The sequence below is a fragment of the Malus domestica genome, chromosome 15, assembly GCF_042453785.1.
Source record: "Malus domestica chromosome 15, GDT2T_hap1".
In the NCBI taxonomy this organism is placed as follows: domain Eukaryota; kingdom Viridiplantae; phylum Streptophyta; class Magnoliopsida; order Rosales; family Rosaceae; genus Malus; species Malus domestica.
The window spans coordinates 24737942-24810030 of record NC_091675.1 but is presented as its reverse complement, the minus strand read 5'-3'; the positions used below and the strand labels follow the sequence as shown (position 1 = coordinate 24810030).

Sequence of the window (72089 nt, the reverse complement as noted above, 5' to 3'; positions counted from 1 at the left end):
TTGGAATGTGGTCGCCAAAACCTTTTGACAACTTGAATATTGACATTCCATAACTTATGCGAGGATAAAATTCCTCGCAAAAATGATCAAATTCCTCGCTGTAAATATCTTTTGGCGAGGAATTTGTAGGTGAGTTTTCAGCGATGAACATATTATTTCTCGCTGTAGATCATAAGTTGCAAGAATGAATTTCCTCATTGATAAGTATCTATGAGACACTTGTTTCCTTGTTGTAACAAGTCTATAGCAAGAACTTAAACAAAGGTAAAATTCCTTGCTGTAAGTTAATGATAATTATTCTCATGAGTAACCTACTACGAGAAGTTGGTTTCTCCCTGTAACCTGAATTAATTTAGTGCCAAGAATTAATGATCAAATGTACTAAAAGCTCATTCATATTAGTCCAAAACCAAAATAGCTTACAATGATAATTCATAGTCTACAAAATTAGTTACGCTTAATGTTAACAACTATGAAAGTTCACATTGTTTTCACAAAAAGTTCACTTATTTGAGCAAAACAAAAGGACTACTTATGGAGGTGGTTGCTGCCCTTCCATTATTTTGTGTAGGAGTTCCTCAAATTTCTTTTGGTTCTCCTTCAATTCTTGGATCTCTTGTTTTGCTTCACCAAGCTCTTGTTTTGTTTCAACAAGCTCTTGTTTTGTTGTCACAAGCTCTTGTTGTTGAGTCTCAAGTTTTTCTTCTAAATGTTTGTCCAACATAGTGTCTTCACGAGAGACAGACTTTGAAGGACCTTTGAAGTACCCAAACTTGTGACCAAGAACCCCTAGAACAATTTCATCATCTATCAACGTCACCGTACCATCTGGAAGAGTTGTTTCGTTTTTCATACTTAGCATCTCTTCCTACAAATGAAAAATAAACTATTATGCTTAGCTCCTTCATGTACACAAACATAAAATCTATCATATTTGATTCCTTCGTATATATATCATAAACATAAAAGTTTCACATATTCTTCTATCTCGATTCAGTCGAAAATGACTTGTCTATAATTATAATTGCTTATGATCAATAATACATCTTTATCAACATAATGACATTATCAAACTCATACAAGCACAAAAAAAGCCCTGCAACTTATCAAGCCTCGAATTACATGTCAGCTCTTGAGCTAAATAAGAGGTAATTGTCAAACAATTATATTTTTTTTTCCCAAGCAAAAACCTTAGTGTGCCAAACTTGAGTCCAATGAATGACAGAAAAGTGACAGGGGACACTGAACACCACAAGTCATGGACAGCACCTTTATACTTACACGTCTTATAAGTGGCGAGACTCTTTTATGTAGGAGAAATAAGCAAGAAACAATACACGCTTTCAAAAGTTTACATGTTATATTATGACATACACATAAACATTGAATACAAACATATACATTGACATAGCAGGACTAGAATATACACAACCAGTATGTACATAACTAACTTACCCACTTCAGTTTAGCTCCTTCATCCCAACCATTTTTTGGTGTTTTTATGCACAGCCTCAAAGTAATCAATTGCACTTAGTTGTTCTCCGGTTTTGGCTTCCTAATACATGAATCACAAATTAAAGTTAATAACTCATTATCCACCTAGAATCTAGATTAAAATTATGAAAAACACATCTTACAATCTCTTCTTCATGGGCACTAAAAGATTTTGACCCTCCTTTATGATTGTAAGTCAAATGAGACCTATTAATTGCATTTTTATTTGAGCGTTCCTGCATAGCAAAATAAATTTGGTGACATGAAGAAGATAAACAGCATACATGACAACCGCAATTCAGTTTATTAATATACACGTGTACCTTGAATTGATCACTTGCATAACGATCACAAAGAAAATTCCATTCCTCTTGACCATCTTCATGTTTGTTTTGTTTTGCTTCTTCTAGAGTTGGGAATGAATCAAAATGCTTCTTCAGCTTGTGTCGAAAATCAACAAACCGCCTTTGTAATGCATTCTTAATATATGTACTAACATGAGTTAGTGACATATCCATATCGTACTTGCTCTGCATGGAATTCAATTTATAATAAATCTAATTTAAGAAAGACTTTTATATACTGAATGTAACAAAAATGTGAAATGAAAATATTACTCACAGTTATTCTTTCAATCATCTTATCCACATCTTTCTTTTCTACATTCCTCCATTGCTTCACATTTAGTGGTGCATAGGTCCGAACCACAAAACCAATATCATTCACAAGAAATGAGGAATTCGGACCTGTGGGCTTCCCCTTTAGTTTTGTCAAAGTAATTTGTATTTTCAAACCACCAAGTTGCTTTTGCAGTTTATCAGAATTCTTCCCATGGGTCTTTGACCTTTTTTTTTTCGGTTCACCTAAAACATCATTAATGCAAAATTTATTTTACATATGATACAAGAACCTTTTACTAAAACAAAGACAATATAAAACAAGTAGAACAATAAGGCCAATGACCAAGAAAACTATAAGAATAAAAAATCAATTGAATACACTAATAACATCCTAAAAGAAAAGAGCCACATTTTCTTGCTATAAAACAAAACACCTTTTGAGGTTTATATCAAGCACTTGCACTAACTTTTAATCCATTAATGAAAAGTTGAAATAGTTAATAAAACACGTCATAACTCTTACACAAATTATATTCAAACACTTGAGAAGCAAATCACTTCAATTAAGCAACCTAATATAGATAACATTCAAAATAAAAAGGCATACCATTAGCACTTCCCTGGGTATTGACTAATGATATAACAACAACTGTATTGCTTGAAGGTATCACAAGAGCAGCTCTAATTTGTGGATTATCAGTTGATGCCTCACTTGAAGAGTCATGAGGGATTCACTTCCTTTTGCCTGCCATAGTGATATTCTTCGAGAAGAAAAAAACTAACAAAGTTAAAATATGCAAGTTATTTGAGAAAGCTTAACAACACAACAAATTAGTTACATGAATATGGACAATAAATAATTACAATTGATCAGGGGAAACTATCGCACCTTACCCCTCAAATGTCAAAGACAATAACCATATGAAAATGTAAAAATTAAAAACATGCAAGCACATCATGGCACTACCAAAAGTTCAAAATCAGAAACTACATTAGAAAAATCTTAGTAGTCACTGCCATCGCTATCGTCACTTTCAAGAATTTCTTCATCTTCACCATCATCCAATGGATTATCTTCTTCAAAATCCTCGTCATCATGTCTTGAATTCATCCTATAAGTTGGATCACTTTCTACAGCATAAACAGTAGGCTCATCTTCAGAATCTTCATCCATCTCATCATCACTTGATAAGAGATTTTCTTGATCTTCTTGAATTGACCATCGAACTTCATTGAACTCATCCTTTTGGTAAACATTATTATCAGTAGTTGTTTCGATATCTTCATCTACCTCTTCAGTTGCATCATTTTCTGGAACATCCCATATATGTTTGCATTGCACTCTTTGCACGACTTTCCAGCTAGAACCTAACTTGTAATCGTCGATGTAAAACACTTGTTGTGCTTGTTCAGCAAGTATATAAGGATCATCCTTATACCATAGTAAATTTACATTGATGCTTGAAAGATGATAATCTTGACGTATCTTTCTCTTCTTAGGGTTTTTGTGAATCAAGTTAGTGTTAAACCACAAACATTTGAACAAAAATACCTTATTGCAATTGATGTAAGTCAGTTCCAACACACTTTCTAAAACACCATAGTAATCATGACTACAATCACTATGTTCCCCAGAGACAAAAATTCCACTATTTTGTGTGGTACGATTATTGTCACGACCTTTTTTCTGAAAACGAACTCCATTAACAATACACCCAGTGTATGTATGCACGCGGACATCAGGCTTGCATGACAAATAATGTAGATCATCAGTGGCTTCCGATGATCCCATTTCTCTCAAGCCATATATCTAGTAATATTATAAAAACATTGATTATTTATAGGAAAATAATGACACATATTTTCAAACATAAACATGTTACAAAACTTACCCGAATTTCAAACCATTTAGGAAACTCTTGTTCCTGCCTTTGACATAAAATTTCATTGCTTTTTAGCTTTAATTCATCCATATGTTCACTAAACAAGTAAGAAAAACAAATACTTAATTAATGCTATAATACATAAAAATGAGAATATATAGATGACCTAGAATATTACTTACATAAGATATGGTTGAACCTCATCACAATTCTGGAGCACAAATCAATGAGCTTTATCAATTTCCTTTTTAGGCAACAATATAAACTTTCTAACTCCAAATGGACGTGCTTTTTGGGAGAATACTAACAAACCACCCACATTTCGATCATTTCTGCCGTCATCATTTCGCTCATTTGGATTGAAGCGTGCTTCAACCCCACGTAAATACAATGAGCAAAACGTCATTGATCCATTTACAATATATCCTTCTATTAGTGAACCTTTGGGACGAGCTTTGTTTTTAACATATTTTTTCAGTTTACCTAAGAGCCTTTCAATCGAATACATCCATCGATTGTTAACAGGACCGCCAAGGTTGGCTTCACGAGGTAAATGGATAACCAGGTGAACCATTATATCAAAGAAGGCAGGAGGAAAAATCATCTCAAGTTTGCATAAAGTTATGACAATCTCCTTCTCCATACGCTCGTTCTAGCACAAATATTCTGGAAGAAAATAGATAATTCAATCAGAGCATTGCACGCTTCTGTATCCAAAAAGGGACGAATACCAACTGGGAGAAGACGCTAAAGTAAAACATAGCAATCATGACTCTTTAAACTAGATATATTTCCATCATTGATGCGCACATTTCTAGAGATATTGGCAGCGTACCCATCAGGAAATTTGACTAATTTTAGAAACTTACAAAATTCCCTACGCTGGGGCGTTTTTAGTACATATCTAGCATGTGGTTTTCTCATTTTTCCGCTTTCAAGTCTCAAATGCTGATTTGACCTAATGTTCATAGCTTCCAAGTCGCGACAAACATTATCTGTGTCTTTTGTTTTGCCCTCAATATTCAACAATGTCCTTATTACACTATCACATATATTTTTTTCAACATGCATAACATCAATATTATGTCTCAACCTTAGCTTCGACTAATACTCTAACTCGAAGAAAATACTCTTCTTTGTCCAATTCAACTCTTCAGCCGCTCGTGGTCGATCCCTTTCTCTATTATTCTCATATTTTCCAGGACTAAAGCTTCTGACTTTATCTAATTGTTGCAATATTTCAGCACCAGAGAGAACTTTAGGAGGAAGCCTATGTTCAGTATGACCATTATATTCAATACTCATTTCTCTCCAAGCATGACCACAAGGTAGAAATCTTCTATGGCCTATGTAAGATATTTTATTTGTTATCATCTATGATGTTATATCTTTATTGCAAATCGGGCATGCCAAGTAGCCTTTTGTGCTCCAACAAGACAAATTGCCGTAGGCAGGAAAGTCATTAATGGTCCATAAAACACATGCATGCATACGAAAAATTTCCTTTGTAGATGCATCAAAAGTTTAAATAACATCCACCCACAATTCTTTTAACTCATCCACTAGTGGATGAAGATACACATCAATCTTCTTCCTAGGTGCATTAGGTCCAGGAATAAGTAAAGTCAACATGGAGAACACTACCTTCATGCATTTCCAAGGTGGAAGATTGTAACACACAAGAATAACTGGCCACATACTATAAGGTTTACTCATATTTGCAAACGGATTAAAACCATCTGTAGCAAGGCCTAACCTAACATTTCTCGAGTCTTGGGCAAACAAAGGATATTGTTTATCAAACTCTTTCCACTCATCTGAATCAGCTAGATGTCTAAGAACCCCCTCTTCATTAACCCTTCTCTCTTTGTGCCAATTCATGTCTTTTGCAGTATGCCTAGACATACACAACCTTTGCAATCTCAGCTTAATGGGTAGATAACGTAATACTTTTTATGGAATCTTCTTGCGCTTTCCAAAACATGGCTTGTACCTCGGCTCACCACTCGGGACATTTATCAAGTTTCTCATTAGTCTTCCAGAATAATGCACTGTCATTCTTGCAAGCATGAATTGATTCGTACCCCAACCCCAACTCTCGTAGCATCTTTTTTGCATCATTATTCGTTGATGGAAAAGATGCTTCTTTTGGATGAGATCTTTTTAACAAATTGAATAGCATGTCAAAATGCTTGTTACTCATAAGAGAGAGACACTTAATATGCATCAACTCTACAATAAAGCTTAAAACAGAAAAGTTCTCACAACCAGGATAAAGCTCCCTTTGAGCTGTGCCAAACAAATACTCATATTTACTAGCGTGAGAGTTGTCATTGCCACTTGTGGCATTAACATTAGTTCCCATATTTGTTGGGCCTTAAAAATCATGTAACATCTCAAACATCTCATTATCCTCAATGTCACTATCATTTTCACTATCATCATCTATTTGGGCACTTGACCCACTTTCTTGAAATTCCCCATGTAAAATCCAAACTTTATAGTGTGATGCGAACCCGCTATTATATAAATGGGAACGGATAACATGCAAAGAATGAAGATTCCCATTTAGGCAGTCTCTACATGGACAACGTGTCTTGTATTCCTCATTTAAATGTTTCTTTGCAGCCAATATGAATGAGTTTACACTAGCAGTGAATGCATCACAAAATCTATGTTTAAGGAACATCCAACTTCGATCCATTGCTAATAACTATTAACAATCAAAACATCATTATTTTTTGCCCCGACCTCATGACCCTCTAATACTAATAAAACAAAACAATATGACCTATGTCTTTATCACCTATCAAATAGATCCTATATCATGTTTATGATTCTAATTCCAAAGATAATATGTTTATGATCCTAATTACCAATGATCCACATATATTTTACAACTTCAACAACATGAGAGGTTAAAACAATAAAATTAGAAGTCAAGCAACTTACCTAAGAGGAGATAAAGCAGATGGTATACAGTTTCTCAATGCCTTCCAAATAGAAATGATAGTTCTCTCTGCTGCCAATTAGAATTGAAACTTACAAGAGGTCATGGTTAAAGTATATGTCTCACTTTGGGACTTAAAAGGCACAACACATATAGTAACTTTCATTTAATCTGCCTACATAAGCATTTTGTGATGGAAAGATGCATCAATTCATGACTTTAGAGAAATGGGTAATTTTTGTGTAGGTTAAGTGGTTCAAGCACAAACTTAATATAAGATAAGTAAATTAGAAAAAAAAAATTGTGAGAAGAATGAATATTGCAAAAGCAACAACCTTATCTCCACAAAAGCCCCAGAAAAACAGTTTTAGCCAACCAATATTAAGCCCGATTTTGAACACCCATACCAAATGATGCAAACAAACATGAGATTCGAAGCTTGTTTTGAGTACATTAAAAGCATCTACTATTTGTAGGAAACAAGGTTCTGAGTTGAAAGTTATGCAAGATACAATATATAGCCCCGAAACCGGAAACCCAATATTTGCTGCTGTCTGGCAACTTCGTGACTCAAGTTTGTACATGGTTTTGACATATCAAAACTCAATGGAATTATGTGAAATCAGATAGTCTTTGATCATGGACATGCCTAGTTTCAAAACACATGATAATGGATCAAAATGAATGCATAAGGACATAGAAATCAAGAGCCAAAGTAGGCTACTTGAAACATAGTTTTTCTTTGCAGAAAACATAAGTTCCCTGCAACTTAGAACCCAAACTCTTGTAATTATAACTTCATAATACTTTCATACAATCCCAAAATCATGTCTATAACTTTGATTTCAATTATACTCACAAAAAAAAGGTCGTACCCAGTACACAAGGCTCCCGCTTTACGTAGGGTCTGAGAGAGGTGAATGTCGGCTAGCCTTACCCCCATTTATAGAGAGGCTGCTCCTAAGTCTCAACTCGAGACCTACCGCTCATAAGTGAAGACACTTGTCATCGCACGAAGTGCGATCTTTTTAGAAATCAATAACAATTACTAAAACAAAATTATGATTTACCCAATTCAGATTACAGAGCAATTAGAGAATCATATTCCCATATGAAATCTAACTTCACAGTAAGACAATGAGAACCCACAAACCATTAACAAGTAACAGTCAAGTTTTACCCAATTTAGATTATAGGGGATACTAATTAACTTCACTGTGGATGGATCATAGACTGCAGAAGAACAATGAAAACCCACATCCGTAACCACGTAAAAATGTGAAATTGTGATGTGGGTAATTCTGATTTCATGATCAGCATCAAAGAAATATATGAAATTGGAGGGAGAAGGAGTGAAGGAATGGTAACCTACTGAGTGGAATCATACTTTTGTTATGATTCACTTTGCCTCTTCAAATGCAGTCTTCTATACTTCCTTCGACCTCTCTAAAAAACCGAGTATAGTTTTCTCTCCTCGTTATCCTTCCTTCTACCTCTTTTTCTTTCTTTTTCTTTTCCCCTATTCTCTTCTCCACCTTCTTCAGGCCGCCTCCTTTTTCCACCCGCTCCATAAACGACTCCGTATAACACAGAGAAAAGTATTGAGTTTTCCAAACTTGGGCTATCTACGAGAAATATTTTTCTCGCTGAACACTTATGCGACCCAAATACAACATTTCTCGCTGTAGGTGTGAATAAAAGGCGCCCTATTTGAAACTTTTGGGAAATTCTAGCGGGAATGCTACAACAAGCATCCATTGTCCTCACTGTAGGTGTGACTCCAAGTGTTTGCTGAATCTATCGTTTTGAAGGAATACACATTCTACAAAACTAGTTTCAACGATCAAACCGTCAAACATATTTGTATATGCTCCAAGATTGCATACGTAAAAAATTGCAAAATACTGATATTCATATAATAGGTAACGGGATGAAACCTTTCGACGGTTATAATCAAAACCTCATGATTTAACGGTAATTTTAACTATGATTTTGATGATTTTTTACACAAAATATTTTCACTAATGGATACCACAAAATATTATGTTTTACTTAATGGAAGTATAAAATAAACTCCAAGTGTTTGTTGAATCTATCGTTTTGACGGAATACACATTCTAAAAAGCTAATTTCAACGATCCAACCGTCAAACTTGTTTGTATATACTCCAAAATCGCATACGTAAAAAATGGCAAAAAAATGACATTTAGATATTAGGTAATGGGACGAAACCGTTCGACGGTTATAAAAGAAAACTCACGATTTAACGGTTATTTTAACTCCGATTTTGATGATTTTTTACAAATACACTCCTCAACCATATAAGAATACTATGAACAAATTTGATCTTCAATTTAAAATATTTGCACTAATGGATACCACAAAATATTATGTTCTACTTAATGGAAGTATAAAATAAACTCCAAGTGTTTGTTGAATCTATCATTTTGACGGAATACACATTCTACAAAACTAGTTTCAATGATCCAACCGTCAAACTTGTTTGCATATGCTCCAAGATCGCATACGTAAAAAATCGCAAAAAACTGACATTCAGATATTAGGTAACGGGACGAAACCTTTCGACGGTTATAAATGAAAACTTATGATTTAACGGTTATTTTAACTCCGATTTTGATGAGTTTTTAGAAACACGCTCCTCAACTCTATAAGAGTACGATGAACGCATTCGATCATCCTTATAACACTGTATTGTTCTTATAACACTTAGAAAGATATTAAGTTTCACAAACTTGGGCCGTCTGCGAGAAATATTTTTCTCGCTGAACACTTATGCAGCCCAAATACAAAATTTCTCGCTATAAGTGTGAATAAAATGCGCCCTATTTGAAACTTTTGGAAAATTTTATGGGAATGCTACAGTGAGAACCCATTTTTCTCGCTAAAAATTTATTCAGTGAGAAAAACAATAATTTCCTCACTAATATTTTGGCGGGAAGGGAATATAATTCCCTCTAAACCTAGAGCGAGAAGAACAATTTTTCCTCGGGACTTGGATCCTCTCCTGAGCTAATGGAGAGGATCCTCCTGACCACTAATTATGGGCTGTTGGATTTTTATCCAACGGCTACAAACAGGGGGTCCCTTTAAAGTTATAATAATTATAGTCGTTGGATAAAAATCCAACGGCCCATGATTAGTGGTCAGGAGGATCCTCTCCATTAACTCAGGAGAGGATCCAAATCCTTTTCCTCGCTAGTATTATGTACAGCAACAAAATAATTTTCTCGCCGAAATTATTTTTTCCTCGCTATTTCTTAGAGATGTAAGAATACCAAATGAGCTCACTTTTTGCGAGAACTCAAAATTTTCTTCGCCAAAAGAAACTCTACAGCGTGAAATATAATATTCTCGCTGAAACGTTTCTTGCTAAAGGACCAATTTGTTGTAGTGTTAGCGAACAAGAAAGTGTCAGCTTTAACACTTGAACCAGGTTTGATCAAAAAAAAAAAAAAAAAAACACTTGAACCGGGTGTTGACCGTGCCGCTCTGAATTCCATATAACCTACATACATAAAAATCCATGCATACAAAATCTAAAAGAGTAATTAAGATCCTCAGCATATACAGCACCTATCACCACCCCACCCCACCCCACTCCCCGGGACGCGGGACGCGGGGCGCGGGGCGCGGGCGCCCCATATATACATTATCAAATAATCCGAATTTTCTGTTAATTTTCCAGAATTTGCTGGTTTGGGTTGTCTAGGGTTACGCTATCAAATAATTCGAATTTTCTGTTAATTTTCCAGTTCATCTGCCTTTCTTCTTTTTAATGCTTGTTTAATTTGAACAAAGGTTATTCTGATAAATCCTAGAAAACACTGATAAATCCTCAACCAATTAACCAATCTAATTATAAAAAAAATTCTCAACCAATTAAAAGTTTGATAAATCCTAGAAAACACTGATAATGCTTTCACATATATTTAGGAAAATGTAGATCTTTCGTGGCAGGGTGTGTTGCGCATGCTTCAGATTTTATTTCTGCTCGCGTTACCCAAGTCTGGGCTGCCAAGATTGGTCTACAATTTGTCAGTGACTTGTGCTTTCAACAAGTGATTCGGAGATGGATGGGAAAACTTTGGTGGACAGCATTAATCGAGACGAGGAGTGCTTTGAGTCTGGAAGTTCCTGTGACAATTTTCAAAAAGTTTTTTGTACTTGGCGGCAATGTCTGGCAGCAAATGTAGTTGCCCATGAACTTGTTGAATTATAAGCTGTGAGCTAATTTTGAATTAGTTCTAATTAAGCCTTATTAATTAAATGTGTATTCACTTGAGTAAATGTGTGTTAGGCTTATAGGTAAAGGTTGTGAATACCAAATGGACAATCCTAGAGTATAGGAAATGAAAGGCTTTGGTTGTTAACGGAATTTGAGGTGAAGAGTGCTTTGTGCTCATTCACTAACATTTTAGACAAATATATATATCTATAGAAGCAATTAAGCAGAGAGAAGGGAAGCATTTACACGTTTTGTGCTTTCTCATTTTTTCTCTTCCTTCATCTTCTTCGATTCTCATTAAAATATATACAAAAGCAATTCCTTACATTAACAGAACTGGTGGCCAAATTTGCTTTGCAATCTGTTGATTGTGTCCCTTGGGTGGAGGAGGAGCCACCATGGCGTGCTGCTCTAACGTATTGAGAATCTGCTAGTGTTTGTTGAAAGTTATGTGGCCTGAATAAATGTATACTACTAGTCCATGATCAACAAAGTTATGAAAAAGAAGTATAAAACTAATCATATATCATCCAAAATTTAATTAGCAAAGTAATCTCACCTAATCTTATCAAATCTTTAAGTTGATGATGATCCTATTTCTAGCTATTTTCTTTTGCATCAGTACTCCATTCAAATATCTATGCTAATATGAATTTGTTACATTTCCCCCCCCCCCCCCCCTCCCATTAATGGGTTTGAATTAAACCAGCCTTTTGTTGAAAGTTAAGGGCATAGACCACGTCATTCAAATGGTCACACTAGGGAACCAAAGCAGTTTTAAGCTGCAGTATTCTCTGCGGATCAGGTAATTTTGCGTGCTATCTAAGGCGAGCACGGTGTTCTCGTTGAGTTAATGCCCAGTTTCTCTAGGATATAACAGTTCAGCACGATATCAATCCACCAACCTTCAAGTTGAGGAATATCATGATCGGGACAAAGCCTAGCTAGTACCCAAGATCTTGACTATTGTATTGATTAACGCAAACCTTGTCTTCGAGCCGAAGAATCCAAGGCCGAGAGATGTTCCTTCCTTGGTTGTAATCTAAGTCAAAGTCTAGATAGCTCAACACACACCACATCAAACTATATCTTTTGGCATTTCTCATGTGTATTGGAACACCCGCAATTTCAAGATTGGAAGGACATAGCTTACAACCTATATTTAATGCCGCAGGCTAAGTATGACTTTGGCCGTAATATTTTGACACGCCGAGTAGGACATCATGTAATCAATCAAGGTGATCAATGAAGAAGATGATTTTGACTGGGAAAAAAAAAACTTCAACTAGGGAATCTCTAACACTAAATGAGACACACATACGGTCAAACACGATCGAATACGGGAAGTCGAACATTTTTTCGAGTGGTGCCTTATAGATGACGTAGCCACACTCCTTCCCAAACTTTTCTTCTTTGACTAGACCAGGTGGCAAATCCAGGATTCTAATCTTGGAGGGTCCAGTGTAAGACATCCAAGTTTTATTAGACGATTCATCTTGCACATCATTCTTTCTCAAAAGTTTGCACATCCTTCTCAAAGAACCTTTTATTCCTCTATTTCTCTGTATTTATTTTACAAATACTAAATGCTAATTTTATTTTATAATTGGAGTTAACCGGTTCAATCACAAAAGCAGAAGCCAAAACATTTTGTATAACAAACCTGTTTATACATTTCTCTTTCTCCAACCATAATTTACAAGGTTTATCCCAAGTACCAACATTTCTTACATTCTTTTTGTTTTTCCATTTCTGGTTCTCACAGTAAACCAAAACGGAAAGGGAGTTCACAGAAAAGAATCGGGTCGGGGCAACTTAAAAACAGTAATAAGCTTTGTATTTACTAGCGGTAGCGTCTACTAAGGGTGTCAACTGTAATTTTAACAAACCTATCTTAGCCAAACTCAGCTCGACTGCTCTTCACATATAAATAGCCTGCGGGATGATCCCAGAGTGCATATGGATGGAAGGCGTCTATTTTTTCTGCTTTTCGTTGAATTCCTGTGAGCTCTAGCAAAAACTTTCAATTCAAACTGAAGAAGAACGAGCAGTTATGACGCCATTTTCATCTGTATTTGCCGATGGACATGTACCAGAAACTCAACATAGGAGGGGCCATTCGGACTCTGGTCTTCGACCATGCATGAGAAAAACAATGCTCCTGCAAGGAAAGTCAACACAATACTTGATAAAAACCAATTGATAATCTTTCTTTATTTTAATGCCTTTATAGTGATAAAACTATGATTAATAGTTAAAATTAAGCAATAGTATCTTAGTCCTTGGATCAGATATTCGGCCAGGTTCTCACCTGACGGATCTCCTTTCTTGCACAACTTTAAGCTGCACAAAAATAAGATAAATTTAGAAATCATTGCTGCAATTCATTTCTTCCTAACAAGTAAGGAATCACCAATGAAAAATAATATCATACCGAAGGTAGGAACATCTTTGGTGCCGTATTTCATTTACCACACCATTCAGCTTCTTCAATAACGGATTATCATACTGCTGCAGCACAAACTGGGCAAAAGAACTTACAAGTTAAACAATGATAACTTGCAAAGCGAGAAAGGATTCAAGAGAATGAATTCAACTCATGCACCCTCATTTATCAAAATCTTGACAATCATATAATATTATATAAAAATATGAAAACAAGAAAAATTGATAAATAATGAATTAAGCCTCATTTAAAAAAAAAAAAAAATCTTGACAATCATATAATATTATATAACTTGCAAAGAGGTCGCACTTGGTGCGATGGCAAGTGCCTTCGCCCATGAGCGGTAGGTCTCGGGTTCGAGACTTGGGAGCAGCCTCTTCATAAATGGGGGTAAGGCTAGCCGACATTCACCTCTCCCAGACCTTGCGTAAAGCGGGAGCCTTGTGCACTGGTTACGACCTTTTTAAGCACCCAGCCCCCTCATTCTAGTGAACTGAAGCAGGTCCCGAGAAATCAAGTTCAGATACTCAATGCCTAGGCCTGAGGCTTGAGGCTAATTGTAGTTTACAATTATGTCAGGCAGAAGATGAGTAACCAAAGATATAAACGATAAGGCTACCTGAGTAGGAAGTCCATCAGCAGAGGTGATTCCAAACAGTTGCTGCAAAATTCCAGGATCCACCAAGTTTCCAATATATATTAAACAGTCCTCACCATTCTCTAGAAGATAAATTCCCTTGTCACTCACGTGTTCGCTAGATAGTGGAATCACCGGAGGAATTAGAGATTCATCACCCTCCTGTCAATTAACAGATGACACCGGTGATATAAAATGCATATCTCAAAGAGTTGAACAAGAAGCTAAATGACACCTTTTTGGAATCGAGATCATGAATAGCCACCATTCAGGGGTACACCATTGGAACTGCCAAAGGAACAGAAAGGGAAGACACATGATTGATCCAGAAAGACCGCTCATCTATTTTTCCATCACTTCGTAGCCCCATACTTTTGATTAATGCTGAAAATGGAAAACAAGCACAAATATATCAATATACATACAAACTCTTCTAAGAAGCTGAATGATAATTCTGTGCAATATGTTTCCACAATGGAAGAGGCATGTTTTTCTTTAACATTCTACCAAACAGAACAGAAATTGTTTTCAGGGTGATAAGCAGTCCCTTTCTGTGTTGCAGCCAGAAAAATGTTATGGAGAAGTCTAGTGTTCCTGCTAAGGTTTGTCTTTCGGCTTGGATCATATCTCATGGTCATAGGAATGAGCTCTTGGAAGAAAGAAAGGTTCTGGCATCATTATGGGCTTCTGTGTCTCCAGCCTTAGGGATTTTCATTTCTGGAAATTAATTAGAGACATTAGACTGGGGCGCTGCCGTAGGGTGCTTTTTAGAGTTTTGACTTGCAACATTAGAGGTGTAATATGGTTTTGTTTCTGTTGAGAGTTGTATCAAATTGTTGTCGACCTCTTTTTCACTAAGTTTTTGTACTATGCTCTATGATTGTTTTTCATACAATTATGTTTCTCATGAAAACAGAAATAAAAACATTAGAACAGGAAACAGCACCAACCACACACACACACACACACAAAAAAAAGAAAAGAAAAAAAAAAAAAAAACGATAAACTAGCATGAATGTATAAAGTAGATAATAATATACCAAGGGTGTATAGAGGCAGGAGCTTCAGTGCCTCCGGAAGAATAAGCTGTCCAGAAGATGATACAGTAGCACAAAATTTACGATATGAAAGCAGACTACTGATGCACAGATTTGTCACTTGGTCCCGTACACGCAAGAGAGCACTTGAAGGAATTTCGTTTGCCGCTATACACTATTTAAGGACTTACAGTCAGAATTCGTCCAAAGGAAATTAGACAGAATGTCACAACAAACTGCTATCCTACAACAATAGCAAAGCCTTATCTCACTCTATCCTAAGAATAAAAAATTGGCAAGATGCAGCAAGTGATTGAAAAGGAACACATAGAAAGAGAATTTACATCATCATTTCAATCCATCAGAGGTGAATGATGAAAGAGATTTTAAAGAGTGATTTCATAAATTCATTCACAGATTTAAGCACCAGGTTTAACTGAGGACAAGCATTACATAATGGGAAAATGAGGATAGCAAATAGAAAGCAACAAAGAAGAACAGCATATAATAGCATTACCTTGCTTCATGAAACACGCAAACTGAGTGTCCAAATCAGCAGCATGAAACAGATTACTTAGCATACTCGTGCATGGCAGAGACAAAGTTGTAACTTGAATTCTCCGTTGACCATACACAGTTGTGTATAAAAGGGCACACTGGATAATGAAAAATATCAAAACACATTAATAATGAAATATATAAATATGACCAAACATTGAAACAGTTAGTTGCAGAGATGGGTGATTTCATAAAATTAGTAGTGAAACATACAAGAAAAAGCTCAGAAGATATTATATCAGAATTACTGCATTAGAAACCTTGGCAGAAAACAGAGAAATTAAAATTTACCTGGAAACCACATTCTGAACCATCCTGTAATTTATCATCATGTTTTAAGGTCACCATAACAGTTTTATCGCAGTCAATCTGCATGATAGAAGCGACTGGTTATGACCAGTAGAAGAGCCAATAGCACTCTCTCCAAGGCAAAACGACAAAAGGAGAGAGAGAGAGAGAGAATAAGGATAATGAAAACGACAAAACAGAAAAACTAGATAAAGGGGGCAGCAAGAGCTAATTTATTTTCAAACTGCTTGATTTACTGTCACTGTGTCCCGGGAGGGGGGGGGGGGTGTGGTTGGGGGACCGGCTGGTTGGGGGAATTTACTTCCATGGACGATGAATGATAACTAAGAAACATAGTCTGGAGTAGTGGTAATCAGGGATATTATATGTAAGAACCCCAAGTACGTCAACATCTGTAGGGATACGTTTGCAAAAGCTCCCATGGTACTCTTGAACTTGAATACCCTGCAAATGATGAAAACAAACTTATCTTACTAGAATACTTAATATATTTATAAAAAAAATATAAAATTAAAAACGATGCAGAATCGTATCATAGTTAAGTGGAGAAAGAGGTTCAAACACTTGCCTGGCTACATCTTACACGCATCACCCCCTCAAGACCTTGAGGTCTTGTGACATTCCATCTAAGATCATTGTAGAGCTTTGCAGGATCAGAGACAGCTGAGAAGGGGTAATAATAGTAAACCTGGAAGATTGAGGAAATACAAAACGCTGAATATTAATACAAGAAGGTAACTCACACAATTACACTTCTGTATGTGTAAATGATTTATAGTTACAAGTGGCAGATGCCTCTCAAATCTGATTTCGCATATTTATTGAACAAAACAAAAATATAAATAAACTAAAAAAGTCAATTAGAGAAAACCCTCGACACAATCATAACAGGTAGAAATTTGATGCCAGATGTATGGATGGGGATAGAAGCAAATTCATTAGTACCTGCCCTCCAGTTGTTCTTGGGATGACGGAGATAGAAGCAATGTCTATGTATGACTGGGTAGTGATAAATAAGTTGACACACACCTGGAACATTCCATGAAAAAAAGAGAAAAGTCCAAATAAATTATGCTTAAGAATTTGTCAATTACCACTAAAAATCTCACTCAGTATAGAAATTGCATCAACATGTTAACTGATCATCTAGGGGAAAGAAATTAGTCAAAGGTTTGCCTGAAATTCAGCTAATTCAATTGCCATTGTCTTTAATGTTTTGTCTGCTGGTTGGAGTAATTTATGGGCCTCCTGAAATGCAGTTAAACAAAGAAAACATAATGCCAAGACTACCAGACAACAAATTGAACAGAATGCTCAACAGGTGTAAAAGGGATGATGGTTATGGTCACATAGCACATGCAAATGCAGCAAATGGACTCTCCAATGTTGGATGATACGATTCACAGGATACAAAGACCCAATATGTCAATCTATTCTCCAATAATCATCCCAACAAGTCCATCTAAATGGCCACCTAATTCGCCAAATCTTCAAGTGGGTTCAGGAATTCGAGAAAAGCTCTTTCGCAATGCATGTAATTCATCTTAACTGAACATATGTAATTGAAAAGCAAGATCTTATAAGCAGGAACAGGGTCCAGAGAAAGCGAGTCCTAAGGCAAAAGTTATGCATGAGGGCTTCCTGATTTTAATGTCGACATAAATTACAAAAAAAATAAGTTGTTTATTATTCTTCTCGTCCTTTGTGATGCAGCATTAATAATTAAATTTTCCATTTAATTATTTTAACATATATTTTCCAAATGGGAGATAATGGAGCAAGAATTTTGGTTTTATGTGTCCAACATTAACCAATAAAGCAAGAATGTAATGGGCTGTTTGGCTATTGGGGTTTTCATAACCACTAGTACAATTTCAATCCTATATAAATTCATGTTTGTGGCCTCAAGCAAGAATGTAATAGCTGTTTGCTTAATAGTAACTGGGTTACAAGACGACCGCTATAAAGCGCAAGATGGCATACAAGAACACATATAAAAGCTATTACCTTCTCAGCTGAAGATATATTAGCTCTTCCTTCGGCCTCTCTAGCAGAGAGGGCTCCAATTCCAGTTGATGCCAGCACTGCAGAAGCATAAATCATTAGTATTCTCCGAGATGCCAATAAATTCGGTAAAAGAGAACGACAATGCTGAATGCTATGAAGCACAGATACTTTAGTTTGGTCGCATATCCCATATCCAATACTTCATGATACTTGTTGGATACGCCCAAATACAAGTATTCGGCTTTTAAGATACCGTTACACTTTCAAATGAGAAATTCAGAGGAGAAAATTAATAGGAACAAAGATTTAGTTGAAATTTGATGACTACAAAGAGCTTGCCCTCTAATTGAAAAAAAAAGTAATATAACTCACACTTGAATGAACTTGAATTTGGATGTTTTCATGTTAAAATATATTTTAAATTATATATTTTTATTGTCGTATCCATGACTTGTCGTATCCTAATTTTTAGAGATTTCATGTATTGCCGTGTTGTGTTGCATAGTATCACAGTATCCGTATCCGTATCCATGCTTCAAAGGCTGAATGTATTGAATATGCATGCAAATTCTCTAATTGGTCTGTAGAAGTATACAGGTGTAACGGGACAAATAATTCCGAGTGAAAATATCTCCAAACCATTTAGCTGTAATTCAAGTTGACTGACTACAAGTTAATGGTGCGAATTCACAAATTCAAAAGAGAGGGAAAGCTTCCGTGACAACCGCAACCATCAACAACTTTGAAACATGTTTTCTAGGTTTTTTCAGCTCTTTATTTTGTCTCTAAACCATGAAGGAACTGCAACCCCAAGCATGTTGTTTTTCATTCTATGCTTGCAAGGATATATAAACTTGTTTAAAAGGGGGGAGAAAACATAAAAGGGCATCGTAAGTAGATATATTGTGGATACAAGCTTGCCTGACTGAAACACCAAAAGTTTCCCTCCAGTACTCTTCATTGCCAAGAAAGCAGCCTAGGCAAGGGTTTCCCTCCAGTACTCTTCATTTCCCTCCAGTACTCTAAATGCATTCTGCACATCAAAACAATGTTGGGAAACCTGGCTGGATATAAGCCAATGATAGGACTTATTTACTGGAATGGTTGAACAACCAAAGCAGTTTTAGATGTTTGGTCATCTATTTTATAATCATGAAATTAGTTTGAAAATTATTGGGAATTGGATTATAATCCAATTCTATTATATACAATTAACAATATAAACGTACAGATAATATTATACTGTGTTAGAAATCACAGAAGATATAGGTTTGATGCATTTTAATCAAAACGCGGTAGTTAGAAGAGAAAAGCTGAGAGTTTTGACTGTCTAGATGGAATGCAGCATGGCAGATTAACACTACGGGCTTGTTTAACAGCTCAAATAATGGGTTAGCTCCACGTGTTGGTTTGACAACTAGTGTCCAAAGACTCGAAAACGGGTTTTGACTGAATCAACCTAAGAAAGGTGTTCAGACAGGAAGTAAAAGCCAGTTGGCAGCCAAACAAGCCAGATATGATACACACATGACAACAGCTCCATTCATCTCTCCTCAAATCTTGTCATGCATTATCAAATATTGAGGCATGTCCACCACAAAAGGAGGAAAAATAAGAAAGCTGATCAGTATCTTGGCAAGAACAAAACTCTGATCCAATCAGCTTTCAGGTTTATGCAAGTATGTACACCTGTAGGATTTTCAATTTCTTGTATCTAACTAATTATTCCAAAAATTTCTTACACTTAGCATGTGAAAGAATGATTTTAGATTAGTCGTCGCATTTTCTAGCCCATCATTTTAATACTTACGTTTATGTTTTCCTTAAGCTATTCAACTAAAATTAAATATCAGTTATCTTATTGCCGTTCTGATTATACTCTGCTTTGGACAAAAGAACCTCAAAGAAATACAAAAGTGTCATGCCCAAGCACAGCCAACACATAGGAGTTATGAAGCTTCATAGCGTCAACAATATCAACGATATTATGTCACATCTGCTTGAAGCGTGTTTCATGAATTTGTTGTCATATCCATTTTCACTCCCGATGTTCTGTATGTTGAAATGGAATAGCAAACCCCAAGCACCATAAGTAGTTCAGTACATACAACAGTGTTGTACTATACGACATACCTTGATTGCCGCACCAAGGGCTGATTCAGCAGTTTTACTGTTTTGAAACATGGTGGGAATACTTTCCAACAATTGTTCCAAATGTTGATGGCACTAAAAATCCATAAAACAAAATAAAAATCTGAATTTAATAAGAGTCAAGTGGAAATTTAATAAATAAGATGACAGACTGACTTGTGAATGATTGTTGTTAAATCAATACTAGTACTTGAACGCATTTCATGAAGGGAAGACAGCAGCTACTGACCTCTGAAAGCTGAACAATTACATCAGTCTCCAGAGGAGTATAAACATCTTGTACATCAGGAACAATAAGCATCAAAGGCTGAAAACATATATTTAATCTCAGTGAGAAAGCATATAAAATAATTGTTAGGTAAGAATAGAAGCCAAAACTTATAGACCAGAGAGAATACCACTGAAAAATTAAATTCAGATGGTCAGAGAAAGAAGAAGAGAAGAAATTTTAGCTGCAAATTTGATTGTTAGGTAAGAATTGAATCATGTTGTTTCTATGTTTACTTGAATGGCATTTTGATTGACTGGCTGATGCAGTAAATAAGTAGATATTGGAGTTTACCTTAATAGTTTTTTGGAGTCTCCAACAAAAACAGATGAGATACAAGTGCCCATACTAAATTCTTGCGCTCTTTATCGGGGATGGTTTGAAATGTGTTTGATAAATGATCTGCTTACTTTTGGGGGACAATTATTCGAGGGAAAAAAATTATAACCAAACTATACAGATTAGAGACAATGCAGTACATTTCCAACTCCAAGCTGCACTTATAGATTTCATCTTTTATACCACCAAACAAATAAAAAGGGATTGAATGGGGCTCAAAGAAAATAGCACTACAGTTAGCAAGGATTTATGTTTTCCGTCAGACTCATCAACGTTTTATCTACTCAAGTCATCCTTAATCCCAACTGCCTTGGGCTTGGCATCATGGACCCTAATCTAAAATGTAGTCTGTCTATAACAAACTCATAAAATTAACAAACCTCTATTAAAAGAGGAGGGGGAATAAAAAGGTAAATCCAAGTGAAGTTCATTATATTTATGTCTAAGCCTTATGAACAATAAATGCAGAGATACAGAACCATCAGGACAATGTAACATCGTGGACAGTATAACAATCACATTATGTATAACAAAAGTAAAATTGGAACATTATGCATACAGATAGAATAACTCACAGGAAGATCAGCAATAACTTGACTGATTGCACTGCAAGCTGCAGCAGTTGCACCAGTTTGAATGGCATTCATGGACACATCTATGAGAAAGAAGTACACAGCTGGCATGGGATCACGCACCTGAATTATAAAAGCCAAATAATAAAAAATGAGACGATCAAGAGATGACAGATAAAAGAATAGTAAATCTAGTGAATTATGAAAAAATTAGTTCAGTTATAACTGCATAGCATAATCAACAAACCATGTATTCTTTTGAAGCAACAAATTCAACTGTTCCTCTACATAGCTCAGGTCTTTCATCAGCATCTCTAAGTCTACCATCTGGCCCAAGATTGCAGTGGTAGTCACGGGGAGTCTCATCAGTAAATCCTGCAGAAGAAAGGGCATACGTTGTAGGGTCACCTCTTTTGCATAAATAGAAACAGTGCATACTACACCCTAATCCAGAGTCCAAAGTAAAGAGCTTCAAGATGCCAAGAGCAAAACTAGAATGGTAAACAACATACTCTCGAGAAGGATTTACATTTAACTAATGGCCTTCTAAAATATTTGAAAAGATGGCTTGAGAAACTGAAATGTTGACCCAACACGTTTATGATGCAGATAAAAGTTCAATTACTTTCACAAGCCAAATAAAACAGTGCAAACCTACAAACAAACAACCTACAAACAAACACAAAAAAAAGAGCATAGACACTGCCATGAAGAAGTTTCAGGACCGCAAATTTGTCCTGTTACTTAAACTGAAAGATTACACAAACAACACAATACAAAAGGAAATCTTCCTCACCACACAGGTTACAAATGAATTTCCAGCCCTGGTCAACAAACTTCATGAAAGGATTAATGTAGCATTTGCAACAAGAGCATCGAACAGGACCACTTTCACCAAAATCCACAACCTATAACAAAACAATTCAGTACTAACATAGTAGTTCGATGCAAATGTTGATTGTTCAATTATTCAGAATTTGGTCAGTTCCACGTCTTTTGTATCATTATTCATGGAGAAGCATCCTGAAATTGTTGTGTATTAGCTTCTTCTTTTTTTTCCAGGTAGAAAGAAATCACTTTTTGGAGTGAAGTTGGTGTCCTGGCTGGTGGCTCAGGGAAGGTGAACACTTGTGATATGGTTCAAAGGAGACCGAGGATCTGTTTATCCCCTCATTAGTGCATTCTGTGCAAGGAAGATTATGAATTGGTGGATCACACCTTCCTCCAAGGCCCTGTAATGATGGGCCTTGGGTTGAAGCTCTTTAAGAAGGCTGATATTAGCTGGGTAATTCCAAGGGGCTGCTTCTCTTTTATACGCAAGGGCAAAAAGGCTAAAGTTGTGTGGGGATATATGTTTCTTGCTATGCTCTGGGTCGTCTTGTTGGAAAGAAATTGAAAGGTATTTGAAGATTATGTTCGATCGGATGTTGAGGACAGTTAAAGTACGAAGTTCAGTTTTGGCTGCTCTCTGGACTTCTGTCTCTACAGAGTGTAGACATACTTCTTTTCAAGTATTGGGTTAGAATGCCAGGCTGTGGTGCTTAGGTTCTGCTTGGGAGTCACATGATTTTATTAGGCTTTTATTGGTTTTTTATTTCTTCTCTCTTCCCAGTGGCCTTCTTGACCACTTATGTTGCTCTTTGTTGTTTTGTTGCCTAATTTCATTAAAATAGTCTCTCAAAATATATATCTGGAAGGAACAGTAATGTTATAAACATACTTGGATTGGTTCTTCATCTGGATGAGGAAGAGCAAATGGTTCAACCAACAAAGCTAACAGCATCCCTGATGTTGTCAAAAGATCAGCCGTACACGGTATCTGGTAAATTGACAAAAACATAATAACATTACTATACTTATTAGAAAAGAAAACAACAAACCAAAACTGCTCCATTGAAATTGAGATAAAAAAAATGTTTAACTACAATAATAAACAGGCAATCCATATAGCCGAGCGCAATGGCGTTCTAGGATTCATATAGCCGACCCCACTTAGTGGGAAAAGGCTTTGTTGTTGTTGTTTTTGTACAATAATAAACAGGCAATCCATGAAAGTTAGACCCCAACCTGATTGATGGTGCACCTCATGTAACGTGGACTGCAATTCCCATTGTCTCTGACAATGTAATCACTTGTAGCAGGCTTCAAAATAATAAAAGCAATCAAAAGGATGTAAATGATAGACAATATCTAGTTTTTCACCATGCTTAAATACACTTTGCAGCATCAATATGTACAATGAAAATAGAAGTAAAATTACGCGTGTGGAAAAAGGAGAGAGTAGGGAAGTCAAAAAGTATCAGGAATACAGCTAAAGCAACCATTGAAATCATTGTTTTTTCTTGAAATTTATGGATGAATAAATACTGGAGGTGGATTTGCCTGATTGCCCTGACGAGTTTCATGAATGAGCATTGACGAACCTGGTACAGGCCGAGGAATTTGATTGGGATCTATCTTCGATGACCCAGTCAAAGGAGATCCAGTTTGACAAACGGCAGGTGAGATAGTAGCCATGGACTGATTTGGTAGTGGTGTGGGTGGCATTCCAAACATTCTGGGTGATTGACCATAACCAGGAAATTGGGAAGGTGGAGCCACCTAATTCAATTCAGTATTTATTAGCAGTATTTATTAGAAACCAAATCTAAGTAGCAAAAGACGAATTCATGCCTTCATTCTGTTTCCCTCTATCAGAACACTATCATCTACCATTTTGCATAAGCATAGGTGGAAAGAAAAGAAATTGAAATCTAATAAATTAAATGAAAAAAAAAAGAAGAAGAAGAAGAAGAAAAATAGTATTCAAGGCTATCTGTTGCAACTCAAGTTATTATGCTTCAACAACAACAACAACAACAACAAAGCCTTTTCCCACTAAGTGGGGTCGGCTATATGAATCCTAGAACGCCATTGCGCTCGGTTTTGTGACATGTCCTCCGTTAGATCCAAGTACTCTAAGTCTTTTCTTAGGGTCTCTTCCAAAGTTTTCATAGGTCTTCCTCTACCCCTTCGGCCCCGAACCTCTGTTCCGTAGTCACATCTTCGAACCGGAGCGTCAGTAGGCCTTCTTTGCACATGTCCAAACCACCGTAACCGATTTTCTCTCATCTTTCCTTCAACTTCGGCTACTCCTACTTTACCTCGGATATCCTCATTCACAATCTTCTCATTTCTCGTGTGCCCACACATCCCACGAAGCATCCCACGAAGCATCCTTATCTCCGCTACACCCATTTTGTGTACGTGTTGATGCTTCACCGCCCAACATTCTGTGCCATACAACATCGCTGGCCTTATTGCCGTCCTATAAAATTTTCCCTTGAGCTTCAGTGACCTACGACGATCACACAACACGCCGGATGCACTCTTACACTTCATCCATCCAGCTTGTATTCTATGGTTGAGATCTCCATCTAATTCTCCGTTCTCTTGCAAGATAGATCCTAGGTAGCGAAAACGGTCGCTTTTTGTGATCGTCGCTAGATTGCTCCGGTCATTAGTGTGGATAAGTATATAAATGGATAGAGATAGGAAAGCAAACACCAGATGTACGTGGTTCACCCATATTGGCTACGTCCATGAAATAGAGGAGTTCTCATTAATTGTGAAGGGTTTACACAAGTACATAGGTTCAAGCTCTCTTTTAGTGAGTACAAGTGAATGATTTAGTACAAATGACATTAGGAAATATTGTGGGAGAATGATCTCGTAATCACGAAACTTCTAAGTTCCGGAGTATGGTATCGTCTTGACTTGCCTTATCTGTCTCGTAGGTAGATGTGGCATCTTCTCTGGAAGTACTCTTCCTCCATCCAGGGGTGGTATCTTTAACTGGTGGAGATGCACAAGGTAATGTATCAATTTCACTTGAAGCTTACTTGTAGTTTCAGGCTTGGTCAAGCGCGATACAAACCATGTAGTAGGAGTCCTCCAAGTCGCCGAGCTAGGGGATCTGCTGAAAGAGGTGACAGACAAGGTAAGCAATCAGAGCTCCAAGCAATCAGTCCCAGATCAGAACTTTGATTTCGAGTTCTGGCTGATTGTTCACATTCTCCCTATCTTGCAGGCAGCATGAAGGATAAAGAGAAGAAAAATGAGAAGATATGATATGGGATACTTTTGCTTTTGAAGAAGTAACTTTCCACAGGCTTATTCTTGAACTGGGCTGGAGGGTTTTCTGGTTTCCTCCAGAGTATAAGGTCGACTGAAGAATTTGAGGGTCAAAACAAGTCCATCAAATCTATAGTACGTTCGACCCTGCTGATATGGGATACTTTTGCTTTTGACAGAGTAGTGGATGTATCGGCACGTGTGCTGTTACGCTTGTCTCCACATGCTTCCTTGTATCCTTCTCACTTGCCCTATATGTTCCTCAGGCAGATGCGGTATCTTCACTGGAAGCATAAGATGTTGAAGATGAGTACTCGAGAGCAATGTCAGGTAAGTAATCAAGTAAGGGGTTCCAGGCAGTCAGTTCCTGACTGGAAGCTTGATTCCAAGTGCTGACTGATTGCTCTCTTTCTCCTTGTCTTGTAGGTAAGAACAAGGCCAAAGGAAAAGACAGGGAAAAAACATGATATGGGATACTCTTGCTTTTAACCCTGATGATATGAGATATTCTTGCTCTAGTATAGCTTGTTTGCAGAGGTATTATCGGGGGGAAAGAAAGCTGAATATTTCGAAAGGCTTCTTTGGGAGTGCCCTCTCAGATATGAGGAAGGGTTGAGCATTTTTGCAGGTCTGCTTGTCTGTTGGGGATCGAGGTCAACATATATAGGAGTCTCCCTAACAAGTGGTAATGCTATTCCCTTACCCTGCTTGGTCATAACACGGTAGTGGGAGCTGCCAGCTTCACATGTTTTAACTTTGTCAGAGCACTTTGAAAAAGTGGTCTGTGGTATCTGGAAAGCTGATGTTGCGTGTAAAGATTACAGACAAGCTTTATCCAAGGAGATCCGGCTCTTGAAGTTGGGAAAGTGGTGCCTCTTCGGTTTTCGAACAAGCAATCCTGTCGGAGATCTGGCTCTTGAGATTCGGAGAACGATGCCTTTTCGATTTTTGAGAAAGCCATCCTGCTAGGGGTCTGGCTCTCGAGCTTCGGAGAGCGGTGTCTCTTCGATTTTTGAGAAAGTAATCATGTTGGGTGTCTGGCTCTCGAGATTCGGAGGGCGGTGCCTCTTCGATTTTGGAGCAAGCAGTCTTGTTGGGAGTGTTTTCTCAAATGTGAGAAGGTTGGGCATGTTTGCTAGTCTATCTTGCCACGAAGCACAGAGGTTGACACACAGGGACTTTCCAATTATCTAGCAGTGGTACTGTTCCTTTACCCTTGTGGGTAATAATATGGTAGCTAGACCTTCAAATTTTATGTGTCTAAACTTTGTTAGTGTTGTTTCTTTGCTATTCTTTTACCCTTCTTGGTCAGAGCGGTGTAGTGGGAGCTGCAAGCTTCACGTGTCTCAACTTTGTCAGAGAACTTTGGCAAAGTTATCTATGGTACCCATGAGCTAATGTTGCGTGTGGGAAGTGGGTGATTGAACAGTAAGATTCATGTGCTTTCTACTTCACCAGAAATCTTCGACATAATGCCCATAATTTCCGCAAAGCTGACAGGTGCTGACAAGGCTGGAAAAGTAGGTGCCTCTTCGATTTCTGAGATCGGCCCTCGTGGTCTCTGAGCAGCCCAGCTTTTGAGAAAGTAAGTGCCTCTTCGATTTCTAAGATCGGCCTTCATGGTCTTTGAGCAGCCCAACTTTTGAGAAAGCAAACGTCTCGTGATCTCTGAGCAGCCCAGCTTTTGAGAAAGCAAACGCCTCTTCGATTTCTGAAGCTCCGTCGAGTGCAGATTTTTATAGAGGCTGGCATTAAGTTCCAAAGCACACTTGAATCTCCACCAGTAGAAGCTCCATTCTTGCACTTCTAAGATCTTGATTTGTCCGACCTCTTCTCTCTTCAACACCTTTGAAAATGTCTGGCCCCTCCGACCGTCGTTTTGACTTGAACCTTGTTGAAGAGGCAGCCACGCCTTCTCCAGACAACATATGGCGCCCATCCTTCGTCTCCCCTACTGGTCCTCTTACTGTTGGGGATTCCGTGATGAAGAATGATATGACCGCTGCGGTAGTGGCCAGGAACCTTCTCACTCCCAAAGATAACAGACTACTTTCCAAACGGTCTGATGAGTTGGTTGTTAAGGATTCTCTGGCTCTCAGTGTTCAGTGTACAGGTTCTGTGTCTAACATGGCCCAACGCCTATTAGCTCGAACCCGCCAAGTTGAATCATTGGCGACTGAAGTGATGAGTCTCAAACAGGAGATTAGAGGGCTCAAGCATGAGAATAAACAGTTGCACCGGCTCGCACATGACTATGCTACAAACATGAAGAGGAAGCTTGACCAGATGAAGGAATCTGATGGTCAGGTTTTACTTGATCATCAGAGATTTGTGGGTTTGTTCCAAAGGCATTTATTGCCTTCATCTTCTGGGGCTGTACTGCGTAATGAAGCTCCAAATGATCAACCTCTGCTGCCTCCTCCTTCTAGGGTTCTGTCCAGTACTGAGGCTCCAAATGATCCCCCTCCAATGCCTGCTCTTTCTGGGGCTCTACTGACTACTGAGACTTCTCCTAAGCAACCTTTGTGAAGGCTCCCTCTTGTTTGTTTATTTTGACTCATGTATATGTACATATTTGTGACTTATCGGGGATATCAATAAATAGCTTTCCTTCATTTCAACGTATTGTGTTGAATACACCAAAGCCTTCTTCGCTAAGTTCTCTGAATTTTCTTTTGTTGAAGCTTGTATGTTGAAGTTTTGTGAGTGGAGCATGTAGGTTGAGGTAGTATTCCCTTAATTTCCCGAGTGAGGAAAACTTCTCGGTTGGAGACTTGGAAAATCCAAGTCACTGAGTGGGATCGGCTATATGAATCTTTGAACGCCATTGTGCTCGGTCCTGTGTCATGTCCTCCGTTAAATCCAAGTACTCTAAGTCTTTTCTTAGAGTCTCTTCCAAAGTTTTCCTAGGTCTTCCTCTACCCCTTCGGCCCTGAACCTCTGTCCCATAGTCGCATCTTCTAATCGGAGCGTTAGTAGGCCTTCTTTGCACATGTCCAAACCACCGTAACCGATTTTCTCTCATCTTTCCTTCAATTTCGGCTACTCCTACTTTACCCCGGATATCCTCATTCCTAATCTTATCCTTTCTTGTGTGCCCACACATCCAACGAAGCATCCTCATCTCCGCTACACCCATTTTGTGTACGTGTTGAAGCTTCACCGCCCAACATTCTGTGCCATACAGCATTGCCGGCCTTATTGCCGTCCTATAAAATTTTCCCTTGAGCTTCAGTGGCATACGGCGGTCACACAATACGCCGGATGCACTCTTCCACTTCATCCATCCAGCTTGTATTCTATGGTTGAGATCTTCATCTAATTCTCCGTTCTTTTGCAAGATAGATCCTAGGTAACGAAAACGATCGCTCTTTGGTATTTCTTGATCTCCGATCCTCACCCTTAACTCGTTTTGGCCTCCATTTTCTCCATATATTCTGTCTTTGATTGGCTTAGGCGAAGACCTTTAGATTCCAACACTTCTCTCCAAAGGTTAAGCTTTGCATTTACCCCTTCCTGAGTTTCATCTATCAACACTATATCGTCTGCGAAAAGCATACACCAAGGAATATCATCTTGAATATGTCCTGTTAACTCATCCATTACCAACGCAAAAAGGTAAGGACTTAAGGATGAGCCTTGATGTAATCCTACAGTTATGGGAAAACTTTCGGTTTGTCCTTCATGAGTTCTTACGGCAGTCTTTGCTCCTTCATACATATCCTTTATAGCTTGGATATATGCTACTCGTACTCCTTTCTTCTCTAAAATCCTCCAAAGAATGTCTCTTGGGACCCTATCATACGCTTTTTCCAAATCTATAAAGACCATGTGTAAATCCTTTTTCCCATCTCTATATCTTTCCATCAATCTTCGTAAGAGATAGATTGCCTCCATGGTTGAGCGCCCTGGCATGAACCCGAATTGGTTGTCCGAAACCCGTGTCTCTTGCCTCAATCTATGCTCAATGACTCTCTCCCAGAGCTTCATTGTATGACTCATTAGCTTAATACCCCTATAGTTCATGCAATTTTGTACGTCGCCCTTATTCTTGTAGATAGGCACCAAAGTGCTCGTTCGCCACTCATTTGGCATCTTCTTCGTTTTCAAAATCCTATTGAAAAGGTCAGTGAGCCATGTTATACCTGTCTCTCCCAAAACTTTCCACACTTCGATTGGTATATCATTTGGGCCTACTGCTTTTCTATGCTTCATCTTCTTCAAAGCTACAACCACTTCTTCCTTCCGGATTCGACGATAAAAAGAGTAGTTTCTACACTCTTCTGAGTTACTCAACTCCCCTAAAGAAGCACTCCTTTCATGTCCTTCATTGAAAAGATTATGAAAATAACCTCTCCATCTATCTTTAACCGCGTTCTCTGTAGCAAGAACCTTTCCATCCTCATCCTTGATGCACCTCACTTGGTTTAGGTCCCTTGTCTTCTTTTCCCTTGCTCTAGCTAGTTTATAGATATCCAACTCTCCTTCTTTGGTATCTAGTCGCTTATACATATCGTCATAAGCCGCTAACTTAGCTTCTTTCACAGCTTTCTTCGCCTCTTGCTTCGCTTTTCTATACCTTTCACCATTTTCATCGGTCCTATCCTTGTATAAGGCTTTACAACATTCCTTCTTAGCCTTCACCTTTGTTTGTACCTCCTCATTCCACCACCAAGATTCCTTTTGGTGTGGGGCAAAGCCCTTGGACTCTCCTAACACCTCTTTTGCTACTTTTCGGATACAACTAGCCATGGAATCCCACATTTGGCTAGCTTCCCCCTCTCTATCCCACACACACTGGGTGATTACTTTCTCTTTGAAAATGACTTGTTTTTCTTCTTTTAGATTCCACCATCTAGTCCTTGGGCACTTCCAAGTCTTGTTCTTTTTTCTCACTCTTTTGATATGTACATCCATCACCAACAAGCGATGTTGATTAGCCACGCTCTCTCCTGGTATAACTTTGCAATCCTTACAAGTTATACGATCCCCTTTCCTCATTAGAAGAAAATCTATTTGTGTTTTTGACGACCCACTCTTGTAGGTGATCACATGTTCTTCTCTCTTCTTAAAGAAGGTGTTGGCTAAGAAGAGATCATATGCCATTGCAAAATCCAAGATAGCTTCCCCATCCTCGTTTCTCTCCCCAAAACCATGGCCACCATGAAAACCTCCATAGTTGCCTGTCTCCCTGCCCACGTGTCCATTTAAATCTCCTCCTATAAATAACTTCTCCGTCTGAGCAATTCCTTGCACCAAGTCTCCAAGGTCTTCCCAAAATTTCCCCTTCGAACTCATATCCAACCCTACTTGAGGTGCGTACGCACTAATCACATTGATAAGTTCTTGTCCTATTACAATCTTGATTGCCATGATTTTATCTCCTACCCTCTTGACATCTACAACATCTTGTGTCAAGATCTTGTCCACGATGATGCCAACACCGTTTCTCGTTCTATTTGTGCCCGAGTACCAAAGTTTAAACCCTGAGTTTTCTAGATCCTTTGCCTTAAGACCAACCCACTTAGTTTCTTGTAGGCACATAATATTTATCCTTCTCCTCACCATAACTTCCACTACTTCCATAGATTTTCCCGTTAAGGTTCCTATATTCCACGTTCCTAAACGCATTCTACTCTCCTGAACTCTACCCTTCTGTCCTAGCTTCTTCACCCTCCCACGTCCAATGGAATCAAAGTACTTCTTTTGTGTGTCCCGTGTAAAGTTGATAGGTGCATATGCTCCCAAACAACTTTGAGTGGAGTCGTTCGAAAAGAAGTTTCTATGGCCCCCTTGCTCATTTAACACTGCATCCGGGTGCCTATGGAAATACAGCGACCCTTGCTCACTTATCACTGTGCTCGGGCCACACAGCGCGGCACTTACGAGTGACGCCCTAGCTTTAGCGCGATTTCGTTCTAAATTCATTTTCATAAGGATTCGACGTGATTGTGGAGTGCCGGCTGTCGACTAACTGACGCCCTCCCCCTCCTCTTTTACCCGGGCTTGGGACCGGCCATGTAAGATAAACTTACATAGGCAGAGTTCAAGTTATTATGCTTAAACATATGAAATCATGTTTGAGAACAAATATTATAGAAAATAACTAATACTGATGCTTATAAGAATTGGCTCAAAAGGGTTGTGATTATACTATTGTATTACAGATGCTGTAAACAAAAAGCTTGAAAGCATCCACTAGAAAGAGTGTTCTTCACTTAAACATAGAGCGGAGGATTGTGATGACAAGCATACGCAGCGGTGAACACTGCAAGCTAGTATGTGCAACTACAATGACACATCGACCACTAAGTGCACTTCCTTTTCTTTGGGTCTGCTACTAAGATATAATAAACACGTGTACTGAAGCAGGAAAAAGATCTATCTATTTCCAGTTAATATTAGATTGTGTTGGCTTGCGTAGAAACAAGTTTCAATCACTTCATAAAAGTAATAGTAGTTGCCAGTACACCTGGGTAGTTTTTCCGTTTGATATACACCTTAGCTTTTTACATCATATGTCCACTTTGGATTATTTCAGCTAACTCAATAATATGAAATTTGGTATATCCATGTACTTCAAAAATAGTACAAGTCACTCACATGGGAGAACCCGGAGGTGCCTGCATGCTTGGAGGTGCTGCAGAAAATGGTGGTGCCACTGAAAATGGTGGTGCCACTGAAAAAGGTGGTGCCACTGAAATTGGTGGTGCTGCTGAAAAAGGTGCTGCTGCTGAAAATGGTGGTGCCTGCTGAACAGGACCTGGTGGAGCAGTAACTGCTGGACTGCCCAGCATAGAGTGCATGGTTGTTGTTCGAGGAGGACCTGTTGCCGTTGCCACTGCTGGTGGATGTCCAAAAGGTGGTTGAGGTACATTTCCACTGGTAGGGTAACAGGGCCCGCTCAGCATAGCTCCAGAACCAAACACCGGTGGCCCATTACTCATCAATCTACCTGGTGCAGTCGTAGGGAGCATGCTCTGACTGCTACCCAAAGGAAAAGAACCAGGACCTGGGCGAGGATCTGATGCTGGTGGTGGTACTGAAACTGGACCACTCGGTAAACCTGACGTCTGAAAAGGACCAGATGGTGGCCCAGAAGCTGGAGCTACACCGCCCAAAGGGGGAAACGATCCCGGAGGCAGTCTAGACACAAAAGACGAAGGCTGGCCGACAGGCGGCCCAGTTGGCCTTGCTGGGGTGGTGACAGGGGATAATGCAGGTTGCGGGGGACCTGATTGGGGTGTTGTAGGTCTTGTAAGTGCAGCTGGGGGATGACCAGGCAATGAAAAAGGGGGAGGTGCAACAGGAGCCCCAGCAGGAGGGGCTGATGAATGAAAAGTTGGTGCTTGGCCAAAAGGGGATGGTCTAGGGGCAGAATTAGGCATGGAAGGCTGCCTATTAAGATTCAAATTCTGCATATTATCCGCTAACGAATCAGGGTTCCTCTGAGCATTGTTAGGATTGTAATTAGAGGCTGGTGGGGTGTTAGTGTTACTGTTATTGGGCCTAGGTGCTCCTGGGGGACGCACAAGAGCCGCCATTGATCACTTAAAGTCTGAAATCAAGTACCCAGATCCCTTTTTTCCTCAAAAAAATCTGAAATTTCACCAAATCAACAACCCAAAATCAAAATCTCCAACAGCAAAAACAAAAATCCAATTTAGCCAAAATTCAGAAACTCATAATTCAAATGTCGCACGGTTCGTCAGATTTACCTCCCGACAGGCGATCGGGAACGCACGAAAGGGTTCGCGAGCTAGGTCACCGGAACAGACGAACCGGCTGCCGTCGCCGATCAGATCGTCAACTGGAAGCCAAATGATACCACCCGACCCCTGCTTCACAGCCCAATTGTTCGCCTACCCAAAGGTTCAATTTTCCATGTCAGTAGCCATTGATGATACGCGTCGTACTATGAGCAAGTTGCAGGCAGCCAGTGAAAGACAGTGATTTGGCAAATGTTTCTTCTTGAGAGGAGAAACGGAAGAGTGAACAGACTCGAGAGACACAGAGACAGGAGGAGGGAAGGACTTTGGGAGAATTGGCAAAAATGATAACAATGAAGGGTATTTTTGCAAATATTTATTAGTTATGATTATTTCTGAATACCATTTTGTCTTGGGCTCATTTCCGGGATTTGATTTTTGTTCCATTTCTCTCTACCCGCCAAAAACAGGGAGAATTTAAATATCAAAAAAAATAACCACAAGTTTTTTGGGATTCGTTAGTTATGATCAAGGAAGAAAAAATCAATAATATCGGCGATATTTCGCCGATATTATCGTTTTTTTTAAGATCCGAAATTTTTTTAACTATCCATATGATTTTCGTCCAAACATCGCGATATTATCGATAATATCGCGATATTTTTAAAATTATCAATAATATCGCAATATAATATTAAAAAATATTTTAAAATGTTGAGAAATCTCAACACATACTACACTTGATCAAAGCCCGAAGGCCAACCAAGACATGCTTTTCTCAGCATGGGAATGTGCCTTTTATAGGCGTTCTTGGCTTGCTCACTCCCCTCGCTGGGCGATGTGGGACTCGACCAAGGAAGAAAATAGGAATTTCGGCCGAAAATCTACACCCACTTTAAACGGCCATAACTTTGTCAACACTCAACAAAATCAAGCAAGACAAAAACGAAAGTTGTAGCATTCGAAGAGACGAAGAGAATGGTACCTCACACGACGTCGGAATCGTCGTGGTTTGGCCGTAAAATGCCTCGAAAGTCACTGAGGTCGCCGGAAACTGGGTAAGATTCAAATGAGTATAACTTTTTCAATACTCAACGAAATTGAGTGAAACAAAAAGGAAAGTTGTACTACTCGACGAGACGAAGAGATTGATACCTTGCACGCCGGCCAACTAGCCGTGGTTTGGCCGGAAATTTTCTCGAAAGCCACTGAGATCGCCGGAAACTGGGTAAGATTCAAATGAGTATAACTTTTTCAATACGCAATGAAATTGAGTGAAACAAAAAGGAACGTTGTAGCCCTTGAAGAGATGAAGAGAATGGTACCTCACACGACATCTGACTCATTGTGGTTTGGCCGGAAATTACCTCGAAAGCCACTAAGGTCGCCGGAAACTAGGTAAGATTCAAATGAGTATAACTTTTTCAATACTCAATGAAATTGAGTATAACTTTTTCAATACTCAATGAAATTGAGTGAAACAAAAAGGAAAGTTGTACTACTTGACGAGACGAAGAGATTGATACCTTGCACGCCGGCCAACTCGCCATGGTTTGGCCGGAAAACCAAAACGTTTTGTCTCAAGGGCTGGTACATGTGAACTTGTGACTCCAACTAGGTAAGAGCCAGATCTAATTTGGGGCCTTCTATCCTATATTTGTGGACAACCATCAAATGCTAAAGATTAAACAAACATAATATGTTCTACTGCTTAGCAAAAAAAGCTACAAACCCTTTGCTTATCAACAAAAAAAGACAAGTCCTTGCACTAGATATACTTTCAAATTACGTTGAGTAGCAACCTGATATATGTATTCGGACGAATTATAAAACAATTGACACACTCCTGACTTCCAAAATTCAATTCTTTTACTTTATATAAACTTGAAAAAACATAATCGGCATCCAAATTAAAGTTTAGTCTTATTAAATGTATTGATTTTCAATCGTTAATTAATATACTATAATTTGGAATTTCAACGCCTAGACGCATGCTTATCTGTAAGAAATTTAAAGTGTCAAATTCAGCACATTATTCTTCATCATTTTATTCACTTCCCTTTTTTTTTTTTTTAATATCCTAAATAAAACCTCCAAATATTGTACTAATTCATTATATATAAATGATTATGGTGTGTTTAGACTTCTTTCATTAATTACTACATATTTTCTACACTCACAATGTTTGTCAACTCGCTATATAATCAACTTGATAATGTTAAATCCATCATGCAATGCATTTCTTTCCAATTTTTTGTGATAAACTAATAGATAATTGACTAAATAAACATCCTACAAAGTTTCAATAAAAATTTCCAAGTTTTTCTTACAATTTCCGTGGTTTCCATGTAATTTTTATCGATATCGATATTTTACCGATATTTCCATCGATATTTCCGTGTTTTCGGACTACCGATATTTCCGATATTACCGATATTTTCTTCCTTGGTTATGATTATTGAAGTTGTGCATGGTCATTGGGAGATGTCATGGCGTATTAGTTTTAGTGGCGGAGTTTAGCATAGAGTTATTAGTTGTTTTTTACTATAATAACTTCAAAAACTTTATGTATATTTGTTTATATATTATATTTGACATCTATAAACAGTTAAGACAAACTAAATTACAACCTCCTCTTCTTACTTTTTCTATTTTCTTCTATCATATTTGTCTTCCTTTTTTCTCCTCTTGTATGAAATATTTTAGTTGAAAAGTCTTGGTAGTCTTCAACATTACTCCACAATATCATCCATCCACCATCGACAAGCCTCTACAAGTAACAACAGTTGTCAACACATTGACTGGTAGCACATCTTCAAGGAGCTTAATTTTGTGGCGGATTCTTTAGCTCATATTGGACTTTCCTTGCCGAATCCTCATGTTTGGGATTATTGTTTACCAAACGCTATTCTTTCGGCTTTTCATTTTGATTGTATTGACAACGGTTGTAACAGATGTTTCGTTCTTTAATGAAGTTTATTTCCCATAAAATAAAATAGTTATGATTATTTCTGAAACCAATTTATGCATATCTTGTCGAAAAAAATTTTTGTGCACATATGCACTATTGTTAAGAATTTTATTAAGAAAATTCCACAAATTTTTTGGTTTAGCTTGAGTGGTGAGGGCTAGTAAAGTAAAACAATCAATTTCTTCTAACATAAACTAAAAAAAATTAACCACAAATTAATTGGTAAACAACTACCAATCAATTTTAATTTCTCTTTTTATAACACAATGTTATTTCTTTTGAGCAGCGTTTGGCTACTCGAAGATGAGTAGGAGCTCCTACTCAAAATTGTCTATGTCTGATTGACATAACTTTGTGCTTATAATTGAAACCGTTCATAACATAAATCACTCTCTAAAGATCATCTCTGTAAAAAAATGAATTGAAACTAAGGTTGTTAAGCTGATCAACTGTAGCAAATAGATAGGCAGTTTGTAATGCTTTTATCATTTCCGTCCATCTGTTCTTCTATAATTTGATAATTAAGTGATCCTAATTTTAATTGATTTTTTGCAAACACGATCTTTATAGAGTAATTCATAAACTTATAGCGGAAGAGGATTCTAAACTTGTTTTGGATGTTGTTGGTGATAATTGTAATATTTCTTGGGGACTCAAGCACATCATCGAAGACATTAGACTTTCGGTGCAATCTTTAGGTATTTCTTGGAAACACGTGTTCAGAAAAGCCAACTTCCTCGTTGATGTAATTAATGACCCTGGTCATGGTGTTCAAGGAATGTATGTTTTGGACCATATTATCCTAATAGCTGCTTGGTTGCCTCTAACTCTTGCTCTTTCTATTATCTATAAAAGAAATGACACTAAAGTTTTTTTTTTTATTTATCATATTTAATAAAAAAGAAGATAAGAATAATACGTAAATAAAATATTTATGTGGCTATTTAGACCATCTTCAAAAGAGAAAATTTTGAATTTGATGGCTTATATGGTATTTTGACATCTTTTAAATTTTATTCTACACCCGATATGTCAGATGAAATTATTATTTTATTCATTATAACATAAATGGTTAAATCAATAAAAAATTATTAAATAACATTTAATTAATTATTAAATTGGCACCAATAGAAGGATCCGGGAGGATTCTCATTCCTAAACAAATGCATGTCAACATTCAACATTAATTATAATAATTATTAAACCAATAAAAAATTAATAAAAGACATTTAATAATTAATTAAAAATATTTGAAGCTATTGTCAAATTTGACAACAACCTCTTTGCCGCCAATCCATGTCAGCTCCACGTAGGAATTAGCATCTCAGTTGGAGAATATTAGTGTGGTCTTTTATTATTGTTATAGCTTATGTGGACATTTTAACATCTCCTTTAGAGATGCTCTTAGTACTACGATCTAGTAGTATTCCTCTTCACTTGTAAGTGAGATGTCTTAGGTTTAATTCTCACCAAAGATGAATTTGAACTACATTATTGGTAACCCATTATGAGACTTAACCTACTCCTCCACCCTTTTAATGTAGATAATATCATTTGTTCAAAAAAAAAAATTGACATTTTTATTCCCAATAACGCATTGAAAAACTAATATGTTTTATACGCGCATGTATAATACAATTATGTAACAAAACTATATATTTAGAAATGTCAACATATGTAGATTACATATTTTTAATGTGACAACCCATCCCTAATTTTCTATGTAATTTCCCCCGAGTGTGTAAATTGATATTTCTGCCATTGTGGACAAAGTGACGTGGATGTATTATTCAGCGTTTATTTTATTTTTCCTGGTAGCGTAATTAAATACTACTCATCGTTACGAACTCGTGAGCACAAGTTAGACGCGAATCAGAGATGTAACAAAAACGTTACGCTCAGTTAAAGTACGTTAACAGCGGGTAGAATTGTACATGCATGCGTGTTAATTTTTCAATGCTAGAAACACTATTTTTGATAAGGGGACAAATTTCTTAATCTAGAAAGTGTACCAAACCTTATCATTTTCTTCTTTTAAAAATTGTCCTGTGTGCCTTCAAATCCCTCACATTCACTCATTTTCCCTTAAAACCCTCTCAACTAATCAGATGCTCTCCTCACTTCTATCCCCCAATCAGAACACACTAATCCTCTCTCTCTTCTATCTCCCTTGCCCGAGCTCCTTCCCTCTGCAAACTCATACAACACCAACATACTTCTCAGATCTAGCTCATAAACCCCATCATTGTACTCTTCTCGAACTCACAAACCCAGCCGTACTCATCAATCACGAAGTGGACGAGTTTGGACTCACCAATTCGGAAGCTCCAACTCGAACAAGTTTGCTCTGACGTGGTCCCGACAGAGTTACGATGTTTTGAAGGTTGTGGAAGCACCATTTCAACTTCCCGAGGCTCCTAGTACAAGTTTGAAAAAGAACCAACGTCTACAAGCACGGTTTCGAGGCTACGAGTTTAGGTTCGAACCTTTCAAGGCTTTTTCAAGCCATTTCCCATCCATTTTTAGACTTCCAAAAGTTACAAACTTGTTCTTCTCTTCTCCAACTTCACTTCCATATAAATTTCATCGAAAATGGTGGAGAAAGGAAGAAGATATGCGATTTTGAAAATTTTCCCAGAAATCGGCAAAATTTCCAAAATTTGACCAACCAGACGGCGTCGGACGGCGAGGCTCATCGGAAAAGACGAAGAATATTTCGTCAAAGTTGACGGAATATTCTAACGGTGTTAGGTAAAGCCATTAAGTTTTGTTAACTGTTTAACGAAATATTCCTTGGTTTCGTCAGTTGCTGCCAGGCGCGTGTGGTCGTGGGCTAGACGGTGCGTCCAGCCTCTAGCCGGCGAATGCTTGACACATATGAATCTGTGACTTCATGTAGATCATTTTCATATATTCAAACCTTCCGTTTGAGCAAAGTATGGGAGATTTACCTAGCCTTTTTTAATATGTCCTATTTAATTTATTAGTTTCGTTATTTCACATATAGATGAAAATTATCCCGAGGACTTACAAGGTCAAGCAAGGCTAGAAGGCTAAGATCCGACCACGTATCAATGAGTGGTTATGGCATGTTTATATTTATGCATGTAGTATGCTCATCATTGTTGCACCCCGGTGTTAGTGCTCGCCTGGGGCCAGGGCTAGTCTTTCACGTGTATGTTCACCTCTGCACCGCACACTCGCCTTGGATCCAAGTAGGTGTCAGTCTTGTCGTACAGGTTGCATTAGGCAGCTCCAACTCATAGTTGATCGTGATTATCACTAGTCTTCACATGATTGTAACACTAGAGCGTATTTATATATTACACCGCAGTCCTGTTCATGTTAGAAACTATCTGCATGAACTCGTATGCTAGCGTAGATTGATGAGCAACCTGTTTTTATTATGCTATTGTTGAAATATTGTAGTTTGGCGTTGTCTAGCATTATTGTTTAATTATAGTTGTTTTCATACTTATACGTAATATGATTTTATGGAAACTATACATGTTTTACAGCGAGGAGTCAGTATGTTCTGAAAAATAAATGTGTTTTATAAACCTTTGTTTTTGTGCCAGCTCATCCTTTTGTTTTTCGCCCCTCCAGGTCCTAGATATCAGAATTACTCTATGGCGTATGAGGTTTAGCTGGCGATTCTGATATATCCCTGTTTAAGTGTAGAAACTTATTTTGTTGTGTACTAAGTACTTAACTAGTTTCGACTGCACACTCTTTTATCATCTATGCTCTGAATATTTGTATTATATGGGTTCTAGTTTATTAGTTTAAATTAGTTCTAGTTTTGGTTTTAATTCATTCACATTTTTTTACATCACTCACACTTTTGGTTATGTCACTTTCGGGTAACGGCCAGCATGCCTCGACTCCGGTCAAGGTATGTTATTTAACTATTTTCATATTGAGTTAATCATTTCCATAAGTAAAATTGATTATTTAATCAGATCTAAGGTCACGTTTGGTATTACTTTTTTCACCAAAATAATAGCCTCCAGACAACAGTTTTTTAAAATACGCTCATTAATTTTTAATATGACATTATTATTCTTTTACATACATTTTCTCTCCTCGAGAACAAAGTGACTGGCACCACCATCACCGTCACTGCCATCGTAACTGCCACCACACCATCATTACCACCACAACCATAACTACCATTACTATCACCATCGTTGTCGTTACCATCGCCATAATCGTCACCACCACCACCATCACCACCACTACAAGCACAACCGCCACCACTGTTGCCACGGCCTTTACCACCATTGTCACCTCTACACCCAAACCATCACACCCCACTATTGGCACCATCATTATACTCTTACAAGTATTGTTGCCATCCTTATCATCATTGTCGGTCCTATCGCTATTGCCTTGATATTCGTCACCACCTACGATTGCAACCACAAACATTACACCACTACCGCCATCACCAGCACCGTCATTGCCATTGTGATATCCTGTATTGAAATTTATTTTACATTTTGAGAAAAAAACAATTTTCAAGGCGTTTTGGTCATTTTAACTTTTACTTTTGAAGGTGGGTTTAGAATTGGATAGAGCTCGATCCCACGAGTGTTTAGGCGAAAACCTTTGTGAATCGAAGTTGAAAAGAAGAAGTTGTGAGCCTCGAAAGTAGGGGTAGTTTGGTAATTTAGACTTACTATAAATAGTAAGTTCCATTTTTGGATTTCTGAAACTATGCCCAAAAATAGAAAGTTTCCAGAAATGGAAATTTAGCAAAGAACCTAAGACGAATTCCACTGATCTGATTTCTCCTAACCAACCCGTTTCAACACCACAACTTCCAAGGCGAATCCCTGCCAACTTTAACAGGATTTTTTGAAGCCACAACCCCTATCGTGAAGCTTTGACTTCGCTATACAAAACCTATCCAAGATCCACAATGAAAAACTACCACATGTGGTGGTGCGAGACCACCAAGTTTGAGGTTTCCTAAACCGTTCCGACGAGTTTGACAACTATTTTTCCATTGTTTTGGTAAATTCGCAAAGTGGCGACCAATGTCACCACTTAGGCTTTGTAGCTCTTGATCCTAGGAGTAAAACCCGACGATTCCTGATGTTGTTGTACCATAGTAGGCGGCGGATCGACGCCATTAAGTTTCAGTCACCCGCAGTGACGACATGGTGATCCTAAAGGAGCGACGACGTGGAACCACGTCGCGATCTCCATTGGTTGGTCCATGTCCTTCAACGTAGGAGGTCCCATTAGCTGTAGTTTCTGAATTTCTTGCCATCGTAGTCGTGGATCTACAAACGAAGGAAGTTGAAAGTGAGAGTCTTCTTCGAGTCTTCATATCAGAGCTTTCAATGAAATCACCAATTTATGGATGCAAATTTCAGCCTTTCCTGGATTGACGAACCTGCACCTGCCAAATAATAACACCTAAGATTAAGGTCAAAAGCCTCACACGCGTACAATGAATGGGGGGCGTTGGCCGAAGAATCTCCGATGCCAAAGTTAGAATTCTATAAAGCATGTGTTTAAGTGTTTGTTGGAAGCAAAAAGCCTCATTAAGGGTAGCTAAAGCTTACTAAATTTTGGAGATAAATGAAGTATTTATAGGAGAAGAGGATGAGATGGGCCGCCCTTCTAGGGTTTAGGGGTGGTCGACCCTAGGGTGGAATTTGGGTGAGAATATTCCAAGAAATTATCTTGGTGTGACAGCCCGTCCTAAATTTTACGTTTTTATTAATTTTAGAAGTGTGAATTTATGAAAATGCCCTAGAGGCAAGAACTTTGACTTTTGCGGATCATTGGTTAGAGTGACGTATGACTTATTCTTTTAGCATATCCTCGTAGTACTCGTCACTACGAACGCATAGGCGAAAGTCGTTTGCGAGTCCAAATTATAACGGTATAGTTACGAACGTTTGAAGTTGGTTATTTAAAGGTAGTTAAATTATTTGAACTCCCACCTTGTGGGAAGACTAACCAATCAACCTTTAAGCAAAGAGAAAAGGGAACCAATCACATAAAAGGAGGACAAAGCCTCCAGCCAATCAGAAAAAGAAAAAAAGGGGAAAGCTGGAGCTTTCCCGTGGGTTTTTCCACTCACGACCACCCATTTTCCAAGGCTGATTCCAACCAACTCCGGTGGAGTTTTTCAAAGCCACCACCACCATCTTGAAGCTATCATTCCCTTTTACAAAACCCACCCAAGAACCACCTTGGTTAACCCCTGTACGTGGCGGTTCGAGGCCACAAAAACCGATGAAAACCAATGGTGTTCCGGCCACCCTTTTCAATTTTTTGGCGAATTGGCAAAGCAATGGCCGACACCACCACTTGGGCTTTGTAGCCCATGATCCCAGGATAAAATCACGACCAGCCTTGACCCCGTTGGAGCACTGAGGAAAAAGAATCGAAGTTCACCCAAGTATAGCATTACCGACGGGTTTTAACAAAATTGAAGCTCTTCCCGGCCTATTTGGCCTGGGTCACAGGTATAAATCGATTCCTCATGTTGTGTAGATGAATTTTCATGTTTGGATCGTGATTTGGTGGAGAAATGAGAAAGTTATAACGATTTAAAGTTTGCCCAGTTTCCAGAGACCTCCGCCACTTTTGAGGCGCTTTCCAGCCAAATCACAGCTAGATAGCCATCTTGTAAGGTACCAATTTCTTCGTCCCATTGAGAACTATGATTTTCGTTTCTGAATCACTTCTTTGTGTTGAGTATTGACAAAGTTATGGACGTTGAAAGGTTGCTAAGAAATTCCAGCGAGTTACCAGTTTTCTCGCAGACAGCCGTCTTTCAGACCATTTTTCGGCCACCTCCGGCCACAATTGGACTCCAAGCTGGTAAAATCTTGTTCTACATTTCTCTAGCTTTGATTTGGTATATTATGGGTTGAATTTGGTTGAGAAACAAGTGATATATGGAGTTCCAAAGATCACCTAGGAAATCTGCAAAAACTGCAGAATCAGGCAAAGTCCCATTAAAGTCGACCACTTGATTAGATAGTGATTGACGATTCGACCATTGGATCATCACCAAACTTTAATACATTATAGTACGTAATATTTGAGGACCACAGAAACTTACAGATCAGGAATCCGACATACGGATCTTCCCGAATTAGATGTGTAAGTTTATAAAATAAATGTTAACCGCCACTTGGTTTTGGGCAATTGGCGGAGATCCAACCGTTGGATCGCAATGAAATTTTAGTATGTTATTCTAGAAGCATAAAGTGGATCTTTAAGTTGCGGATTGAAAATATAATATACAGATCTTCCGAATCGAGTTATACAGGGTTGTAGACCCCACCGTCGATCTTTGATCAATGATTGACTTATGGTCAATGGGTCTCAAACTATTTTAGAATGTCCTTGAGGATGTGTTTTATGTGAATTACGTATTCTATTGATGAGGATTCTGAGATGTGGTTGATAATTGGCCGCAGGCGCCGATCGCTCGGGACGCCCCGATAGTTGTGCTAGGAAGTTGTAGCACGGACTCCAGGTGAGTGGATCTTTCATTGCTCATCTTATGTTTAATGATTGATAATTCTATAAATGCTTTTAAATAAAACTGAGAAACTTATGCCATGACATATATATATATTTATATGTTATAAAATACTATGAGATGGTTGAGTTAGATTTCATCATGATCTATCCATATGCGTATTACTATAAATGATTAGGGTACGTAGGCAGTCTAATGAGACGTTAGATGCAGCCATATAAGAAATGAGATTAAATAACCGAGACCATAGCCTTGTTTAAGGAATTGAGCAATATGTATGGGCTTTTGGTTTTAAGTATATATGTATACACTTGATATTTTCCCAAAAATATGTTTAAATGAGATTATGCCTTGAATGCCATGCATATAAGTTTATAATTCATATATGAATTGGTATATAATGCATTATATATAATTGTGTTGTTGTGAACGCTCCGAAGTGCAAAGGTGAACGTAGGACATTCAGGTAAGTTCAGGTAAGTTTAAGTAAATTCAAGTAAGTATACGGTATTAGCATGATTGATGAGATATGTGATGAGATATGAATATGTCATATAGGTCACTAGAAGTGACTCCAACTTATATGCTAGCCATGTTTGATGAGATATGTGATGAGATATGAATATGTCGTATAGGTCATTAGAGGTGACTCTGACTTATATGCTAGCCATGATTGATGAGATATGTGATGAGATATGAATATGTCGTATAGGTCACTAGGGGTGACTCCGACACTAGAGGTGACTCCGACACTAGAGGTGACTCCGACTTATATGATAGCCATGATTGATGAGATATGAATATGTCGTATAGGTCAATAGAGGTGACTTCGACTTATATGCTAGCCATGATTGATGAGATATGTGATGAGAGATATGTGATGAGATATGAACATGTCGTATAGGTCACTAGAAGTGACTCCGACTTATATGCTATCCATGATTAATGAGATATGTGATGAGATATGAATATGTCGTATAGGTCAATAGAGGTGACTCTGACTTATATGCTAGCCATGATTGATGAGATATGTGATGAGATATGAATATGTCGTATAGGTCACTAGAGGTGACTTCGACTTGCGTACTATTATGAGATATTAATCTCATGATTATTTGATATTATTGTTGAGATGTTGTGTGGTGGTACATTATGATTTCTTTGGAAATTATACAGGTGTTGTAACGAGGGATTACATGTGTTATATGTTTTTTATTAGTAATTTACTTACATGGCCACTCAGCTTTGTCTTGTCTTCACCCTCCAGGTATTATTAGCTGAGTTTTATTATCACCAAAGACTCGCGGCGATTCTTAGTATCGAAGACTATTTTGAGGGTACGATTCTTATATCATTTTTCTGTACTTGCTTATGCTCTAACATCACGTGTGAAGTGGGTTCATCCCCAGTCACCAGTGCACTCTGGTACTTAAGCACTCTTAGGTTTAAATTTATTCACAATTTTCCACACCATCACACTTTATGGCTTCGTCACATTCCAGGTGTCAACCAGCACAGCTTGATTCGGAGTCCTAGTGGACATTCCGGGTCGGGGTGTGTCATTTGGACTAAGTAGGTAAATATCTTAAATAAATAGGATTAGGATTACTTATTTGAAGGAGGTTTTCTCTGATTAGGAATGTATTTATGATAAGAATAAGGGATTATTTTATCATAAATACCTTTGACTTTTCTTACAGGTAAGGGTGCCTTGAGCAATTGTTAATCTTTGGTCTACCTCAGATGTGCGTGGTGAATAAGGTTGCTCCCTGCTCATTTAATAGGGGCAATCTTGTCTTTCTTGGAAAATATTTCACTTGTCAGCTTCATGATTTTTGAGATTATTTTTGGCTCCATAGCAGGTATAAAAGTTATTGCTCTTGTTCAGCTCTACATGCCTGTAAAATTTGATAAAATTTAGAGTTATTCGGATAATTGTGCACCGTGCATGGCAACATGTGTGGTGATGCGTGGGAACATAAAAATATGGATTTTGAACAACTAAATTGTAACTACCCATCCCTAATTTTACAATTTTATTAATTTTAAAATAGTAAAATGACAAAAATGCCCTAGAGGCAAGGATCTCGCCTTCCATTAACCATCATTTAGAGGGATGTATGACCCGTTATTTTATTGTATTCTCGAAGTACTCAACGATATGAACGTGTAGGCGCAAGCAGAATCGAAATTGGAGTTACGATTGAGGTTTTACGAAACTACGAATTTGAAAAATAATTTTGTAAAAATTTCTATTTTATATTTCATATGTTTGTACCATACTTAGGGCATTCGTATTTAGATCTCGTATAAATATTCGGGGGACTCAAATGTAATTATGTAATAAATAAAGGAGCAAATATGTAATAAGTGATGAGCCCTTATTCTATAAAATGACCTCTCACTCTCCTCATTGAGAGAGGCCAATCCTTAGGCATGGGATCCTAGAGCCTCACTCTCACGTACAGGCTCTCTCTCTCCTTCACAATCCTTTCAGAGAAATACAACATCAGTCTGGACATAGCCCAAACATTAGGGTGAACCACGATACATCCTGTGTTCTTTACATTTCTTGCAGATTCAAGGTCGGATTTACGTTGTTCCACGACCTCCGGTTTTGTGCATCAACATTTGGCGCCGTCTGTGGGAAACGATACGAAAAGTTATGTCGGTTCTCTTTCATTTTTTCACCTCCGTCGTGATTCTGCAAAACCCACAGAGACACAGACACACACACTCTCTCTCATCACTCGATTTTTGTCTCTCTTCAACTCCTCCCCACCATCCTTCACCCCAAGCCCTCCTCATCCACCTCCTTCTTCCTCACTGCCGCAAACCCACTAAACGCTTTTAAACCCAAAACCTAATCTTTCTTCTCCCTTCACAGTCCGCGTAGTCATTCAATACAACAGGAAGCCCTAGTTGTCCGATGATGCGAAATATATAAGCACACAAATTTAACCCTCTTTTTGACAATTGTAGTATAGATGTAAGTAGGGATCGTTCTAAACCGGGGATTAGGAGGGATTGCTAAATCACTTGAAAACTAATTTAAAAACATAAAAACAAAGTTAAAAATGTAAACAAAAGATTTTAAAACAAGAAAGTAAAAGGGGGATTTGAGTTTGGTGAAGTTGAAAGTAAAAACGAATAAACTAAAAACTTAAATAGATTTTAAACAAATTTGGGTTGAATGGATAATGGAAGGCTAGCTAAGGGGTTCTTCTCCACACATGTCTTGCTTGCATACAAAATGATTTCCAATTGCATTTCAATAACTTATTAATTCTCAACGCCCCAAATTAACCGTGAATTGCACTAATTAACCCTCAGTTTTTCCACAAGTTATTGGGTTGGATGATTGCATACGACAACCCAAAACATTCCCTACAAGTTCCCTACATGAATTGCATAATAGAGATACAAGCAAGAATCATTAAGTTCTATGAAAAACATAAGCATTGACGAGGCACTCGTTACTATGATTTGCATGAAACTTATGCCAAGGATTTACTTAACACAATCGTGACTAGCGACTTTTACTACTCATGAATATAAGTTCATAACGATTAGGTGAAATTCCCTTATACTCTAGCATCATATTTATGCATGCAAACTAAGTATGCATCCCTAATCAACATACATAAACATGTTATCAATCAAATAGATAAGTAAATCGAATTCATAACTTATGAAACGCAATTAAAAGTAATCAAATCATATTGCAAGCATTAACATGGTTTCGAATCCCCCCTAGCCAAGGGGGGTTTAGTTCCTCATTATTACAAAACAAAGATAAACAAATTTAACCATTGAAAAACAAAGGGAAGAAAGCACCTAAACGTTCCAACGATCCATGTTGGATAGCAAGCGCGTCCAAGGACTTTTCTCCTTCTCCTTGCCGCCCCAACAAGGTTGGAATGATGTTGAAGGGTTGGTTATTTGGAGGAATGGATGAGAAGGGGTTTAGATATGTAGGAGAGGCAAGGAAAGGCTTGGAGAATGGTTAATTTCTGGATTATTTGAATGAGGTTGCTGCCATGGTATTTATAGGAAGAGGATGGACATGTTTAATGCAAAAATCTGGTGGAATGAAGTAGGTAAGGCATGGCAAGGTGGAGAATTGTTGGTGAGGGTAGGTTTTGAGTCATCCACTCACATGTCATGGTGAGTTAAGCATTGCATCATCCACTCAAATGTCATGGTGAGTTAAGCATTACATCATCCACTCAAATGTCATAGTGAGATAGGCATTGCATCATCACTAAAAAAAATCTGGTGGAAGTAAAACAAAGGGAAGGCCACGGCATTGATGAATTTTATGGGGTATGCATGGTTTTGAGTGAAGTTTTAGCCAATCATTCTAGAAATTTATCCCTTCTTGCAACTTGTATTTGTTTCACCAGATTTTTAGCATGTTCCTAGCCTCTTTTGTCTTCAAATTCGTCCATCCATCTTGCTCATATCATATGTAATCCATTACAAGCTCAAAACTGCTCCAAAATGCACCAAAATGCACTTTCTTGCTACCTTAGCCCTTTGGACCTACAAACACACGAAAATGGCTTAAAGTACTAAAATAACTAAGAACTAATAACGTAAATGCAAGAAAACTAGTTAACTAAGTCGCATAAATATGCGTCTATCAAATTCCCCCACACTTAGCTATTGCTAGTCCTCGAGCAAAATAAAACAAATAAAACATAAGAACAAAACAAAACCTAAACCTTCCAACAATTACCTTAGGGATTTTCAATGCAACATGACATGCAAAAGATCATCATAACCACAGATTTTTTTTCCCTACCCTTGAGCACATACTTAATCAAAGTCACCACATACTAGTTCACATATAACCAATTAAAACGATGTTTTGAATGTAGTAACATGCCTTAGAGAATTTGCTAAATTCCTTACAAGATACACTCTTATTTTCACTTTGATTTTCTGACTACTTACCCTACACTAGATGTATGTGAGAAGATTGATGTAAACATGAAAACGAACACTCACATATGTTTATAGCAAAGAAAGCAATTTCTGGAGTTATTAAGCATGTATAGATATGATCTCATGACTGGAATGCTACTACTTAGATGCGAGAACCAGGGACACCATATGCTTGTACCAATCCCAAACTCCACATATTGAAACACATAACACTCAAGATTGAAGTTAAGGGTTGTAACGGGGTTAGGGGTGATTGGCTAACAATGAAAGGTAAGGAAACAAACGTTTTTAAAGCATAATAAGCAAAGTAATGAAATTGATGCTTAGAATTCCCTTTGAATGCAACAACTAACTTTAAACACAATGGGGTTATTCATTCAACTTTTTAGGGCCGATTTCAACTACAAACAACACTTGTGAGCCTTTCCTCACTTATTTCAAACTCTTTTTCTTTTCTTTTTTTTTTCTTTTTCTTTTCTAACCCGTGCCTTATTACTTTCTTTTGGCACACAAAACACAAAAATCTCATTCCCCCACACTTGTTTTCTGCATAAGGACAATCAAAAGGAATTCATTTTAAGTCATGCTTCATTATGCTTTAAAAACAAGGGTGTGGATAGTCCTAATCTAGGCTAGGTAAGGGAAATGTGGTTTAACAAAGAAAATAGGCTAAACAAGGCTCAACGGGGTTAAACTTAAACAAATATGCACGGGATAAGCTTTTTGGCTCTAGTTCACTACACAACTTCATCTTGAATATGTGTTATGCAAATCAATGTCATGCTTTGAATGGAACGGGCATAAGTTCTAGTATTTGGAACTAAATGATGAAACGCCTTCTAAGTAGCAACCAAGCAAAGAATGATGAGATCATGCAACGACTTTAGAAAACAAAAATGCACAGATTAATAACTCTCCAAAGAACGTATTAGGCTCAAGTCTCTCAAGGTTGTAGTGTTAGTTTGAGTTCCTTCCTTCAAGCATGTTACAAAAACTGATTTTTTTCTTTGTGATTACATGTGAATTCGTAAACTATAACTATAACCAAGCATAAATCAAGAGCATATCAAACTTCCATCCATGTTTATAACTTTCTTTAACAGTCATGCAATTAAAAACCAAATCCTCATTATTTGTGTTGGAAGGTACCCTAAGACACAAACAAACACACAAAAACAACTCTTTTTGGCTTTTTCAAAACAATTTTTTTCAAATTTTTGTCAAATTTTCGGATTTTATCAAAACATACTAACATGCTTAAAAACACACTAAAAACACTTAAAACAGCAAGAAACAACATTGTAAGTGATAGGTGAATAAAATCCCACGAAAATCATGCAACAGCAACTTGTTTACCCCCCCACACTTAAATCTAACATTGTCCTCAATGTTTCAAACATAAACTCACACAAAAGCAAACAAACAAACAACGAGGAAACATGATAAACATGGCAAAGTAAAAGCAACAGAGAGGAGGGTTAAAGAACGCAAACACCTGGTTTTGGAGTCGGAAATTCCTAGGTCTTCTTTATTTCCATGGGTTGCCTCCATCACTAATGAGAACTCTAGGCATGCCAAACCTAGCAAAGATATTAGTTTTCACAAAATCTGCAACAACCTTTGAATCGTTAGTCCGGGTGGCTTTGGCTTCCACCCATTTGGAAACATAATCAACAGCTAGCAAGATATAAGTGAAACCAAAAGATGGAGGGAAATGACCCATGAAATCTATACCCCAATGTCAGAAAACACTATAATGCAAATAAAAATAAAATAAATAAATAATAAGAAACAAAATAAAGCAATTTGACTGAAAACTTCCCTAGTTTGCAGTAAAACCAAGCGATGACCCCCCAAGCTAAAATTCTGCAATCAACTTCAAGGGTGGAAATAACCAAAAGTTCCTGCAAAGAAAAGAAATAATTCAGTTTAGTAACACAAGAAAATATAAAAAAAATTGCAAACGAAAAATTGAAAATCACGATAAAAGACAATAAATAAAACTAATAAGTGATCATTGGTCGTGCTTGTTGACTTTCCACAGCTTTCCTCTTGAACAGGGTGACACTTAGCTTTTTACTTGCAAGTGATGATTTGATGATATTGTACGGTGAAGCTTTGCTCTTTGGTGATGTTGCAGTTCCTTATTTGTTCTCCAAGCAGATGTGGCAGCTTCTCTAGTTCTTCAGCTCGGACTCCTTCCGCTGGGATGATTGTGCAAGCTGCATTCTTCTCTGCTTGTTTCTTCTGTACGTTGTCTCCACATGTTGTTGGTATCATTTTCGCTTGCCTTATCTGGTCTTCAGGTAGATGTGGCAGCTTCTTTGGAAGTACATCAGCAGTGGAAGACGAGTACTCGAGAGCAATTTCTCCATGTCCTGCAGGTTAGAACAAAGACAAGGAAAAGGACATGGAGAATGCATGATATGAGATACTCTTGCTTTCAACCTTTATGATATGAAATACTTTTGCTCTGGATGGGTTGTTTGCAGGGGTATCCCAGGGAATGAGGAATACAGTGTGACTCGAGAGGGTTCTTTGGGAATGCATTCTCGGAGATGAAGAAGTGCTGAGAGGGTGTGCCTTTGCTGTGGAAGGCGAAGGTAAATACTTATATGACTTTTCTTCACAACCGGAACTATTCTCTCACTCATTGTCGGCAGCCGGTTGATGGATGAATAATACAAATTACGCGCTTTCTGACAAAGCTGCCCGTAATTTCCGCAAAGTTGCCAGTTGCATGTGACGAGTGACAACACGTCTGGACAAATTGATCTTTTGAAATCCGGGGTTCGGCTCGTGGTTTCTGAGCAAGCCCAGCCTTTAAGAAATGAAACGCCTCTTTTGAGAAAAGAATCCGACTTTTGAGAAAGGAGCCCCGACTCTTCGATTTGCGAGAGGACGCTTCTTCGATTTCTGAGGAGCGCCTCTTTGATTTCTTCTTTTTATAGAGGTGTTAATTTTGTTCCACAACACACTTGAGCTCCCTCCTGTAAACACTCCCTCCTGTAAACTTCCAAAATCTTAATCAGTCCGACTCTCTTCTTTCTTCACCACCTTCAGAAAATGTCTGGCCCTTTCGATCGTCGTTTTGACTTGAACATTGGTGAAGAGGCAGCTCTGCCTTCACCAGACAACATATGGCGCACATCTTTCATATCCCCTACTGGTCTTCTTACCGTTGGGGATTCGGTGATGAAAAATGACATGACCGCTGCGGTGGTGGCCCGGAACCTTGTCACCCCCAGAGATAACAGACTGCTCGCTAGACGATCTGATGAATTGGCGGTTAAGGAGTCTCTGGCTCTTAGCGTGCAGTGTGCGGGTTTTGTGTCTAACATGGCCCAACGCCTATATGCTCGAACCCGTCACGTTGAATCGTTGGTGGCTGAAATACAGAGTCTCAAAAAGGAGATTAGAGGACTCAAGCATGAAAATAAACAATTGCATAAGCTTGCACACAACTATGCCACAACCATGAAGAGGAAAATTGACCAGATACATGAATCTGATGGTCAGATTTTACTTGATCATCGTAGGTTTGTGGGTTTGTTCCAACAACATCTGCCTTCGTCTTCTGGAGCAGCATCGCGTAGTGAAGCTCCAACTGATCAACCTCTGTTGCCTTCTCCTTCTGTGGCCCCGCCGACTGTTGAAGCACCGCCGACTACTGAAGCACCACCTGACCAATGAATGCTATTAGTTTACACATCATTGTAAAATATTTTTACTTTAATGTTTTTTTTTTTTTTTAATTTTATTTTATTATTTTTTTTTAGGTGTGTTTTGTTTTGTTTTTTTTTTTTTTTTTTTTTTTTTGTTTTTGTTTTTTTTTTAAATCAATGTAAAATATGTAAATCAATGTAAAAAAAACTTTGTTTAATTATTATTATTTTTTTTTGTGTTTTTTATTTTTTATTTTTTTTTTGTTTTAAATGTAAATTAATGTAAAAAGACTTTGGTTAACCTTCCCCCACACTTAAACTAAATAACACAAACTCACATAAATCAACCAAATAACACAACTAACTAAACAAAACAAAATGAAAGCAGTAAAGATAAGGGTGTAAGAATGCAAATTTGATTGGGTTAGTGATTCCAAAGTCTCCCTTCGTTGAATGCTTGGGTTGCCTCCCAAGAAGCGCTTGATTTAACTTCTTTAGCCGGACGAATCTTTCCTTTAAATTCCCCTCGGCTCCAAAGCATGGAATTTATCTTTTAATGGGAGGTGATACTTGAAATGATTCGGCAATGGTTTAAATTCAAGAGTGGGTGCCTGAATCATCAAAATAAAAAACATGTTAGTATAAATTAAAATTGAAATTGGAGAAGATGGCTTACTTTCTTTTTCTGACACAAACTCAATGACAAACACCACATCTTTGAACATTTCCGGGATTTTGAACTTGGCCAGGTTTACTATGATGGTTGTGGCTTGTCCCGTGTCATCAAACTCAACTGCTTTGGGCTTGATTGTCTCATGCACAACCTCTTGGATGTATTCTTGATATGCTTCAACCACTTCATTCTCTTGAATCCCTTTTCTTGGTGTGCAAGGTTCTTTGAACGTTTCAATACCATCGGGAACTTGTTTTGGTGCACCAAGAATTTGGATATCACTTTGCACCTTTGGAAGAGCTTCCACAATGTCTTTTTCACTCTCTTTGATATTTGGAATCGAAAACCTGCAAGGACAAAGGACATTCGGTGAAATAATGTTAGAATGAAGTGAATTTAGAACTTCCTCACCTGAGTTGGATGACATAGGGATTTGAGGAGCTTGCAGCAAGAATTCTTCTAAACTGCCCAGGTCGTCCTCCTCCTCTTCTGCTTGCAACAGCAATTCATCCATGTTCGGGCTGTGTTTGGATGGTTCTGGGACAGCTTCATCCTTCATAGCACTTCCCAAAGTGATAGCATCGTGGATTTCAAAATCTTCCTTCGAATTTTCAACAGTTGAGTTGGAGAGTTCACTTTGCTCTTGAATTTGTACCATGAATTCCATAATCTCTCCCATTTGACTCTTCAATTTATCCAACTTCTTGTCTTGATTTTGTTGGTCCTGCGTCAAAGAGGTTAGTACTTGAAGAATTTGATCACTATCCATGGACATACTTGAATTTGATTGGAATTGTTGTGGGGTATGCGGTGGTGGCTGTATAGGTGTGGTGTAGAACTCCTCATATGGCTACCAATATGCATCTTGTTGAACCTCCTTGGCTTGATTTTGTGAGCCCTGCACCAAAGAATTTAATTCATTAAGAATTTGATTATAATTTATTGACGAACCTAAGTTTGATTGAGCATATTGCATAGGTTTTGAATAGAAATCCTCCTCTTGCTGCCAATATCCCTCTTGTTGGAATTGTTGAGGTTCCCCCCACATATAATTTGAATGATCTCTCCAAGCCGAATTGTAAGCGTTGGAAAACATGTTGTTGCTTGGTTGATCATAGCCTTGATAACCCCAAGCATCTTCGTTCACAGTAAATTGAGGATGTTGATATCCTTGCCCATAGGGCACATCAAATGTAGGGACACTTGGCATTGTGGTCCGTTAGGCATTATGAGTCAATTGAGCAGTGAGCTGTGCCAATTGAGCTTGAATGGTCGCAAGTGCCATGTCTTGCTCCATTTGTACCTAAAATCAAAGAAAGAAAAATAACTCAAATATCAAAAGTAACACAAAACAAGGAAAACAAAACTAAGTCAGAAACTAAAACAAAAACAAACTAAACAAAAAGAAAAGAACCAAGGGATTAGCAAAGTTGCTAATCCCCGGCAACGGCGCCAAAAATTTGATGCGAAATATATAAGCACACAAATTTAACCCTCTTTTTGACAATTGTAGTATAGATGTAAGTAGGGATCGTTCTAAACCGGGGATTAGGAGGGATTGCTAAATCACTTGAAAACTAATTTAAAAACATAAAAACAAAGTTAAAAATGTAAACAAAAGATTTTAAAACAAGAAAGTAAAAGGGGGATTTGAGTTTGGTGAAGTTGAAAGTAAAAACGAATAAACTAAAAACTTAAATAGATTTTAAACAAATTTGGGTTGAATGGATAATGGAAGGCTAGCTAAGGGGTTCTTCTCCACACATGTCTTGCTTGCATACAAAATGATTTCCAATTGCATTTCAATAACTTATTAATTCTCAACGCCCCAAATTAACCGTGAATTGCACTAATTAACCCTCAGTTTTTCCACAAGTTATTGGGTTGGATGATTGCATACGACAACCCAAAACATTCCCTACAAGTTCCCTACATGAATTGCATAATAGAGATACAAGCAAGAATCATTAAGTTCTATGAAAAACATAAGCATTGACGAGGCACTCGTTACTATGATTTGCATGAAACTTATGCCAAGGATTTACTTAACACAATCGTGACTAGCGACTTTTACTACTCATGAATATAAGTTCATAACGATTAGGTGAAATTCCCTTATACTCTAGCATCATATTTATGCATGCAAACTAAGTATGCATCCCTAATCAACATACATAAACATGTTATCAATCAAATAGATAAGTAAATCGAATTCATAACTTATGAAACGCAATTAAAAGTAATCAAATCATATTGCAAGCATTAACATGGTTTCGAATCCCCCCTAGCCAAGGGGGGTTTAGTTCCTCATTATTACAAAACAAAGATAAACAAATTTAACCATTGAAAAACAAAGGGAAGAAAGCACCTAAACGTTCCAACGATCCATGTTGGATAGCAAGCGCGTCCAAGGACTTTTCTCCTTCTCCTTGCCGCCCCAACAAGGTTGGAATGATGTTGAAGGGTTGGTTATTTGGAGGAATGGATGGGAAGGGGTTTAGATATGTAGGAGAGGCAAGGAAAGGCTTGGAGAATGGTTAATTTCTGGATTATTTGAATGAGGTTGCTGCCATGGTATTTATAGGAAGAGGATGGACATGTTTAATGCAAAAATCTGGTGGAATGAAGTAGGTAAGGCATGGCAAGGTGGAGAATTGTTGGTGAGGGTAGGTTTTGAGTCATCCACTCACATGTCATGGTGAGTTAAGCATTGCATCATCCACTCAAATGTCATGGTGAGTTAAGCATTAAATCATCCACTCAAATGTCATAGTGAGATAGGCATTGCATCATCACTAAAAAAAATCTGGTAGAAGTAAAACAAAGGGAAGGCCACGGCATTGATGAATTTTATGGGGTATGCATGGTTTTGAGTGAAGTTTTGGCCAATCCTTCTAGAAATTTATCCCTTCTTGCAACTTGTATTTGTTTCACCAGATTTTTAGCATGTTCCTAGCCTCTTTTGTCTTCAAATTCGTCCATCCATCTTGCTCATATCATATGTAATCCATTACAAGCTCAAAACTGCTCCAAAATGCACCAAAATGCACTTTCTTGCTACCTTAGCCCTTTGGACCTACAAACACACGAAAATGGCTTAAAGTACTAAAATAACTAAGAACTAATAACGTAAATGCAAGAAAACTAGTTAACTAAGTCGCATAAATATGCGTCTATCATCCGACGACACCCCCCCCGTGTCGTCGTCATTACCTCTAGAAAAGGCAGCGTCAGCAAGACCACCACCATCGCCAATGTTGGTTTCTTCTTTGTCCACCTCGGCTTTTCTGTTATCGCCATCGACGCCGACATCAACCTCCGTAACCTCGACCTCTTCCTTGGCCCCGAGAATCATGTTAACTACACCGTCGTCGAGGTCCTCAACGGTGACTGCCGCATCGACCAGGCCCTCGTCAGGGACAAGCGCTGATCCAACTTCGAATTGCTCTGTATCTCGAAGCCCCAGTCCAAATTATTGATAGGGTTTCGGTGGCAAAGCCTTGGTCTGGGTCATCGATGCCTTGAAAGCCAGGCAAGAAGGCTGCCCGGACTTTATTCTCATCGATTGCTTGGCAGGCATGGACACCGGGTTCATCACCTCCATTACGCCAGCTAATGAGGCCGTTCTGGTGACCACGTCGGACATTACGAGCTTGAAAGACGCTGACAGGGTCATTGGGCTGTTGGAGTGTGACAAAATAAAGGATATTAAGATGATGGTGAACCGGGTTTGAACGGACATGATCAAAGGGGAAGACATGATGTCGATGCTGGATGTGCAGGAGATGTTGGGACTGGCATTGTTGGGGATGATTTCGGAGGATACGGAGGTCATCATAAGCACTAACAAAGGGTACCCTCTGGTTTTGAACAGGCCGCCCACATTGGCAGGGCTGGCTTTCGAGCAGGCGGCCTGGAGGCTTGTTGAGCAGGACAATATGCAGGCTGTCATGGTGGAGGAAGAGCCAAGAAGCGCGGGTTTTTTCTCCTTTTTCGGAGGGTAGGAAGTGCGCTAATTTCGAAGCTTGCAAGTATTGTTCTGCTTGTGCTCGCCAAGGGCTTCAACGTCAGCAACGTCCAGAATGCGGGGAGTTGTTCAATGGGTGATTGGAGCTGATGGAGTGAACTTCAGAGTGGAAGACAGACATAAGATAATTATCTACCATCTGCCAAAAGAAAAAGAAAAACAGAATGAGCAGGATAACATCACTGACAATGAAAATGGTAAGAATGTGCTCGAGAAGGAGGACCCCATACTCAAGAAATCAGAAACGCAATGAGAAAAGCAGAAAAACAAAAGCAACAAAGATGTAGAGCAAAAGCAAAAGCAAAAAAAGGACATGGCATTATTCCCTTGTCTGTTATCTGCCAAAAGAGAGAAAAATAAAGAGAAAGCAAAGGGGAGGCACATGGGGACACTGCAAAAGCAAGGAATAAACACCCCACCAGAATGATGTAATTTATTTTTCTTATCTTTTGGAGACATCTGTATAACCCCATCAGAGGGTAATAAAAAAAACGGCAAAGCCCAAAATAAATGGGCTGGAATGTTGTGTGGAGGGCGAAGGCCCATAAGCCCAAAATCAAAATAGCACCAACCAAGTGACCAAAAGTACGTCCAGTACTACAAAAAATTATTATTCGGTAGTCTGCTACTATTACCACCAACCAGGTGATCAAAAGTACGCCCAGTACTCCAAAATTATTCGGCAGCCTACCGCTATTAGCACCAACCAGGTGACCAAAAGTACGTCTAGTACTACAAAAAATTATTCGGCAGCCTGCCACTATTACCACCAACCAGGTGATCAAAAGTACGCCCAGTACTCCAAAATTATTCGGCACCCTGCCGCTATTATCACTAACCAGGTGATCAAAAGTACGCCAAGTACTCCAAAATTATACATGAGCATTACTCATGTCAATCATACATAAACATTCATGATCATCATTCATGTCAACATTCATGAGCATCACTCATGTCAACATCCATGAGCATCACTCATGTCAATCAACAAAAACATTCATGAGCATCACTCATGTCAATCAGCTTAAAAAACTTCATTTACAGAGCTCTAGCTTCAAAAGCTTCATTTACAAAAGCTCCAGCTTCGAAAACTTCATTTACAGAGCTTCACCTACAAAGTTTCAGTGCATGGTTTACAAAGATTGCCTCCGAACAACCGCCATTTCGGCCTATACATGGATTCAATTTGAAGTCTCCAGCCAACAGACTTTATTAACCGAAGACTTGGGAGACTACATTATGTAACATATATTGGGCCTCAACTGGGCCTCATGAAAAATACTTGGGGGACTTAGCCCATTATTTATGTATTGAGGAGCGAGCCCTTATTCTATAAAAGAGACTCCCTCACTTTCATTAGAGAGCACCCATCACTTATGTATTAAGGAGCGAGCCCTTATTCTATAAAAGGGACTTCATCACCTTCATCAGAGAGCATCGCCGCCAGCTGAGCAACCGCCTCGCCGCGAGCATCACTCATAACCCATCACTTATGTATTAAGGAGCGAGCCCTTATTCTATAAAAGGGACTCCCTCACCATCATTAGAGAGCATTGCCGCCTACTGAGCAATCGTTTTGCCGCGAACATTAACTCTAGCCCATCATTTATGTATTGAGGAGCGAGTCCTTATTCTATAAAAGAAACTCCCTCATCTTCAACGCCATAAGCCGAGCCAACCAAGGCAACATAAGCCACAAACAGAGCAGCCTCGCAACATATGCTACTTCTAGTTGAGCATCATTTCAGATTGAGTACCGCCTCATATTGAGTATCAGTCCTAGACGACATCTAGTTATTTCGGCCCACACATGAACTGAATTTCAAGTCTCCAGCCAAAAGACTCTCTTGACTGAAGACTTGAGGGACTACTGTTTGTACCATACTTAGGGCTTCCGTATTTAGATCTCGTATAAATACTCGGGGGACTCAAATGTAATTATGTAATAAATGAAAGGGCAAATATGTAATAAGTGAGAAGCCTTTATTCTATAAAAAGGACTCTTCACTCTCCTCATTGAGAGAGGCCAATCCTTAGGCTTGAGATCCTAGAGCCTCACTCTCACATATAGGCTCTCTCTCCCTCACAATCCTCTTAGAGAAATACAATATCAGTGTGGACGTAGCCCAAACATTAGGGTGAACCACGATACATCCTGTGTTCTTTACATTTTTTGCAGATTCACGGTCGGATTTACATTGTTCCAAGACTTCCGGTTTTATGCATCAACATCATATATTTAATTTTTATTTATTTATATTTGTTATATTATTATTATAAAGTGTTATTAAGCCCACCCCATTATCTTATTTTTCCACCCACAGTTTAATGAAAATGTTAATGACATGTTTATCCTTGTAGAAAAAGACTTTTAAATCCCTATCCATTTCTCTCCACCACCGTCTCTCTTCCCCGTTCTTCTCTCTTCCATTTCATCTCTCTCCATCCAAGAGAAAGATCCAGTTTTTCCAACGGCGGAAGAAGTTCAAGAATCTGTCGACAGGCAGCATTTCTCATTGTTCATTTTTATGATTTCTAGGGCTCCAATTCCAAATATGTTAATCAATTTGTAGTGTTTTCCAATAAATTTTTAACTTTTCAATGTTTTAATGCAATTTTGAATTGCATCTTTAATTTGATAGCTTTCAGCTCATTTGAATCAAATCTCAGCTTTAGAATTTTTTTACTTTCACTTTTTGAATTTAATTCTTTCTTTTCGAACGAAATTAGTTGAATTGAGGAAGCAGATCTCTTGCTCTCTGCAACTCTCCAACAAAACCAATGATTGTGGCTTTCAAGGTTGTAAACTTTCACCAGATAAATTTTTTGGTTTGTTCAGTTTGTACTGTTAGAGATTTGCAATCTTGATTTTGGTGTAAAGTTAGTTCAGGGGAAGGGACTGGTGGTGGAAACAGAACATTGGAGATGCAGTGGTATAAAGGTTATTTTAGGAATAATAGTGGGTGAGAAAATAAGATTTAAATTTTTAAAATTTTTATGGTGGTGAGATAATAAGGTGGGTGGAAAAATAGGATAATGGGGTGGGTTTAACAACACTCTGATTATATTACAAAAACATTTTGGCATGTAGGGCCCCCACCTTACTCATCATATCTCTCTCTTCCACGTGGAGTTTTCTTCCCCACAATTTTGGAGATTCTCTCTCTCTCTCTCAGCTTTCATCTCTTTTTCAAACTTCCTCTTTCTCTCTCTACTTTCACTTCCCTCAGCTTTGTCACTCTCCCTTTCACCGACACCACCACCCTGCCTCGCCACTTCGGCAAGCACTGCCACTACAACCCAAACTAGCACCTCTTCCTATCTCTCTCCTTGAGCTCAGAAATTCGAACTAAACCCTCGAGTCCGCATTCAAACCTGAGAAACAGGAGATGGAGAACTCCGATGAGTTCTCAAATTTCCCGACCGAGGTAAGACTCAAAATGCCTTCGATCTCTTCCTAGTCGATGTTTTGATTTCATTTTTTAGTTACATACATGTTGTGGTGTCAATCTAGTGCAAAAAACACCCTGGAAATTAACCCAGTTTTCAGACAGGAGATATGGCGGTTTTGAGCCATTTTTCGGCCACGGTTGAGTAAACCAATGGTATATTTTGATTCCTTATTCTCTAAGCTTCAATTATGGCAAGGTTTAGTGAAGTTTTGTGGTTGATTGAGCCGTGGAAGTTTCTCGACTATATTTTCCAGAAACCGGTGACCCGACTTGATAAGAAAAAGAAAAAGTAAGTTCCAATTTGGATCTAAGCTTAGATCCTACTCATCTGACCCACCTCACTACCTAAAACAAATGTAATGACCCGTACCCAAATTTTATGGTTTTATAAATTTTAAAGTGTGAATTTACGAAAATACCATTTTAGGTAAAAATGTTGACTTTTATTGACCGCCTTGTCGTGTCATGTAAGATTTGTTTTCTTTACATATTTTGATAGTACTTGTCGTTATGAACGCACGGGTGCAAATGGATTCGAATTTGGAGCTAAGACGAAGAATTTACGGAAATCGGAACAATAAGGGCATTTGGGTAATTTTACCATTGAAGATATTTCTACATCTGGAACTTCTCCTTTGCTGACACGTGGCAAAATCTTCCCCCATTTCTGGGGTGTTCTCCTTTCTCTCCCGTGACATCTCTCTTTCTAGAAATCTCTTCCTCTCCCATTTTTTTGTCATTCTCGTGCCTTGTACCCTCACTCCCCATCTCTCATCTATTCCTCTTTGTACAGCCAAGATCACCTCCTCAATTTCCCGTTCTCATTCTCACTTTAACTCTCCCTCTTTGCACCCTCTCCTTCATCGAGACACCACCACACACAACATGTTGTGCAGGCGAACCTCAGACCATCACACCACCAGCCTACCATCATCTCACATCTGCGAACTGAATTGTGCCTTAGAGCTCAAAAGGAGCTCTATTTTATATTTGGTTTTTTCGGCGAGTTTCAATGAATCCCGACCAAGGTAAGCCTCGGTTCACCCGGTTGTTCTTCCTTCGTGAATTAAAAACCATATTAGAATGTTAAGATTCTGAATCGTTGAGGTTGGACACAGAAGCATCAAAAGAGGAAACTTTCTTAGTTTTTCCGACGAATGACCGTGGGTTGCAGGCCATTTTTCGGCCGATCCCGACCTCAAAGAACGCACGAAGAAGAAGAAGACTATAATTCGGGCCGGCCAAGCTTATTTAACCTACTAAAATAAATCCTCCTAATAAAAGATCTTCCAATCAAACTAGGAAACCAAATAAAATAAAATAAAATAGGAAACATAACCCTAAATTAAAAGGGAAAATTTGCCTAAAATCTGCACAGCTACATTTTGGACCCATAGATGTAAGGGTGGAAAAAAATACCGAAAATCCCAAACCATACCGAAACCAAATCGAAAAAAGCCCGAACCAAAAATCCCGAAAATTTTAATACCAAAACCGAACCAATCCTGAATTATTCGGTATGGGATTCGGTCTCACATCTTAACACCATTCAGTATCCAAGTCCCGAACCGAACTTTAAGAAATATCTATAATGGTGCAGAAAAGTGTGTATGAAAGCACATGATGTGTGCAGAAAACCCATGTCCTGAACCGAACTTTAATATCTATTATATATTATTAAAATAAGCAAAGTGTACAAAAAAGCACATCAAGAGCTGTCTAAATTTCTATCGAACAAACTGCAAACTGCAAACATATCAAGAATAGCCTATTATATAATATTAAAAAAAGTAGAGTGTGCAGAAAAGCACATCAAGAGCTGTCTAAATTTCTTTCAAGCAAACTGCAAACATATCAAGAATAGCCTATTATATAATATTAAAATAAGTAGAGTGTGCAGAAAAGCACATGGGTGCTGTCCAAAGACTCAAGACTCTTTAGACAAAGTCTCTCCCATCTCACTCTTTCCCATCTCTGCCTTCACCAAAGTTTTAGTCTCTCCTCTCGAATTCAAAGCTCAAAGGCTACCCACCAATCCATCCTCTCACAATCTGACTCCTATCAACTCTTCCACTCCGGCCACCACCACACCTCACTGCTTCATCCCCACCTCCTACTCTCTCCAGCAATTCTTTATGTGTGGGGTTTCAAATTAAGGTTAGGGTTTCAAATTGGGGCTTAGGGTTTCGAATTGGGGGCTCGGATCAGGAGGAAGACGAAGGTCTGACTATCTCTTCACTCTCTCTCTCTCTCTCTTTCAACCTTCAATCTTCAACGATTCACTCATAGTCTCTGATTTTAAATTGGGGTTTTAATGCAGGTTCGGATGAGTTCAAGTTCGGTTTTGGGAAATCCCGAAATACCGAAAATATTTCGAGAATCCCTAACTTCGGGAATATCCAAATTTTGGTTTGGGATCGGTCGATAGATTTTCGTCCCGAAAATAGTCGGTTTGGGACTTGATATGCTGTTTTCGGTTCGATATCCCATAGCAAACCAGCCCTACATATATATTCCAAAACGAGCCCAAAATAGTTAGATTTAAAGCTTTGAATATTCTGAACACTTCTGCAGTAGGCCACGAACCCATCAAATGTCATCTTGGGCTCCAAAAATTGCAATTAAGCCCATAAACATCACTTTTCAGCACTGCGCATTGTTTCTTTATTCCATTGCCATAAAATAACCGTTTAATAGAAAAATCCCAAATTTTGACATAAACATGCCAAGAGACACACGAACGTCCTCCAATTTGAATCACTCTAAAATTCGTCTGTTTGATCACATTTTACTCCAAAAGAAATTGAATGTTCTATATTGAAAATATTAAGTATAGTTTCAAAATTCTACTAAAATAATTACCAAAACTTACCAAGAATAAAATAAAATATATAATATAAAATTGGTTCACCAGTTTCGACGAATATGGGAATTCAACAACTCGTTAAAGCCTGCTGAAAAGAAAGCAACCCAGTCGGTCTGTTTACCGAGAAATGCAACCCCTCCAATTAAATGGCATAGATCAAGGTTTGGATTTTTAAAGATAATTGTGACGCTGCCTGGGTTGCAAAGACTAAGAAAGGAGGAATTGGTTGGATGGCTCACGACTTTGCTGGGATTCTCCAGTTTGCTGTTGGGATTGGGGGCCTTTTCTTCCAGGATACCCGTTGCAAAGACTAAGAAAGGAGGAATTGGTTGGGTGGCTCGCGACTTTGCTGGGATTCTCCAGTTTGCTGGCGGGATTGGGGGCCTTTTCTTCCAGGATACAGCAACAGGTGAAGCAATGGCGATTACAGAAGCCTTGCTAGTTTGTGTTCACGAGAGAGGATCCTTGCTAGATTCATCTCAGGGATCATTTAATCACATCCGTTCATCGTACATTGTGCATCCAGTTTTTATTAGACACTGTTTATATTCAATTTTAAATAAAAAAAATTACAATAATTTTTTACCGTACGATGTACGATGAACGGACGTGATTAAAAGATCCAGCAAGAATCCTCCTGATGCGTTCACATGGGTATTGAAAGAGTGAATAGTGGAGACGGATGCAAGGGTTGTATGTCAGATGATAAACAAGGTGGAGGATGCCGCTGTATGCATGCATAGTGTCTTCCATGATATTTGGCGCCTTCTTCTGTCTTTGGAATCTGCTAAGGTAGCCTACAAACCTCGTGAAGGTAAGCCGGCAGATGCAGTTGCATCTTTTTTTTTATCAAAAATGGTGGCACTCATAGTCGGGATTGTAGAGGCCCTAAGTTCTTATTTAATATTCTTGTACGAGATGTAAACATTTCGATAGTACTATAGTAAATTCATCTTTTGACATAAAATTAATAAATAAAGAAACTATTAGCTTATCTTGAAATGAATAAATGGCACGTTTTAAACCACATGAATTACATACACTTGACATAAGTGGTGACTATTGCATTGCCTCCAAAAAGCTTCCATACAACATGATTACAAACTAAATTTGTTTAGCAAATGAAGCACTCATTTGGTTTTTCATTTTGAGTAAATTAATTAATGTCTATAATTACATTGGTTAATCTTAGAATAACAAATTACATGGTACGACACCACCACAAAGTGTCTTGTGTCAATGAAATAAAAATATTTAAACAAAAATATATACGTTGTAATTGGAATCAAGAAAGACAATCAGATTAAAGTGAATCGAGTGACAGATCGTCCTTGCGTTTCAAATATGAAGTCTTAATCGATACTTTATACAAAGGTGCTATAGAGATATTGAGCTTATTGCATCTTGTATACATTCCGACGATTGGCTAAGCGAATAAGTCAACTTTAAAGTGGATTTGTATGCGAAGAGTGTGTTATGACCCGTGGCCGCCTGAGATGAGCTTGCGAATCTAAAATGTTGTGGAGAATGCATTTCAAAGGTAGAGAGAATAATCGTAACCATCATAACTACGTATGTTTTTATTTTATTGGCACGAAATGTCACATATACCAGTGTTTTATAAGTCCTTCTCTAAAGCATTGAATGAAGTGTGCGATGACTATACCAAAGCAAAACAAAACCACCTTCATCAACAACACCAGACTCGTTTAGGAAATGTTTCTAAATGATTAAAATGTTATTAGAGATAACATTTTTAGGTTCTAAAGGTACTTAAAGTTTTTGCATGAATAAACACTTCAAATATTTTTTTCAAAATACATTTACATTTTTACTAAAAATTAAATCCAAAAAGTTTGTATCTTAAAAAACATTCAGTCATTTAAAAACGTATTCAGTCATTTAAAAGCGCATTCCAAACAAGCTATCATCTTAAAAGGCAGCTGCAACCAATTGGTCCCACACAACAAGTCATGGCCATAAAGCCACCTACCATATTCCGAATCTTGCGCCTCATTCTGTACTGTCAATATATCCCCATGTCAAGACCCTTGGTAAGTCTGTGCCATGATAAAACCCACTGGGCCCCTCACGGCGGCAGAACGCCAATGTTGAAATGACGGTGCAGATTTGACAACAATTAAGGGGACTATAAGTGAGTGTGACACCACCGCCAAGCTGTCGCGTGTTGCTTTGGTCTTTTGTGCTAGACGGCGTCCTCATGAGTAGTAGTATGGGTAGACGCAACTGTCACTCGTGCCTTGATACCATCACTATTTGGAAGTTTATACTCGCCTACGTGCACAAGAAGTCAGTGGTCTTAGAGAGTGGGGCACACGAGTCGAGAAAGCTCATAAAAAAAAAAGAAAAAAACCAATAAGATTTTAAAGCAAATATTAGTGGGAAATTGGATTTTTTTTAATTTTTCATGTGTTCAAGACAAGATGGTTTAGTCGTGTATAGAAAAATACGTTATTATTTAGCTCTTGCCTTCAAAAAAAACAAAAAAAAAACAAAAACAAAAAATCAAAGATAGATAACTAGTAAATAACAAATTGCCTTAAAAGCTAATGTAGTTGATTTGGAACTTACTAAGATCTCCTTCATAAAAATTTCATATTCAGAACCACTCAATTTCTTAATTTTCATTTGAAGATCATCTTTACCAAATATTATTCAAAATTGATGACTGTTTAGGCATTCAAATATATCTAAATGAATCAACTGTATAGGTACAAAATAGTATTTTCATGATGAACCTTTGGTTTGTTTGTTACATTTGGATGACTAAACAAGCTTCGATTCGAATGATTTTTTTTTTTGTATAAATGATCTTTAAATGAAGATTAAAAGATTTAACAGTTCCGATTTTAAAATTTTAGGGAGTTTTAACGAAACACTCCCGGTACTGTTCACTTTTAATGAAAATGACATTTTTACTCTAAAAAGTCAATCTTGGTACTATTCACTTGCAACACATTTTTTCCTTTTGATTAAAACTCAAAGTTTCAAACCCTTTCCATTAGTTTTTCTAAAATTTTAATGATGAAGATAAGTTATTTGCTAGGGGGAATTAGAGCATTCTCCAAGGAAGAATGCAAGCAATATCCTTTAAATTGTGAAGTAAAAATTTGGTAAAAAAAGAAGATATATTTGAGAAAACATGAGACTTTTTTTTAAACAATTATATCGAATTCTTCATCTACGAGATTCAAATTCAGTAACATTTTTCTGTTGGAAATTTGAGTAGTTTGAGTAGAAATTTCCTTATCCCACATTGGCCATTCCCAAAAGATTTTATCACTTTATAAGACTTTGTCCTTTAAAGAAAGTGATTGGAGTAATAGGCATGGAGACTAAAATTGGGCTCACCCTTGGGGTTGGGCTTTGGGGTGTATTAATTATTTGGTAATTAATATATAATTAATATATATTTAATTGTCAAAAGATGGGCTTTGGGGTATATTTAATTATTTTTCGGATTTACTTAATTATTTTTTAATTAAATTCGAATTAAATTAATTATTTATTTTTTATGAAAAGACTCATCCTTTCATATGAAGTCTGAGAGTTCTTTCTGAACACAGAGCAAAGCACCCCTCTGAAGAGATGTCTCCCAACAGTCACACCCCATTCTCATACCTGTTGCAAACATGCATCCATCTGCTATATATACATCCATTTGCATAACATTTAAAACACAGAAAATAATCAACTTCATCTTCTACATTCCTAAACCTTCTTATTGAGAGAACCACATTAAATTCGCCAGAAGTTAAATTTTCCGATGCTGGAATTTTAACTTGATCGTTGAATCCTGGTGAAGCAGACGTCCGTAGAACTACAAGCACAGAGTAGGGACGAAATTTCTGTTTCAAGGACATTGCGGTACGCAAGCCTCGATCTTCAAGTTGTCTGTTTTATAATTCATATTCTAGTTTATATTCTGTTAGTTTCTATTGCATTTATTATTTATTAGCATATATAAATTATCACAGATTGTTGACTTTTATCCAACAATCTTGAAACAAAAATTTATGGATCAACAATCTGTGAATGTGAATGGCACTGTGCCAAAATACTCAGAAAAGCCTGAGAAGTTCAAAGGGTTGGACTTCAAAAGATGGCAACAGAAGATGTTGTTCTTCCTGACAACGATGAATCTCGCTCATGTTGTTAAGGAAGAAGCTCCGAAGTCTAATGAGAATCCAATGACGAGAGAGACTGTCATGGCAATTGAAGCTTGGAATCATTCTGAGTTTTGTTGCAGAAACTATATCCTAAATAGTTTGGATGACAATCTCTACGACATTTATTCTCTGTGCAAGACAGCGAAGGAGTTGTGAGGCCCCTAGAGAAAAAGTATAAGATTGATGATGCCGGTTCAAAGAAATTTGTTATCGGTAAGTTTCTCAAATATACAATGGTGGATTCCAAATCTGTTGTTTCTCAGGTCGAAGAAATCCAGAAGTTGATCTATGAATTGCATTCTGAGGGGTGCGAGATCAATGAGCATTTCCAAGTTGGGGCGATAATCGAGAAATTGCCAACTTCCTGGAATGACTTCAAAATTTATCTCAAGCATAAGCGTCGTGAGATGAATATGGAGGATTTGATTCTGAGGCTACGTGTAGAAGAAGACCACAGAAAGGCAGACCGTTCTGAAGGGTTTGCGGCCATTGAAGCCAATGCGAATTATGTTGAGGGAGGAAACTCCAAGGCTAAGCCGAAAAAGAATAAGGCTCCTGCTCCGAAAACCAAGCAGTTTGTGCAATCTGCCCTTGCTCCTAAAGGCAAGAATCTGAAGAAGATTAAGAGCGCCTGCTATGTGTGTGGCAAATCTGGTCATAAGGCACAAGATTGTTATCATCGCAAGGATGGAAATCATGGCCACGGAAACAACAACAACCATGCTAACATGGCAATCACCGATGAAGAATTGGTTGCTGTTGTGTCCGAGGTTAACATGGTCTCCAATGTGAGTGAATGGTTGATGGATACTAGTGCTACAAAGCACATCTGCGCTGACAGAAATCTGTTCACAGAATATCACCCTACTGCCCCTGGAGAAAAGCTGTATATGGGCAATTCTGCCTCATCTGCGGTGGAGGGATATGGCAAGGTGGTACTCAAATTCACATCTGGAAAAAGTTTGACCTTGCTGAATGTGCTGCATGTTCCTGAAATGAGGAGGAACTTGGTTTCTGGACCAATTCTAATTGCTAAGGGCTTTAAACTTGTAATGGAATCCAACAAATTTGTACTTACCAAGGGTGGGATGTTTGTTGGAAAGGGTTATGTGGCTGATGGCCTTGTGAAACTCAATGTAATTGCCATTGATGATGCTAATAAAATAAATGCTTCTACTTATATTGTTGAGTCTTCTAATATTTGGCATGCTAGATTAGGACATGTTAATTTTCGTTCTATGCATAGAATGGTTAAATTAGAATTATTACCTAAATTCGAAATTAATTTTAATCATAAGTGTGAAACATGTACTGAATCAAAATTTGCTAGGCAAACGAGAAAGTCAATTTTGGAAAGATCAAATGAATTACTTGGATTAATTCATAGTGATCTTTGTGACTTTAAATCCACACCAAGTCGTGGAGGAAAGAATTATTATGTCACTTTCATTGATGATTGCAGTAAGTATTGCTATGTTTATTTGATTCATAGCAAGGACGAAACTTTGAATATGTTTAAGACATATAAAGCCGAAGTTGAAAATCAACTTGAGAGAAAAATCAAAGCACTTAGATCCGATAGAGGAGGAGAGTATGAGTCTACTGCCTTTTCAGATTTTTGTGCACAATATGGAATTATACATCAAACAACGGCTCAATACACACCACAACAAAATGGTGTTGCCGAAAGAAAAAATAGAACATTCAAAGATATGATTAATTCCATGTTAAATAGTTCTGGGCTTCCACACAGTTTGTGGGGTGATAAATAGTTCTGGGCTTCCACACAGTTTGTGGGGTGAAGCTTTACTTACTGCAAATACCATATTGAATAAGGTTCCTCTAAAAAAGATTGACGAGTCACCTTATGAGATATGGAAAGGACATAAACCCACTTATAAAACCCTCAAAGTGTGGGGTTGCTTAGCAAAGGTGCAAGTTCCGTTACCAAAAAGAACGAAACTATGACCTAAAACTATTGATTGCGTATTCATTGGATATGCAAATAATAGTGCTGCTTATAGGTTCCTTGTTGTGAAATCTTCGATTTCTGACATACATGTTAACACTATATTAGAATCAGGGGATGCAGAATTCTTTGAGGATATATTCCCTTACAAAGAAAAGGAATCTGGTTCTAATACAAAGAGGGTTCATGATCATAGTCATGATGAAGCATCTTCTTCTGGTGTCCAAGGAAATGATGTGGAACCAAGAAGAGGAAAAAGAATCAAAGTTTCTAAAAACTTTGGACCAGATTTCATTGCTTTCTTATCCGAGAATGAACCTAGAACTTTTAAAGAAGCAATGTCTTCTTCTGAGGCTCATTTATGGAAGGAAGCAATTAAAAGTGAAATAGAATCCATTATGGAAAATAACACATGGGAATTGGTTGATTTACCTCCCGGTAGTAAACCAATTGGCCATAAATGGATTTTCAAGAAGAAACTTACGGCGGATGGAACCATTGATAAGTTCAAGGCACGTTTAGTAGCCAAAGGTTATCGCCAAAAAGAAGGGTTGGATTATTTCGATACCTATTCTCCAGTTTCTCGCATAACGTCAATTAGGATGTTAATAGCGATTGCGGCTGTATACAACTTTGATATACATCAAATGGATGTAAAAACAACATTTTTAAATGGAGAACTAGATGAAGAAATATACATGGAACAACCTGAAGGGTTTGTGCTTAAAGGACAAGAAAGCAAAGTGTGCAAATTAGTTAAGTCATTATATGGATTTAAACAAGCACCAAAACAATGGCACGAGAAATTTGATCATACTTTGTTGACACATAGGTTCAAAATAAATGAATCTGATAAATGTGTCTACATTAAGAGTAATGATAAAACTTGTGTTATTGTCTGCTTGTATGTGGATGATATGCTCATAATGGGAAGCAATAAAGATGTTATAAACAAAACAAAGAAAATGTTGAATTCCAGTTTTGACATGAAAGACTTAGGTCAAGCAGATGTCATTTTAGGAATTCAAATTAAGAGAAATAGTGAAGGATATGTCCTTACACAATCCCATTATGCAGAAAAAATATTACGAAGGTTTGGTTAATTTGACTGCAAACCTGCTGCAACTCCTTTTGATGCTGGATGCAAGTTGGAGAAAAATAAAGGCGATGCCATATCTCAACTTGAATATTCTCAAGTAATTGGAAGTCTAATGTACTTGATGAATTCAACTAGGCCCGACTTAGCGTATGCAGCAAGTAGGCTTAGTAGATATACAAGTAATCCGGCACAAGAGCATTGGGATGCTTTAGTAAGAGTGTTAAGGTATTTGAAAAATACACTTGACTACGGATTACACTACACAAAATATCCACCTGTTGTAGAAGGCTTCAGTGATGCCAATTGGATTTCTGACACTACAGAATCCAAGTCGACAAGTGGATATGTTTTTACCTTGGGAGGTGCAGCAATATCTTGGAAATCCTCTAAACAGAAATGTATAGCTCGGTCCACCATGGAGTCTGAGTTTATAGCTTTAGACTTGGCTGGCGAAGAAGCCGAGTGGCTCAAAAATTTTCTGGAGGATATTCCAATGTGGCCAAAGCCGGTAACGGCTATATGTATACATTGTGATAGTATGGCCGCTCAATCAAGGGCCAAAAGTCATGTATACAATGGGAAGTCACGTCACATCAGACGTCGACACAATACTCTTAAGAAGATGCTCTCCAATGGAATAATATCCATTGATTATGTGAAGTCAAAGGAAAATATAGCTGATCCTTTGACAAAAGGCCTACCAAGAGAGCAAATATTATTTACATCGAGGGGAATGGGTCTTAAGCCAATTCAATGAATTGAACTGGGCGGAAACCTAACCTAGCTGATTGGAGATCCCATGGTCTAGGTTCAATAGGCAAACTGGTTGAGTTTGATTCAAAAGTTAAACGCACAACTTACCCATTCTTATGATAAAATGTGTGTTGTCTGTTGACGTTTGAGGGGTTATGTTTTATACATTTAATGACATTAATATCTTGTTATCAAGAGGAATATGGCAGACTATTCTTAATTAATGTCACCTATATAGGAGTAAATGGGGCCACATTTATGAGAATTGATATGGCTAAATTCTCTAAAGCTCCTACGAAATTCGGGATCTGTTCAGGGCCAAAATAAACACAACCGTATGAATTGACGTGTGGCAGCCATGATATGTGTGTAGCATATTGTCTTGGTTTACTACTGCGGTGAACAGTTCAAGATCTTCCACATCCACTGCGTCACCAAGTAAACCCGATATGTTTTCACTAGGGTAAGTTCAAGTCCAAAAGACACTTCACCCGATGCATATCATGACTATTCTCTCTCAGTTTTAGGCAGCCTAGTCCTGCAGCCTAGTCACACATTTGCATTTCCATTTGCATTCAAATGTGGGGTCATTGTTGGAGTTTGAATGAAATTTCAACTC

At 38.0% G+C, this 72089-nt stretch overlaps 1 protein-coding gene and 2 pseudogenes across 2 annotated transcripts; 1 reads left to right on the top strand and 2 right to left on the bottom strand.

Annotated features, from left to right (window-relative positions):
- Positions 1-12841: 12841 nt before the first annotated feature.
- On the bottom strand, positions 12842-23841 carry LOC103416030 (protein transport protein SEC24 B-like; annotated as a pseudogene).
- Positions 23842-23954: 113 nt separating this feature from the next.
- On the bottom strand, positions 23955-33465 carry LOC139187622 (protein transport protein SEC24 C-like). 2 transcript variants are annotated; one of them, XM_070813677.1, is made up of 3 exons: positions 33349-33465; positions 32234-33229; positions 23955-24118 (listed from the first exon to the last, which is right to left on the bottom strand). In XM_070813677.1, exons 2-3 carry the CDS (start codon positions 33172-33174, stop codon positions 23989-23991), a joined length of 1071 nt encoding a protein of 356 aa, XP_070669778.1. In that variant the 5' UTR covers positions 33175-33229; positions 33349-33465; the 3' UTR covers positions 23955-23988. The 2 variants fall into 2 exon arrangements, with proteins under 2 accessions (XP_070669778.1, XP_070669777.1); XM_070813676.1 differs by lacking the exon at positions 33349-33465 and having other exon boundaries at positions 32234-33312.
- A 9579-nt stretch (positions 33466-43044) lies between these two features.
- On the top strand, positions 43045-57118 carry LOC103401423 (septum site-determining protein minD homolog, chloroplastic-like; annotated as a pseudogene).
- The last annotated feature ends 14971 nt before the right edge of the window (positions 57119-72089 follow it).

Bases quoted from the DNA above. Each gene is read 5' to 3' on its own strand.
- LOC139187622 (XM_070813677.1), bottom strand. From the start codon at position 33,174: ATGGCGGCTCTTGTGCGTCCCCCAGGAGCACCTAGGCCCAATAACAGT. The intron at 24,119-32,233 runs GTGAGTGACTTG...GAATTGAATTAG, and splicing joins GCACCTCCGGGTTCTCCCAT to GTGGCTCCACCTTCCCAATT.